Raw genomic sequence first — 60948 nt, forward strand, 5'->3', positions numbered from 1 at the left:
TTTGTTCAGAAATTTCTTTCTGTACAGGATATTCTCTTCCTGCTCAGCTACTGTTCGGACGCTCTCGCTTACTCCTCCGCGCTTTGCTCTATCACTTTTATATTTCTATATTTTATCTCCTTTTATCACCTAATTTTAACTTCAGCAAATCAGCACAGTGCACAAACGCTTGGATTACTACAAAAAAAAGCAGAATTATTTTATTCGACCAGCCTCCCACTGAAAGCTTACATTCCGGGGAAGAGAAAACACAACTGCCTACATTCATAAGGATAAGAAAATGCCTCCTCTGGAATCTACTTGCTGCTCCAACTGCCACAGACTTTTACAAAGGATTGCAATTCTTGAAACAAAGTTAATTGCGGGACCACCAAACCAGACGGAACACACAACAGAGCTTCGTCATGGACGTCCTCAGCATACAGCCGGTAAGTCCCATGAATCTAGTGCTTCTCGACAGGCCATACTGAGTGTAGAGAAACAAGCCGATCGACTTACTAATCGATGGCACAAACAGGGTGCGAGACCCAAAGGCACTCGAGACATCAGATTGTCACGAGCATCACATATTACTGCAGTAGCATCCTCTACCCCAGATACGGTTCTGACAAGGACTGCAAACACTGGTCTCCTACCACCGCCTATACATCTTGAGAACAGATTTGAAGTATTAATGAATGAGGAATCCCCAAATTTGATGAATGTGATCGAACACAGACTGAATCAGCCAGTAGCAAACACTGATGCTAACTGGGGCTCAAGGTCGAGCACACAGCGGCACTCAGCTCAGAGCGCAGCCGGGCCCAGGACTCTGATAGTGGGCGACTCCGTAATCAGAAACATTAATAGCAGGGATACAACAACGGGCTGCCTTCCACAAGCAACAACATCTGATGTAAACAGGGAAATTCAGAACATTCTGATGAAACATAAGACTGCAAATCGACTCATCATTCATGTGGGGAAGAATGATATTCATAAAGAGCAGTTGGAACTTCTTAAAAAGGATTTCAATGAACTTTTTGAAACACTTAAAAGACTGAAAGTGCAGACATTCATCAGTGGACCACTCCCAGCAAGAGGAACAAACAGGTTTTCCGGGTGCTTGGGCTTAATACATGTCTCCAAAAAACCTGCAATATAAAAGTAGTGAACTTTATTGACAACTTCAATCTTTTCTGGAGTCAGAGGCAACTGTTTCAACAGGATGGCCACCACCCAAACAAACTTGGTTCAAGAGTGCTAAAGGACAATATCTACTTCTCCCTCCGTCATCCTTCTGCAATGTGTGCCAATCCACTCAACCTGAATGGCACACACACACCTGGATACAGTGTGAATGACCACAGGATTTCACTTCAACACCTGAATGGACATGCGGTTGACACATCACACAAGGACAGTGATAACACCACTCAGCCACAACAACCTCTGCTCGCGGACACAATCTCAGCTGAGCCCTGCCCACAGAGCTCACCACAGACAGACTGTGACATACTAGCACTGCTCCAAGATACAGCACCCAAGGACGACTTTCTGGAAAACAGCCAGGGAAACCAGGATAGCATATTACAGCCTCCAATAACACCAGAGCAACAACCGCTCTCACCGGAAACATTATCACTCTCTCCAGCATCTCCACTTCTGTGCTTCTCAGAGAAAATGGAACAACTGGTGCATGCTGGAACTAGACTATCCCACTCTTTTGCTGCGAGCCCCCAGATACCAACCATAAAACGCCAGGCCCCACAACCACCAAAGCCTGCGGGCCCAGCTCGCCCTCCTCCTGTGAGAGCTCTTCGGCCTCTGCCACAGCGCCAGGGCCCACACTCCAGCGGCTCGAGGTGAACCAAAAACAACTGATACCAGCTCTCAGTGATATGTGTCGGGTCCCCGCCATGATAACAATAACTTTCTCAAATGTTTACAGAACAAGCGGGAACCCAGTGTGCCTGTATCTTTTTCTATTGCTGTCCGATTACATGATAGAAAGTCTAAGGCCTTCAAAAGCCGTACAGCAAACCCATCTAATCTGGTGCCTATTACACGACATACCAAGATTGCTGTGGGGACAAAAAGTAAGACTGTTAAGTTAGCACTTTTAAACATCCGCTCACTTAAAAATAAATCACTTTTAGTCAACGACTTAATAACCACATACAACCTGGATTTTATGCTGCTAAATGAAACTTGGCTAGAAGAAAGTTGCAGTGCAACAGTCCTCAAAGAAACAGCCCCTCCTAACTTTAATTTTATGAGTGTCTGCAGAGCTTTCAGAAGAGGCGGAGGTTTAGCTGCTCTTTATAAAGATGTCTATCAATGTAAGCAAATATCATTTGGGAATTACCCGTCTTTCGAATATCTGGGTATTGTGTTAAAAGGTGCTCCACGCATTTTACTTATAATTGTTTACAGGCCTCCAAAATACTCTCCAGCTTTTGCTGAGAACTTAACAGAACTGTTATCAACAATTTCCTCAGAGTTTGACTGCTTTGCCATTGCTGGAGATTTTAACATTCACATAGATAATGCAGAAAACAATATGGCAAAAGAAATCAAAACTGTTTTAAACACTTCTGTTTCAGATCTGACTCAGCATGTACATGGACCCACACATAATCGTGGACACACTCTAGATTTACTTATCAGTAAGGGTCTAAACATTTCATCAATTGTTATTAAGGATGTAGCACTGTCTGATCATTTTTGTATTTTCTTTGATATATTGATCTCTCCTGCCATTGAAGCTAGATCTGTGTCTGTCAAGAAGAGATGCTTAATGAGAACACTAGTGTACTATTTATGAAGGCTATATCTTTAACACCAAGCATATCTGCTGACTCTGTTGATTTTCTCCTTGATTATTTTAACTCAAAAGTTATGAGTGTAATTGATGATATTGCTCCTGTGAAAGTATGGAAGAAGAGTGGCAGACAAAAAGCACCTTGGAGAAACTCAACAGCAGTGCAAAATATGAAAAGACAATGCAGAAAAGCAGACCGCATGTGGCGGAAGACAAAACTTGTAGTCCATTATAACATCTATAAAGACAGCATCCATGCTTTTAATAAGGAACTAGGCAAAGCTAGACAGACTTCTTCTCGAATATTATAAACAGCAATATAAACAACACGCGCACTCTTTTTGCTACTGTAGAGAAACTGACAAACCCCCCAAGCCAGATTCCCAGTGAAATGCTCTCAGTGAGAAAGTGCTGTGAGTTTGCTTCTTTCTTCTCTGAGAAAATCAATAATATCAGAAAGGTGATCAGCTCATCCTTGAGTTGCGCTGGGGTCAGGCAGATCAGACAACAGCACGAGAAAGTAGCCACTATGTCTGATTTCGAAGAAATTGATGGCAAAATTTTGGAAGAAACCGTACAGCACCTAAAAACATCAACCTGCGCCCTTGACGCACTTCCCACATCTTTTTTCAAAAATGTGTTACACAGCTTAGAAGCAGATCTCCTAGAAGTGGTAAATGCCTCACTTCTCTCTAGAATTTTTCCGACCTCCCTGAAAACTGCTGTTGTCAAGCCCCTCCTGAAAAAGAGCAATCTGGATAAGACCATATTAAACAACTATAGACCGATCTCAAATCTTCCTTTCATAGGCAAGATCATTGAAAAAGTTGTCTTCAATCAGCTGAACAAATTCTTAAGCTCGAATGGATACTTTGACCATTTTCAAACTGGTTTCCGACCGCACCACAGTACAGAGACCGCGCTCATAAAGATAATAAATGATATTCGCTTAAATACTGATACAGGCAAATTATCAGTGCTGGTACTACTCGACCTCAGTGCTGCATTTGACACTATCGATCACAAAATACTTCTTGACAGGCTGTAAAACTGGGTCTGGCTTTCTGGGATAGTCCTAAAATGGTTCAGGTCATACTTAGGAGGCAGAGGTTATTATGTGAGTATAGGAGACCATAAGTCTGAGTGGACATCCATGACATGCGGAGTCCCTCAAGGCTCAATTCTTGCGCCACTCCTATTCAACCTGTACATGCTCCCAATGAGCCAAATAATGAGAAAGAACCAAATCGCTTACCATAGCTATGCAGACGACACACAGCTCTACTTATCCCTATCGCCTAACGATTACAGCCCCATTGACTCCCTTTGCCAATGCATTGATGAAGTAAACAATTGGATGTGCCAAAACTTTCTTCAGTTAAACCAGGGGTAGGCAAGTTCGGTCCTAGAGAGCCGCTGTCCTGCAGAGTTTGGCTCCAATGCTGAAAAAAACCTCACCTGCCTATAGCCTAAGTAATCCTGAAGACACTGATTAGCTTGTTCAAGTGTGTTTGATTAGGGTTGGAACTAAATTCTGCAGGACAGCGGCTCTCTAGGACCGAACTTGCCTACCCCTGAGTTAAACAAAGACAAAACTGAAGTCATTGCTTTGGAAACAAAGATGAAGTTCTCAAGGTGAACGCATACCTTCAGTCTAGGGGTCAAACAATTAAAAATCAAGTCAGGAATGGGTGCGTCTCTAGAGTCAGACCTTAGTTTCAGTAGTCATGTCAAAGCAATAACTAAATCAGCATACTATCACCTGAAAAATAGTGCAAGAATTAGATGCTTTGTTTCCAGTCAAGACTTAGAAAAACTTGTGCATGCTTTCATCACCAGTAGGGTGGGTTATTGTAATGGACTTCTCACTGGCCTTCCCAAAAAGACCATAAGACAGTTGCAGCTCATACAGAACGCTGCTGCTAGGATTCTGAGCAGAACCAGAAAATATGAACACATCACACCAGTCCTCAGGTTTTTACACTGGCTGCCAGTTACATTTAGGATTGATTTTAAAGTATTATTACTGGTATATAAATACTTCAATGGCCTAGGACCTCAATACATTGCAAATATGCTCACTGAATATAAACCCAACAGATCACTCAGATCATTAGGATCACATCGGCTAGAAATACTAAGGGTTCACTCTAAGCATGGCGAGTCTGCTTTTAGCTACTATGCCAGCCGCAGCTGGAAACAGCTTCCAGAAGAGATCAGATGTGCTCCTACAGTAGTCACATTCAAATCCAGACTCAAAACACATCTGTTTAGCTGTGCATTTACTGAATGAGCACTGTGCCACTGTTCGTCCGACTGTTTGCACTGTATTTTATTTTATGGTCTAATAACTCTGATTTAATTTGATTGTTTCTGTATTTTATGTTTTATTCTAAACTGTTTTAATTATTCAGATTTCTGTTGATTATTTTAATTTCTTCTATGTAAAGCACTTTGAATTACCATTGTGTATGAAATGTGCTATATAAATAAACTTGCCTTGCCTTGCCTGTGTCTTACACTCTTGCTTGAGGGTGTCAATGATGGCCTTCTGGACAGCAGTCAGGTCGGCAATCTTACCCATGATTGCGGTTTTTAAGTAATGAAATAGGATGGGAGTTTTTAAAAGCCTCAGGAATCTTTTGCAGGTGTTTAGAGTTAATTAGTTAATTTAGATGATTAGGTTAATAGCTCATTTAGAGACCCTTTTCATGATATGCTAATTTTTTGAGATAGGAATTTTGGGTTTTCATGAGCTGTATGCCAAAATCATCAGTATTAAAACAATAAAAGACCTGAAATATTTCAGTTGGTGTGCAATGAATCTAAAATATATGAAAGTTTAATTTTTATCATTACATTATGGAAAATAATGAACTTTATCACAATATGTTAATTTTTTGAGAAGGACCTGTATGTACTTAAATTTTAAAAAGCATGACATATATCTATAGGCTACATTTATTTGACTTATCTGAGAACACAATATATGCCTGCAACATATATGAACATTTATGTGTCCAAACATGTGAAGAAAATATTTGAGTTCATCCATATATGATACCATATATCTGCTTACTGTAGGCTATAGTATTGGTTTCTCGCATATATGGACAACATTATTTATAAATATGTGACATACATATTTGTTCCCCACATATTTAATAAATGTATGTAAACGTATGCATGTGATACTGACGCATTGGAATAAGTACATTCATGCGTCTTACATATATTTAACATGTACGTGCATATACGGGAAAATATATGGCACTTACATGAAAACGGCCATTTTTGCTATATTTTGAAATATGTGTTTCATATATGTCTATGTGTTTTATTTATATGAATTTTGCATATATTCTCATATAGGCAGCAGACATACATGGGCACTGACATTATGATTTACTTATATTGACATAATTATATTACATTTCTGTATGGGAAGACATTGAAACAGTATGAAAATTAATTTTAATCATGATTCTTTGTTTTACATGTAGTTTCCCCCGATCCCGTCCCCAAAATATATGTCATGTATTTTTTGAGGGGGAAAAAATCAAATATGATGGCATTTTGCAACTTTTGAGACTATAATCATACTTATTTGTTTTCTTGACCCTGAAATTTAGTAATTATAGAACACATTAACTGGAATTATGCCTATATGATGAAATTATTACAGTTTCTTGTCAATCTATGTCTATTTTAATGTGAACAATGCGCTGCCACTTTAATTCAATGTGGTGCAGCACAGCAAAAATAGACTCGGTGCGGAAACGATCTCTGCACTGCTGTATACGCAAAGCACCTGCAACGGATCGCCGGACCGCACCCGCGTGCAGTGTGAAAGCTTTAACCAGTTAACATGGGTGCGTAAAAAAATACGCACCACATACGCACTGCAAACGGAGTATGTGTGAAACGGGCGTATGGCTGTGATTGATTGGCCTAGTCCAGATTCCCGTAAGGCCCTGCAGAGGTTTCTAGGATTTGCCAATTTCTATTGGCGTTTTATTCGCAACTTCAGCCAACTAGCCGCGCCTCTGACTGCCTTGACCTCCCCCAGAACGACGTTCAGGTGGTCCGATAAAGCCGAGGCTGTGTTTGCCAAACTTAAGAGCCGCTTTTTTTCGGCTCCCATCCTCGTTACCCCTGATCCTTCACGTCAGTTCGTGGTGGAGGTCGACGCGTCAGAGGTGGGGGTAGGAGCAGTTCTTTCCCAACGTTCTTCCACAGACGACAGGATGCACCCCTGCGCGTTTTTATCCCATCGTTTATCACCTGCCGAGCGTAATTATGACATTGGTAACAGAGAGTTGTTGGCAGTCAAGTTAGCGTTGGAAGAATGGCATCACTGGTTAGAAGGCTCAGGGGTACCTTTTATCGTATGGACTGATCATAAGAATCTGGAATATATCAGAAACCGGCAAAAAACTCAACTCTAGGCAGGCTCGGTGGGCACTTTTTTTCGAACGTTTTGACTTTTCTCTCTCGTACCGCCCGAGTTCCAAAAACATCAAACCTGATTCCTTATCTCATATTTTTGACCAATCCGAATGCCCGTCTACTCCCGAGTGTATTTTACCTGAGACATTAGTGGTCTGCACTCTCAGATGGGAGGTCGAGTCAAGGGTCATGAAGGCCTAAGAAGGGGTAACGCCTCCGCTTGATTGTCCACCGAATCGGTTGTTTGTGCCAGAGGAGTGTCGGTCCAATGTTATTCAGTGGGGGCATTGTTCCAGCGTGGCTTGTCATCCAGGAGTTAATCGCACCAGTTATTTGGTCAGGCAACGATTCTGGTGGCCACTTATGGCTCGTGACATCCGCAGTTTTGTTTTGGCTTGCTCTGTTTGTGCCATTGGTAAATCCTCCAATCGACCCCCAGATGGGTTAATCCAACCGCTGTCTGTCCCTTCGAGACCCTGGTCCCACATCGCACTAGATTTTATTACCGCCCTCCCGCCCTCCCAGGGCAAGACGGTCATTTTGACTGTCGTGGACCGGTTCTCGAAGGCGGCTCACTTTTTTCCCTTGCCCAAATTACCCTCTGCCAAGGAGACAGCGGTGACTGTCGTTGATCACGTCTTTCGCTAACATGGCCTTCCGATAGACGTGGTTTCTGACAGGGGTCCCCAATTTGTGTCCAAATTTTGGCAAGAATTTTGTAAGTTACTGGGAGCGACTGTCAGTCTTTCTTCGGGGTTCCATCCCCAAAGCAATGGTCAAACTGAGAGAGCCAACCAAGATTTGGAGAGAGTGTTGCGATGTTTGGTTTCCAAGAATCCTTCTTCCTGGTGTCAACAGTTGTCTATGGTGGAGTACGCCCACAATTCGATTCCAGTGTCATCCACGGGCCTCACTCCGTTTGAATGTAGTTTAGGCTACCAGCCACCAGTTTTTGCCAGTACGGAATCTGAGGTCGCGGTCCCCTCCGCCCACGCCTTCATCCAGAGGTGCCGCCACACTTGGATGAGAGCCCGTGAGACTCTTCTCCAAGTGGACTCTTCTCCACTAAGGCTAAGGCCGATCGCCACCGGTCAAAGCCTCCCGTATACGTCGTGGGTCAAAAAGTGTGGCTTTCTACTAAGAATATTCCTCTCCGATCCGTATCTAATAAACTTGCTCCCAAATTTATCGGCCCGTTTCCTGTCACCAAGATCATTAGTCCGGTGGCAGTCCGACTCAAACTTCCTCCTGCGTACAGGAGAATTCATCCCACCTTCCATGTGTCTAAGATTAAACCTGTGTTTCATGCACGCATTAATCCGCCAGTCCCGGTTCCTCCCCTGCCGTGTCTCGTAGATGGGGAACCAACTTATTCGGTTAAGCGTATTCTGGACTCGAGACGGAGGGGACGCGAATTTCAGTAACTGGTGGACTGGGAAGGTTACGGTCCGGAGGAGAGAAGTTGGGTTCCTGCTAGAGACATTCTGGATCACTCCCTTATCGATGATTACAATCGACAGGTAAGGCCGTCTGGGAACGCCAGGAGGCGTTCTTAGAGGAGGGGGTACTGTCACGGTGTATGAATTCATTGTCTCTCTCTCGTCTTGCGTGCTGTTGTGTGTGTGTGCGTTAATTGTGGGCGCGGTCACTGATCAGCAGCGCCAGCTGGATTCAATCTGTTTTACCCTTTATATGTTCAGTAACTGGTGTCTCATGTTGTCAGATCGTTGTTCTCCCGGTCTGTTCCTGTTCCCAAGTTTCGTTGGCCTCCTGTGGATTCCCTGGGTGTCTTCGTTCTTCTTCGAGTTCCTTACACTTCCACGGATTCCACCTCACTCACGGATCACCTGCACTGGACTGGGAGCACTGCACTGGTTGTTCACAGAGGTCCCTGCGTCACTCTACATCAGCGCTGGATTCCGCCAGATCCACCGTTCCTCTCCAGGTAAGTATTTAATGTTTGGTCCTTGTCACATAACGGGGAAAGTCACAGTTTCCCCGTGTTGTGACAAGGACCAAACATTAAATACTTACCTCTAATAAAGCGTTTTTGCTATTGCATCTTTCTCCTGTGTTACGTAACAGTATAATGCTCTTGAGCTTCAGCCTCCTCAATTAAGGATACATAATTAAGGAAATAAGAAGCACCAATGGTCATCAACTACAAATCAATATTAGTTCAATGTCGACATCACCCATTTTGGCTCTTGGCTTTTATCAAAATTTCAATATTGATTCAACATAAATCAAACTTTGAAATTTCAATCTCAGTCAAAATTATGGTTTGGATGAAAACACCACATGTCACTATGTCACCTTGCTATCTGAGCGGTTTATTTCAACACTAATAACTTTTTAAATTAATATATCTTATTAGATTCAGTAACAATAAATCAAATGCAAATAACAAGCATGCAAAAAAACAGAAAAAAGATATATGCACGACTGCACGTCATTTATGTCAAACACACGAGATTTCTGTATAGGATGCACCTGTGTTTTCTCTCTAATAAGGAAGTGTTGTGGAGCAAATGAGTTGCACAATGCATTTTATATATATATATGCATGTTCACCTTGAATTGCTGTGTTCTGTTTTAGTGTGGATTGCTGTGTTTTTGTTATGTTTGCAAGCAGTATTCCCAAGCCACGCCTCTATTTCCTATAATTCAATGAACTAATAAGTGATGGACTTTGGGGTAGAGCGGTGAATATGTTCTCCTATAAAAGTGCAATAACCGTGACTGGGACAGGAGGGCAGCACCACGCATTTGCAACTGAAGTCAACACAAGTTCAAGTTCAAGTTCAAGTTCAAAGTTTTATTGCCATTTGCACAGGTACGTTACAGTACAGGTACATTGGAATTCTTGTGCGTTTCTCAGAGTCAGGTTTTAGATTTAAAAAGAATACATATATACATATACACACACACACATCCTAAGGTAGAGCAAAGAGCAACAAAACATTTTACAAAAATGCAAAAACTGGATATAAATAACCTTCCAACAAGAGCGAGAGCGGGAGGAACCACGTTTACGACCTGCGCCTGCATTGGGAAGTGAGTGTTTCACTTGCGGTCAGATGGCTTATGGCTGCAGCGCACTGTAGACGAGTAAACACAGAGTCGGTGATTCATGGAGCACTGTTGGGGTAGCAGTGTGTGAGACGGGTTGATGACCGACTGCGAGGGACCACCCTGAGTGCTGAGTAGTCGAGTGAAAATTGACGTGGTTCTTCTGCCGTGAATTTATTAGACTGGATAGCAGGGTTGCTATCCAGTCGTGCTGTGAGTAAGTTTTGACTTTCATCTAGCAGTGTGCCGATTAAATCCGGGGGAACTGTTTTGCCTGATGGAGATATGGATAAAGCCAATAAGATTTTTGAATATCTAGACATCTTGTATGCTGGAGAAATCCCTCTTCCGGTCCTTAGATCACATTTTTTCAGTTGCAGACAGAGGCAAGATGAGTCTTTTAAGACATTTGTGTTGCGATTACGAGAGCTTTATTGCAGGTTGCAGCGACATAGTCCAGAAGGGGTCCTTGTTGAAGATCAACTGAAAGAGCAGTTGTTGTTGGGGTTGGAGGATGGAACCTTTTTGAGAGCCTTGAGAACGTATGCACGGCGAAATCCAGAAGGAACATTTGCAGATCTCAATCAAGAGGCTTTACTGTTGGAAGCATAATACAGTCAACCGAACTTAATGAACTGGCCTGTGCTGCCGTCAGTGGGCCTGGTAGGATTGATTCTCACTCACAGGGGACTGACTGGAAAGCTGAATTAAAGTGAGAAATTCTGGAGGAAGTTAAAGGACAGATGCGAGAATTGACCCAGGAGGTGATGAAGGAGCTGAACTAGTCTAGTCCAGTCGCACTATCAAATCATGCACAACCTAATTATGTACATTTCCAGCCACAAAATATTTCTTCTAGGTGAGGAGGGGGGCAGCCTTCCTCGAATATGTGGGGTGTGAAGAGGGGAGGCTGATCTGCCGGCGGTGCCAATAGTCAGTACATATTTCGAGGTATTGCAAGGAAAGTGTGCTGCCTAATGGGGATTTAAAGTAGTTTACCCTGCTGCAGAGGTCCAGGCGGTGGGGCCAGCAAGATAATCAGAAAATTCAAGGACTATTTCTTCTTTCATTGGTGGCTGTCCAATGGTGAGTGTCATGATTCAAGACATTGAGTGTACAGGACTGTTGGACACCGGCTCACAAGTCACTCTGATGCAACGGACTATGTTTGAGGAGAAGTTCCCTCAGTACAAGTTGGGCCAAGCCCCTGTTTTGACTCTAAAGGCAGGAACACACCAAGCCGACGGTCGGCCGTCGGGCAGTTTTTGTGCGTCGGCCGACTAAGTTTTCTCAGTGTGTCCCCCACCGTCGCTGCAATTGGTCCTCGTCGGCTTTGTAACAGCCGATTCGACATGTTGAATCGGCGTCGGGCCGTCGGTGAGAGAGAGAACTCTGATTGGCTGTTCGGCTTAGCGAAGAAGTCAGTGCACGAGAATAATAGCAAAACAGAAAGCAAAGAAGTCAAAATGGATATTAGTCAATTTTTTTTTAAAATATTAACATGAGTGGAGTGGAAGGCGCATTCTAGCTAACAGTCGGCAGAAGTTCTCTGTGTTCAAGAACAGCTTTTTACCCCGATGCGAGGCGACAACACAGTCGGCTTTCATCAGCGCTAGTTCGTCGGCGTCGGCTTGGTGTGTTCCTGCCTTAAGAGCTGCAAATGGCCTCGAAATCCCCTATATTGGATGTGCTGTGTTTGATTTTAAAGTTGCTGGAGTCCAAGTTCCTGAGCGGGGTGTTGTTATTGTAAAAGATGAATTCTCTACAAACCCTTTAATAATTGGTATGAATGTAATTTCACAATGTTGGAGTGCTCTCTTTCAGAATGAGGGATATTCTTCATCGTTGTTTCAGATTACCAGAGAACGACAAGCATGGAAGCAGGTTACGGCAGTTTGTCAACGTGTTGCAGCACACATTAAAGAAGATGGCTCACTGGGTAATGTGTGGCTGGCTAACAGATAAGGTGTATGTGTTCCACCAAGGAGAGAAGTCATAGTCTGGGGAAGTGCTTGAATGGGTTTGCGACAGCGTGATTACTGTGGACTTGTGGAGCCTGTCTGTACAACCTGTGACTGCGGCATGAACAATTGCCATGGTGAGAGATGGTAAAATCCCTGTAAGACTCTGTAATATACAAACCGTACAGTGTTTTCGTAGGAAAGTATCAGAAGCTTGGACGGCTATATGAAGTCAATAGCCCTGATATTTATGGATGCAGGGACCTTGGACTAACTTTGGATATTGATGGTATTGTGGAGGTGAGTCTTATGGAAGCTAGCCCACTTGCAGAAGATGCAACTTCCCCTGGTATACATCACCTTTCCCAAAGATCCGATTTGACTACACAGCAGTGCCAAGATCTCGATGCACTATTGAGGAAATGGTCCAAAGTATTTGCTGAGAGTGAGGATGTTGTGGGGTACACAGAAGTGGTACAGCATAGAATTCACACTGGAAATGTGCCTCCCATTCGGGAGAGGTTTAGACCATTGTCTCCCATGATGAATCAGGAAATGAAGGCCTTGTTGACAGACATGTTGGATAAGGGAGTGATTTCTAAGAGTGCTAGTCCGTGGGCCAGCGCATCCCTGCTCTTGGAGAAAAAGTTCGGACAGTGAGCGTTTTCTTGGGACGCGAACAGGTGCACCTGCGCTCTGCCGAATGTCTCCTACAGCAGTTGGATCGTCTGCAGGTGCAGCGACCATTCCCCTGCTGGGACATTGTTTCTGGACAGACGGTCTGGTCCCAGATTCAGGCGACCAGGCACATGCGCTGCTTTCAGTGAAAGCAGGTTGTGCTGAGCCCAGACCAGGAGGCGTTCCGTCAGCCTGTAAGGTTTCGGGACCTGACGCCACCCTGGTGACATGGGGTGACATGTCCAACCGACATGTTGTCACTCTGGCGACAGACATGCTGTCATAGACAGCGAGTCCAGTACTGTTCCCAGAAAAGAGATCTTCTGGCTGGGGAATAGCGAACTCTTCGCCCAATTGACTGTGAGACCCAGATTCTCGAGATGCTCGAGTAATGTGGTTCTGTGTTCTCTGAGCTCTGAATGTGATCGAGCTAGAATCAGCCAATCGTCCAAGTAGTTCAAAACTCGCATGCCCTGAAGTCTCAGGGGTGCGAGGGCCGCGTCCATGCACTTCGTAAATGTACTGGGTGCTAGGGATAGGCCCAACGGTAGGAATGTGTATTGATATGCCTGGCCCTCGAAGGCGAATGTCAAGAATCGCCTGTGACGTGACGCTATTTGTATTTGGAAATAGGCGTCTTTCAGATCTATTGACATAAACCAGTCTCCCTGGCGCACTTGCGCGAGGATTTTCCTGGTTGTCAGCATTCTGAACTGGCGCTTCATAAGCACTCTGTTCAGCTGTCGCAGATCTAGAATGGGCCTGAGACCCACGTTTTTTTTCGGTACCAGAAAATATCTGCTGTATAGCCCCCCTTCGCTCTGAGCCTGAGATAAAGGTTCTATGGCCCCTTTGCTCAGCAGTTTCGCTATTTCGGCTCGAAGTAGATGAGATACTTCGTTGTTAACCGTGGTTTCGACTCGCTCCGTGTAAGGGCAGGGACGTCGAGCGAACTGTAGCGAATAGCCTCTTTTTATAGTGTTCAACACCCATTCTGATACCCCGGGAAGCTTTGCCCACGCATCTGCGTGAATAGCTAGGGGTAGAATGAAATCCGGGCTCTGGCCGCGGCATAGCGGCGGCTGCAGAGCTTCGGTGTGCTGAGACATAAACACTGTGTTTATAGTGTGCGAGGCGGGAGGCGCGCCGATCACGGCGGGCAGCCTGGTCGCGCTCGAATTCTCTATGACAGGTTATGGAGAGAGAGAGAGCGGGACAAACCCCGTGGGGTTGAGCGTGTCTGTGAAGGAATGTGGGCGCGGGACGGCGGGCACATTCACTGCACTGAGAACACCGTCGGCTTGTGCTGACTGAATGTGTGTCGGTTTCGTTTTTACAGAAAACGAGGGACACGCATCGTGTAGTGTTTGTGGGCACTGTGTCCTGGGCACATTCACTACATTTTTGCACAATCGACATGAGTCGATTTTATTTGTGCTAGCCCTGAACTGTGGCGGGCTGTGTCTCTGTGTGGGAATGGGCACTGAGACGTGGGCATTCTTACAACACTCATAACACCATCGGCCGTGGCCGGAATACCAGAAAATACACTCTTTTGGGATTTATCTGGGTCGTAAAAATGGCATTTGTGTGCAGGCAAGCGGGCTGTGGTGCCGGCTTGTTTACTGCGAAATACACTGGAACAGTCACATTGTTTGGACGTGGGTTTTAGCTGACTGTATGCGTGTTGGTTTCGTTTTACAGAAAACGTGGCACATGCAGTGTGTAGTGTTTGTGGGCACTGGGTTGTGGGCACATTCACTACATTTAATGCACAATGACATGAGTCAATCTCATTTGTGCGTGCCCTGCACTGTAGCGGGCTGTGTTTGTGTGTAGAAATGAACACTGGGCTGTGGGCATTTTTATTACACTCATAACACCATCGGCTCTGGCCGGAATACCAGAAAATACACTGCTTATATGATTTTTCTGGGTCGCCGTGGAAACGGCATTCTTGTGCAGGCAAGGCCATGGTACCGGCTTGTTTACTGCAAAATACACTGGAACAGTCACATTTTCTTGGAACTGAACGAGCGAAAAGTTCGGTGCAAGTCTGGCCGAGGCGAGACAAAATTTTTATCTGCTGCGAGACATGGGATCGAACACGGGTCTCCCGTGCGAAGGCTTTGAGTTTCGCGACTGAGCCACAGGGGGAAACGACAAAAGCTTAAAATAGCTCGAGCGGATAAGAGAGCGTCATCACAGTTTGTGTGTGTTGGCGTTTGTTTGCAGGCGTGCGTGTTATACAACGGGCTCATTGCTGCAATATTGACATTTTCGGCGGCGCGGCGGCCGTTGTCCGTCAGCAACCGACTCGAGTGAAGCTGGTGAAGCTGGCGGGCGAACCGGCGAGCTATCACAGGCTGGAGAAGGCTCGGGGCTGTTTCGTCAACCTCAATGGCGGAAGCGGCGGCAGACGGCGGCCGCTGTCCGTCGGTGAGGGACTCGGCGATGCCGGCGAAGCTGGCGGGCGAACCGGCGAGCTTTGGCGGGCATGAGAAGGTTCGGGGCCGCGCTGGGGACGGCGCTTTTACGGTGCGGCGCTACAGCGGGCTGAAGTGCAGGCTCTGAGAATGATGCCAGGCGAGTCCTCAGAGTCACCATCGGCAGTAGCTCACAGTGAGGGCATCCGCCGTCGACGAGAGCGAGAGCCGCATGATCCTCACCCAGGCAGGAAACGCAGATGACATGACAGTCCCCGTCGCTGAGTGTGGCTCGGCACGAGCCGCAGGATCTTTGCATCTTGAAAAAGATGCAGCTCTTTTAGCAGAGAGAGAGACAGTGAAAAAATGTGTGTCGCAGCGGCGAACACACACACACAGTATGAAAAGGATATAACGCCGGAAAGCATAGCAGGTACGGCGGCTTAAGGCGGCGATGCCAGCGACTCAGACGGCGTGGCTTCTCACTCCGGATCCAGCGATGCGTGATGCTTCGCTGAAGAGATGAAAATCAGTGTACCAGCCTTATCGAGCTATAGTTATAGGGCTAGACCACGCCCTTTCTGGCGGGACGTGACGAAATGGGCGCGAAATGCCCCCATTGGATATGGTGTCACGCAGCGCCTCTCTCGATAGGCTGCTGCTGTTGCCCGCGGGCAGCCAATAAGCGCGCGAGCCGTCCTGCCTATGTCTGCATGCTGCTGCACAGCGTTTTACATTAATTCAAAATTAAGGATAATTTTTGGCTTCAATATCTCGTGGAAAAGAGGTTTTCCCATAGCGTAAGATATTACGCAGTACGAGAGATACTCTCGTAAGAGAACTTTAACCGCCTATTCCTGCTGTAACTCGTGACTGCTGTCAAAGTGGAAGTGCATTCTTCACGCATCAATTAAATCCAGATATCAGCGTCTTCCTCTAATATGCTAAGGTACATTTCACATTTCTGCTTGATATGATATTTATATAGGCTGGCCTGTCTACAGGGCCTAACATTTGGTCTGAGGTTGGGGGGATTGCGTGACCAGTTCATAATGCGGTGAATTCCCGCTCCCATTTAGGCCCACTTAACAATCACATTATAGAGAGACGTGCGACACGATCTGTGCACTGCCGCGTCTCGCGCTCGCCATGCCGCCAGATTCAGAATCAGTGCACTCTATGAACCATGGCGTTAACTTTAACTGCATTTCTGTCAGTGCGTGACTACAGCTCGTAAATAAACAACTTTTTTTGATTTATCCATTATACAATCCGTCTTCATTTGGCAAGTGCACTTGCGCCAAAAAAAAATTCATGTTGAACTTTAGTTTTTTTGTGTGTGGATGCTGCTGATAAAACAGCTTCGCCGAGACTACAAAGAGACATGCATTTGTGTGTGTGTGTGTGTGTGTGTGTGTGTTTGTTTGTTTCTTTTGTAAAAGTTTCCTGGATATAACTTCCCTATTTAATGCACAATTTTCCTTACAAATGATATTATCAGCATTACAATGCTAGTAAATGTAGCCGTGTAAAATGTAAGGGATGATGCCATCCTTCTAGTACAATGTGCATTTACGTTTAAATTGTAACATTTAATAGCATGGAATTAAAGTGTGTAATTAGTGTTAGCTCACTATCTTAGCCTTTTTCAGTGCATTAGGTGAGGTAATCTTATACTATTTGTGATTCTCATTTATCAAAACACCAGTGGCGGTTCTAGAGGGGGGCCAGGGGGGCCGTGCCCCTGTGACAACAAGCTTGGCCCCCCTTGTGACCCCCCTAAACAGTAGGGGTTCAATCTTCAGCTGGCTGGCAGGAGCCGCCACTGGCATGTCACATGACCTGTCAGTGTCTGGCTGGCAGGTGCCAGTCTGAGCCTGGCATGTCACGTGACTTGTCAGTGGCTGGCTGGCAGCTGCCAGTCTGAGCCTGGCATGTCACGTGACCTGTAAGTGGATGGCTGGCAGCTGCCAGTCTGATTCTAGCATGTCACGTGACCTGTCAGTGGCTGGCTAGTTGCCTTGCAGTCTGCTTTTGGCAAGTTTCAGAAACCATTGATTTTTGACAGTTTTTGTGCTTTGTGTTCCTCCCTTTCTAGCTCATTTATTGTCCATCTGTTGATATGATTATGTTCTTTAGTATGATTGATGTTTTGGGGACTGTTATCCCAATATAACCAGTCAAATTGCCGTGATCAGACTAGCATCTTACAGAGCTTGCTGGACGCTCATCCAGTCAGCCGCCGCTGATACTGCGAGTATAACGATTTTGCCTAACACTCTCGCTACAAGGAAATAAATTGTTTTCTTATTATGAATATAATGTCATGCCTTTATTCTTGTGTATGATTGATGTTTTCGGGACTGTTATCCCAATATAACCAGTCAAATGGCCGTGATCAGACTGGCAGCTTACAGACGCTTGCCAGTCAGGCGCGGCTGATACTGCGAGTATAACGCGTTGCCTGACACTCTCGCTGCAAGGAAATAAATTGTTTTCTTATTATGACTATAATGTCATGCCTTTATTCTTTTGTATGATTGATGTTTTGGGGACAGTTATCCCTATTAAACCAGTCAAATGTGCCATGATCAGACTGGCAGCTTGCTTTGCTCGAGTCGCTCGAAGCTCATGAGTCAGCCGCGGCTGATCAGCGAGTGTAACGCGTTGCCTGACACTCTCGCTGCACGTAAATTAATTGTTTTCTTATTAAGCATATAATGTCATGCATCTATTCTTTAGTATAATTGATGTTTTGGGGACTGTTATCCCTATTAAACCAGTCAAATGTGCCATGATCCGACTGGCAGCTACTGACGCTTAGCTCGAGTCGCTCGAGGCTCATGAGTCAGCCGCGGCTGATCAGCGAGTATAACGCGTTGCCTGACACTTTCTGCAACGAAGTAATTTGTTTTCTTATTATGAATATAATCTCATGCATTTATTATTTTGTATGATTGGTGTTTTGTGAACTGTTATCCATATTAAACCTGTCAAATGTGCCATGATCAGACTGGCAGCTTACTGACACTTTGTTGGACGCATGGAGTCAGCCGCGGCTTAATTGGGATAACAGTCCCCAAAACATAAATTCTACTAATAGATGCATGAGATTATTCCTAGTAAGAAAACAATTATTTTTTCCGTGCAGCGAGAGAGTCAGGCAACGCGTTATACTCGCTGATCAGCCGCGGCTGACTCATGAGCCTCGAGCGACTCAGGCAAAGCGTCAGTAGCTGCCAGTCTGATCATGGCACATTTGACTGGTTTAATAGGGATAACAGTCCCCAAAACATCAATTATACCAAAGAATAGATGCATGACATCATATGCTTAATACGAAAACAATAAATTTCCGTGCAGCAAGAGTATCAGCCAACGCGTTATACTCGCTGATCAGCCGCGGCTGACTCATGAGCCTCGAGCGACTCAAGCAAAGCGTCAGTAGCTGCCAGTCTGATCATGGCACATTTGACTGGTTTAATAGGGATAACAGTCCCCAAAACATCAATTATACTAAAGAATAGATGCATGACATTATATGCTTAGTAAGAAAACAATTAATTTCCGTGCAGCGAGAGTGTCAGGCAACGCGTTACTCGCTGATCAGCCGCGGCTGACTCATGATCGTCGAGCAAAGCTTCAGCAAGCTGCCAGTCTGATCATGGCCATTTGACTGGTTTAATTGGGATCAGTTTAATTTAATTGGGAACAGTCCCCAAAACATCAATCATACTAAAGAACATACGGTAATCATATCAACAGTTATAATAAATTCAATTCAATTCAATTCAAATTTATTTGTATAGCGCTTTTCACAATACACATTGTCTCAAAGCAGCTTTACAGAAATTGCATTTCGGAAATGTACATAGAAAAATACAGTTAGTTAATCAAGTATTAATTTATGGCATAACATATCGCCGGCTTTGAGTCGTCTCTTCACAGGCGTCGAGTCGTCTCTTCACAGGCGTTGGGGCATCTGAAGTCTCCGTGAGAGACTGGATACAAACTGGAGCTGACGAACGCTATTTACCTCGGGACTAGCGTCCCGAGATAACAGCAGAAAGGCAGATGGGAAATAATTAGCATAGCTGATGTTCATAATGTTAATGCATTCGAACTGATTCAGCAGTATCAAAGGTTAAGCATTAAGTGAATGCTTGGTTAAAGAGATGCGTCTTTAATGTAGTTTTAAACTGGGACAGCGAGTCTGAGTCTCGTACAATATCAGGAAGGCTATTCCAGAGTTTAGGAGCTAAATGCGAGAACGCCCTCCCTCCTTTAGTGGACTTAGATATCCTAGGAATGACCAGAAGCCTCGAATTTAGTGATCTTAAAGAGCGCGATGGATTGTATGGCGATAGAAGGTCTGTTAAATACACAGGAGCTAAACCATTTAGGGCTTTATAGGTCAGTAGGAATACTTTGTAATTGATACGTAACTTAATAGGTAACCAGTGTAGAGATGATAAAATAGGTGTTATATGATCATATTTTCTTGATCTAGTAAGAACTCTAGCAGCTGCATTTTGCACTAACTGTAGCTTGTTGATTGAGGATGTAGGACAGCCAGCTAATAAAGCATTACAGTAATCTAGTCTCGAGGTCATGAATGCATGAACTAACTTTTCTGCATCAGAAACAGATAGCATGTTGCGTAGCTTAGCAATGTTTCTAAGGTGGGAAAAGGCTGTTCTTGTAATATATGAAATATGATTTTCGAAAGTCAAGTTGCGGTCTAGTATAACACCCAGGTCTTTTACTGTAGTGGATAAAGTAACAGGACATCCTTCTAAATTAAATTAGCTAAAAAGGGAGGAACACAAAACACAAAAACTGCTAACAACCAATGGATTTGAAACTTGGCAAAGGCAGACTGCCAGGCAACTAGCCAGCCACTGACATTTCACGTGACATACTAGAAGGCTTGTTCGACTTGAACCGGCGCTGCACAGACCGATCGGTTGATGAGATCAAAGTACCGCGAGAGCGATTAGAGAGCAGACGGCTCCTTATGCTTTTGAATCGCTCTCGCGGTACTTTTATGTCATCAACCGATCGGTCTGTGCAGCGCCGGTTCAAGTCGAACAAGCCTAGAATCAGACTGGCTGCTGCCTGCCAGTCGCTGACAGGTCACGTGACATGCCAGTGGCGGCTCCTGCCAGCCAGCTGAAGATTGAACCCCCACTCCCCCTAAATTCGAGTGTGAAAGAATTTTTACAAAACCGTTTTTTGCTATCTTTGTTATCGTTGTATGCATATTATTTTTTTTATTATTCTATCTTTGTGGATTTGCTTGTTCACGTGACAATTCGCATCACATTCGCGGGATCGCGGCAGAATAACGTCTGTCTCCTACACGCGAGAGAGGAGAGAAGGAGAAAGCTGGTCAGTTGCAAGTTCATTCATTATGTGCATAGGGGTGTGCGGTGTGTATTGTCTATTAAAATATTGTAATCATTGTTTTAACTATGTACGAGGCACTGTGAGCTGACATCGCATTTGTCTATCGTCCTTTCACTGCTGTGTGCGGTTCATAGGTAGGCTATGTCCCCAAATTAGTTTATGTCTTATATTTATATCATATTATGTTCTTATATTAGAATATCAAATCAGCAAGAGTGCCGTTTTCCCGTGCACAATTGCAACTGTGATATTGATGTTATACAACAGTTAAATTAACAATAAGTTAACATAATATACTTTTTAGACACAATATTGCCAATATTGTTTGTTTTCCCTTTATTTCACCGACTAGAATTTCAAAATGAAACCGTAGCAGAGTCTCAATTCAACAGACAGCGATGATTTATTGAAATCCGCGTTTTGAAGGAATCACTTGCTCCTTTCCCGAATGAATCAGCCGTTTGAACAAATCGGTTGAATGAATGAATCCCTCAACTCACTTCTGTGACTTTCCGTCGCCTACTGGCGGTTTTAGTTTCATATTTAAAGTACCCTTTAATTAAAACGTTAAAATTAGAAATCATTTCATGTTTAAATACTGATTTAAAAAAAATCTCATAGCTTTATTTATGCAATTGTAAATGGAGTGTAAATGTATTAATGCCGCTTCTGTGTCTGCACTGCAAAGATGGATTTTGATTGAATTAATTAATTTGACTGGTAACAGTGGTACTGTATAATTATTGTATAATTAAGTATTATTGTATAAATAAGTATAATTACTGAATAATTTGAATGTTAGTATTTGACATAAAAGGTGATTCATAACTCTAAATAAGTTTAGAAAGAATGTCCATGTATAGGGGAAAATGCCCCTGGTAATCGATTTAAGGTGGCAAATTAAATTAATTAAAAATTAATTAAAAAATGAATTTCGGTCCCTGCAGTTAACTGACCACTGCATAGAATATTAAAAAATATGACTATCTTTGTGAGTCTGCTGTCAACAACAGGCCTAAACCAGCCATGGCACCAGCACAAAAACACAATCAGTAAAATATCATCTAATTATCAACAAAACATTGAAAATATTGAGATATAGCCTATTTTTGTCAATATTCCACACCCCTAATGTACGGTATGAATTTTGATTTCTTCAGGTCTTAAAAAGCCTTAAATTTGACTTTAAAAAATGTGCAAGAACCATGCAAACGGTTAGACATAGTTACCTAGCCTAGCAAGTCAGTTATTTTCAGTAAATGAATTAATAAGCTTCTTGGTCCCCATTGATTTTGCTCTATAGTTCTCACCAAAATGAAGAGAAAGAAGGACATCATGTCAATTACAGTTACCGTGACTAATACTGAATATGTAATGCAAATGTAAAAATATAATGGAAATGCAAATACATTGTTGAATGATTATAAACATGGTATTTTGCCTGTTAATGCCTTCAGTGCAGTGCAGAAAATGATATGACAACAATAAGGTCTATATGTAACTGGCCCCTCTAACAGTACAACTGGCCCCAGCTTGATGCCTTTGCAGATTTGCTTTCACTAGACTATAGGTCCACGACCGCTTCATTTTAAAAAATGATTTAGACTCCAACTGAGTGAATCTTTAGGTATCCTCAAAACTCGGGCTGCATTCACAACACTGCATCAGGAACAATGAATCACTCAGGAATCATCTTTTGAACAATCCTAATGATTTGCAACCATATTTTTTCCCATTCTTTAACAAAGGCACAATGTAATGTTTGGCTTATTTGATCCATACGTTTGAAAAAAAAAACAGTCTATAAGGTCTGGCCATTATACCTGCTTCCTGTGTAGCCTACATCTAGTGGCTACATCCAAGTAAAAACAACAGATGCTATTTAATACCAGGAGGAAATTTTGAGATTAATCTTGAATATTTTATTCTATTGGCATCATTTGATTAAAAAAAATAAGAAATAAATACAAATATGCACATGGTTGTGTAAAATAAAAAGGGTGTATATGTAAGTATTTTAATTTGTATTTGTGTTGCATCTTTATATTCTGTATAACCACTGTATATTTTGCAATCTGATGGTTATCAGCCACTTTATTCAGTTTTGGGGGAAAAAAGTGTGCTATACAGGTACACATAATGTAGGCTACTAAATATTAAAGAATGTTTTATAATACATTTTACAATTGATTTTGTCTTTAGTACAATTACAATACAAAAGTAAATTATTTAATTTAGCAATTAAATGTTATAATCAAATGTGTAATCCCTAAATTGAGCGACGGCCCGCTAGTGGGCGGGAACACCCATGACAACAAACCGGCCATTCCTCCAATCAAACAACTCGCTACGGCTCCGTGTGTGATGCTGACACGGTAGGCCTACGCTCACGACAGAGAATGTGTCCGGTAATAGCGCACAAAGAGCCCTAATAACCATTCGGTTAATGAAAAACCCTCTGCTAATACGAGGAAAACCAAATCGGGTGACTGGCACACACTCTGCCTTTTAAAATAATGAATGAATCCCTCAACGCCTGTTAATGTGTAGACGTCACAGCAAGCACTTAAAAGCAACCTGACGTGCTCCTTTCATGTAAGCTCGCGGATATTGAGGGAAAGAAGGACCGAAGGCATGAAACTGACCGGAACTTACAACATTGTTTGGGACGCTGGTGAGAGGCTTGCAGAGGGGAGGTAAAGAATGCAAGGTAAGGGTTTAGATCTCTGGTGCACCTCTCATGTCAACAGTGCATGCATTGTGTATTTTGGTTGTCCTATGCATAGACCATTTAACACAGTATTGCAGAATGTTATTTATTTTATCCGTGCACAAGATAGGCCTAAATGTAATAACTTAATAAAATTCCGTGCCGCATTTTAACGCACTCTGGATAAAACCAGCTTTAGACTTTGATTTGTAGGGTCTTTGAGGATTTCCTGCGGTAAACATTCGATTTGAACACTTTCTTTAATAAAAATATTAGGACTAGCTCTTGTAATAGATAGTTTAGGTTATATATTAAATGGTTTCATAAAGTGGTCTATTTCATCCACCATACAAAGGTTTACTAGTCAACCTGAATGTCACTTGTCAACTTTCTCAAAATGTAAATTTTAAACAGTAGCAATATGACTAACGGACTGGCAGCAGCAGAAGGTGCTAGCTCTTGGAAATGAGGGTAAGAACCAAGATTTGTCAGTCACGCAAGGTAACCAGTTTATAATCTATTCCTCAGATTTATCCTGGCAGCAGCTGAATCCTAAAAAGAAAATGGCCTTAGTGTATCAACATGCTTGAAGTGATTTTGAGAAGAACTCATATGCTTTGTGTTTTAAATTAAATAATTTATAATACAGTTCGCACAGTAGGCCTATGCTATTTAACCGTAATATGTCGAAATCTCATGGTAGGCTACCTCCTATCCATTTGGCTTGTGTCTTGGTGAAAAGCTAATTAATTAAATCATAAAAAATAATGAATTATTTTAAAATAAAAACAAAGAAAATGGTAAAAATATTTAAAAAAAATTATAATAGGAAAAAAATAGTAAATACTTTATTTGTTTACCTGCGTGTCATTTTACCATTAGGCTAACTGACACCAGATACCCCACATACATGCAATGTGTTGTTAATTTAGTTATATATTAACTTAAAATCTCACAGGATAGCCTACCTCAAATCAGTGGCGGTTCTAGACCATTTCAACTGGGGGGCAGCTGGGGCCAGTTGTACTGTTAGAGGGGCCAGTTACATAGACCTTATTGTTGTCATATCATTTTCTGCATTTTCGGCATTAACAGGCAAAATACCATGTTTATAATCATTCAACAATGTATTTGCATTTCCATTATATTTTTACATTTGCATTACATATTCAGTATTAGTCACAGTAACTGTAATTGACATGATGTCCTTCTTTCTCTTCATTTTGGTGAGAACTATAGAGGAAAATCAATGGGGACCAAGAAGCTTATTAATTCATTTACTGAAAATAACTGACTTGCTAGGCTAGGTAACTATGTCTAACCGTTTGCAGGGTTCTTGCACACTTTTTAAAGTCAAATTTAAGGCTTTTTAAGACCTGAAGAAATCAAAATTCATACCTAACATCAGGGGTGTGGAATATTGACAAAAATATATCTCAATATTTTCAATGTTTTGTTGATAATTAGATGATATTTTACTGATTGTGTTTTTGTGGTGGTGCCATGGCTGGTTTAGGCCTGTTGTTGACAGCAGACTCACAAAGATAGTCATATTTTTTAATATTCTATGCAGTGGTCAGTTAACAGCAGGGACCGAAATTCATTTTTTAATCAATTTTTAATTAATTTAATTTGCCACCTTAAATCGATTTCCAGGGGCATTTTCACCTATACATGGACATTCTTTCTAAACTTATTTAGAGTTATGAATCACCTTTTATGTCAAATACTAACATTCAAATTATTCATTAATTATACTTATTTATACAATAATACTTAATTATACAATAATTATACAGTACCACTGTTACCAGTCAAATTAATTCATTCAATCAAAATCCATCTTTGCAGTGCAGACACAGAAGCGGCATTAATATATTTACACTCCATTTACAATTGCATAAATAAAGCTATGAGTTTTTTTTTTAAATCAATATTTAAACATGAAATGATTTCTAATTTTAACGTTTTAATTAAAGGGTACTTTAAATATGAAACTAAAACCGCCTAGGCGACGGAAAGTCACAGAAGTGAGTTGAGGGATTCATTCATTCAACCGATTTGTTCAAACGGCTGATTCATTCGGGAAAGCAGCAAGTGATTGTAACAGACGTTTATATGTTAAACTCTGAAATAAAACCTCAGGACACGCAAACAGCTCAGTTACTGAACATCCATTTATTCTTAATCTTCCCTGTCGCACTCCTTAACCTTTACTGAACTGGAGTGCCATCTAGTGACCAGTTGGTTACACTACACCCCCCCCCTTTTAGTCTGAACATCTCTTGTTATATTTCCATGGTTATATATTTTCTTTTCTCAGGGAACAAACATCTCAATAACATATAACATTGTAATTTCTTTCCTAAGCTGGAAGCCAGGGTAGACTGCCTGGACATTCCTGACTCTGCTGAAGGGATTATTCTGCCCTATTTCTTGACAGCAGGTCTTCCTATGCTAATTCAGCTTATAAGTCCATTCTTACTGGTGGACGGGAAATCCTACCCAACCTTGTCACTGTACCGTTGACAACTTGCTGAGTTGGTTCCGGAAGAACAGTAAGATGAGCTCTATTCCTTCTCAGTGTTCCCATCTCAGTTTCTACCTGATACGATCTGGGCGTTGATGCTTCTCCCCGGACCGTTCCAGTGGACTTCGATGTCCTGATCCACACTTTCTGTCCAGGTATGATGACTTGTAGATTTTTCGCCCTGTGTCTAGATCTGAATGTTTCCTGTTGTTTCTCTTTTAACATCCTATCTTTCCTTCTGAACACTTTCAGGTCAGGCCATCTTGGCGTGAGAGATTTAGGTGGAACTGGGACTGTTGACCTTATTCTCCTCCCCATCAGGAGTTCTGCAGGTGATATCCCATGAGCTAATGGAGTCGATCTGTAGGCCAAAAGAGCTCTCTGAGGGTCTTGGTTCTTTCTCAGCATTTGTTTTACTGTACGCACCGCTCGCTCTGCCTCTCCATTGCTCTGAGGGTATCGTGGACTGCTTGTGACATGTTCAAAGTCATAGTCTTGGGAAAACTCTGCAAACTCACAAGATGCAAACTGTGGACCGTTATCTGTCACTAGTGTTTCAGGGATCCCAAACCTGGCAAAAATAACCTTCAGCCTCTCCACTGTTGTTGCTGTTATGAGTTTTGGCAAGTTTGCAACCTCGATGTATCTCGAGAAATAGTCGACCACCACCAGATAATGGCCTCCTTCCCATTGACAGATATCAGCTGCGACTCGTTGCCAGGGTCTCGCTGGTAAAGGTGTTGGCATCAATTGCTCCGTTTTCTGGTGTGAATGCTGACAGCAGATGTCACATCTCTCCACTAACTCTCTTACGTCCCTTATAACACCTGGCCACCATATAGATTGCTGTGCCCTTGCAATGCACTTCGTCATTCCTTGATGACCTTGATGAAGTCTTTCGAGCATCTCTCTCCGCATGGGTTTTGGAATCAGAATCCGTTCCCCTTTCATTAGGATCCCATTCGCTACATGGATATCTGCTCTATGAGACCAGTATGGCACAAGATGTTCCGACACCGTTTTCTGATGTCCTGGCCATCCTTTTTGCGTATACTGTTTTAGTTGTTGGCAGGTTAGATCCTCTTTCTGTATTTCCTGAATCTGTTTCAGTTTTGTTTTTGTTGCAGGGATTTGTTGAACTATGAGATCCACAAAAATTCTGCACTCATCCTCCAAAGTTTTGTTTTCTGTTGATTTTTCAGGTCCCGATGGCGCTCGTGACAACGCATCTGCCGTGACCAGTTGTTTTCCTGGGACATACGTGATGTTGTACTTGTATCTGAGCAGCCTCAGTCTGAACCGAAGAATTCTTGGAGGTAAATCATCAATTGGTCTGTTGCCCAACAGTGAAATTAGGGGTTTGTGGTCAGTATGCACCGTAAATTCCAATCCAAGCAAATATGCACTGAGTCGTTCACATGCCCATGTTGTCGCAAGAGCTTCTTTTTCGATTTGTGCATATCGTGTCTCTGTGGGTGTTAGACTTCTTGAGATATATACGACAGGCCTCCAATCACCATTTTTTTGTTTCTGCATGAGCACCCCACCAAGACCGTAGGATGACGCATCGGCTGAAACTACAGTCTCGTTGTTCGGACTATACTGTGCCAGTATGGCTGGTGAGCTGAGTTCTTCCTTTACTTTTGCAAATGCTTCTTTCTGCTGTGCATCCCATGTCCAGGTGCTGTCATTCCTTAACAGGTCTCTCAGTGGCTTTGTGAGAGTCGGCAGATGAGGTGAAAACTTCCCGACGATGTTAACCATTCCCATGAAACGTCTCACTCCTTCCACATTCTCTGGCTCAGGCATGTTGAGAATGGCTTTAATCTTGTCCTTGTCTGCTTCGATCCCATGAGCGCTTATTGTATGGCCTAGGAACTTCACTCTATCGACAGCGAAGACATACTTATCATTCAGCGTCAGTCCTGCTTTTTCAAACTTCTTCAGCACCTCACACAGTCTCTCATTGTGTTCTTTTTTTTCTTTTCCAAACACAAGGACATCATCTGCATGGCAAAGAGCTCCAGTCGTTCCTGCAATGATCTGCGAGATTCTGAGCTGGAAATGCTCCGGGGCCGAAGATATCCCAAAAGGAAGACACCGGAAGCAGTATCTCCCAAAGGGTGTAATGAATGTTGTTAGTGGCTCGGAGTCTTCATGTAAGGGTATTTGCCAGAACCCAGATGTGGCATCTAATTTCGAGAACACAGCTGCTCCCTCTAGCTGCGCTAAAGTCTCATCCACAGCTGGCAGTATGTGTCTTTCTCTGCACACATTCTCGTTCAATCTTGTGAGATCGACGCAAATCCTGATATTGCCATTTGGTTTTGGCACGACAACCATTCCAGCGCACCAGGGAGTAGGCTCTTCGATTCGTCGAATGACTCCCATTTCTTCCATTCTGTGGAGTTCCAGTTTTACTTTCTCCACGAGCGGCAGAGGTACTCGTCGTGGGGCTGATAGTGCATACGGGACGGCTCCTTCTGACAGTTTGATCCTGTAGCTGCCCTCTAATTTTCCAAGTCCCGAGAACACTTTGGGGAACATTGCCTTGTACTGCTCTCCAGGTTCATGTACGTTGGCTACCTGTTGGAGTAACTGTAAGCTTTGGATTGCAGGCAGTCCCAGCAGCGGCATCACTAAATCCGTTACGACATATATCCTGCCAGATTCTCCTTTTATCCTTCTGCAGCCATGCGCTAAACGTACCCATTACTTTCAAAGGAGTACTGTTAGGTCCCAAGATCATCTTTTTTAGAATCTTTGAGTTTCCCTTGTTTTTCAGCTGAATACGTAGATGCTGGAATCGCTGTAACTGCTGCACCTGTATCTATTTTAAAGGAGATTGGTTCATTATTCACCAGGATTTTCTGTTGCCACATATTCTCTTGTTTTTGGGTCTGGATTGTTCCCAAGAAAGCAGACTCATCATATGAACTGTCAACTATCGTTTCAAGTCTTTGAACTGACCGGCATACTGCAGCAAAATGACCTTTCTTTCTACATTTTCTGCATTCCGATTCTCTGGCTGGACACGATTTCCACGGGTGCTGTGGACTTTTTCCGCATCTCTTACAGGAATCCTTCTGTTTTGTTTTATGAGCTGCATTATAAAAACTTTGCGTTCTCTGAACTGTCCCCTCTGCTTTTTGCGATGTCATTCTTGCTTTAGATGTTCTCTTTGTCACGACTGCATCAACATTCACTTCTTTCACTTCGGACTTTTCTCGTCTTATTATTGGCTGCTGACGTTTTATTTCCTCATTTTGTCTGACCTGAGTTATTGTTTTATCCAATGTCAAATTTGGATCTAGTTGCAGTCTTTCTGATAGCTTTGCATCTCTTATGCCCACTACAATACGGTCTCTGATCATTTCCTAATGGAGGTCGCCATATCTGCCGTGTTCCGCGAGCTTATACACGTCCGTTATAAAACTCTCTGCTGACTCACCAGGCTGTTGAAATCTGCTGTTGAATTTCGCTCTCTCATAAATAACATTATGTCTGCCAATAAAGTGCTCACTTAAAGCCTTCTTGACTTCTTCATAACTCTTTTTCTCTTCCTCACTTAGGGGTAACGTATTTAATATGTCGTCACTTTTCTCCCCCATAATGTAAAGAAGAGAGTTTACCTGGTAGGCGGAGGGTTTTTCTGCAAGGCCCGATGCTACTCTGAATCGCTCAAAGCGACGCATCCACTGTGGCCATGAACTGGGCTCTTCGAAATTGAAACTTCCCGGAGGTGTCAGCGAAAATATCTGATCCATATTTTGACTGTGTTCACTCACTCTTAATCTCGTGCGCACTGCTCCGCTGTTCCTTTTCTTTTCTTTTCACAGACCAGTTCTCAATTGCACTCGTGCACTGTTTCAATTTTCTTTGTTTCTAGCCGTCGTGTACAACATCGCTCTCTCTTCTCACTTCTTTGTTTCCTTTTTTCAGGTTGTGAAAATCACTTCTGACACCATGTAACAGACGTTTATATGTTAAACTCTGAAATAAAACCTCAGGACACGCAAACAGCTCAGTTACTGAACATCCATTTATTCTTAATCTTCCCTGTCGCACTCCTTAACCTTTACTGAACTGGAGTGCCATCTAGTGACCAGTTGGTTACACTACAGTGATTCCTTCAAAACGCGGATTTCAATAAATCATCGCTGTCTGTTGAATTGAGACTCTGCTACGGTTTCATTTTGAAATTCTAGTCGGCGAAATAAAGGGAAAACAAACAATATTGGCAATATTGTGTCTAAAAAGTAACTCATGTTAACATATTGTTAATTTAACTGTTGTATAACATCAATATCACAGTTTCAATTGTGCACGGGAAAACGGCACTCTTGCTGATTTGATATTCTAATATAAGAACATAATATGATATAAATATAAGACATAAACTAATTTGGGGACATAGCCTACCTATGAACCGCACACAGCAGTGAAAGGACGATAGACAAATGCGATGTCAGCTCACAGTGCCTCGTACATAGTTAAAACAATGATTACAATATTTTAATAGACAATACACACCGCACACCCCTATGCACATAAAGAATGAACTTGCAACTGACCAGCTTTCTCCTTCTCTCCTCTCTCGCGTGCAGGAGACAGACGTTATTCTGCCGCGATTCCCGCGAATGTGATGCGAATTGTCACGTGAACAAGCAAATCCACAAAGATAGAATAATAAAAAAAAATAATATGCATACAACGATAACAAAGATAGCAAAAAACATTTTTGTAAAAATTATTTCACAGTCCACATTTAGGGGGGCCACAAGGGGGGCCAAGCTTGTTGTCACAGGGGCACGGCCCCCCCTCTAGAACCGCCACTGCTTCAAATAAATATTTCAGGTCAAAGGGCAGGCCTATTTCGACTGGCAAAAAAGTTTGGGAATTCCTGGTCTAGAGAGAAGCAGAAAGTTTTCTGTGATTTGGCTGAAGGGATAAATGTCTTGTAAGGAAAATCAAAATGTAAACAGGAAAGGAAATGTTTTTTTCAGATGGAAAATTTACGCAGGGCTCCAGACTGCGACAAATGTAATCTTTTTTAATGCTGGTGCGACAAAATTTTGTTAGAGGTCTGCATGTTGAACAACTGATAAGAGCTGCCATTTTTGTTATATGAGAAACGGCAAACGAAACGAAAGCGGAACGAAACTGCAATTCTCATTTGAGCTGGTGCTATGATCCGTTTATCAGCTCGGACCAATATAAGACAACTCAGCGAGAGCTCAGAGAACACTCGCGCGACTATCTCGATTTACGGGGGTAATCCATCAGCCGGACACTGAAGCCTCCCTGGGGGCTGCCATTGTAGCAGACCATCACCTGCTGTTAGCATTCCATTGACTCCCATTAATTTTGGCGTTACTTTTACAGCGAATAACTTTACATCTGAGGCATCCAAAGACTTCATTTGTCCATTATGTATTTCTAAAGAAACGCGACAATGTATAAAAGGCTCCATTACTTTGTATCTTATGTACGTTATGGCCCCGTAGAAGCCGACTTTGTAAAAATAGGCTACCGATTGCACCATAACCACGCGACTCTGTCGCACGATAGAGAAATTACCGTATAGACAGGAGGAGAAGCTTGCAGGCAATCTTTTACTGTCTATGAGGCAATCGGGGGGACATGGAGGCATAAAGTCAAGGGAGAAGCCCATAGATAGAGAGTCCATAAAAGCAACGGGAAAAATATTTCAACAACGTTTTTGAGGAATTGGAAATAATTTGGTATGTGGCACAGCTACTAGAAGATTTACAACTGTCAGACAGGTTGCTCTACGTCGTCAAGCTCAGTTTTAGCCTGCGCAGTACGCTCAGCCATCAGGATGTGATGCTATTTCTTTTGGGCTTCACTTTTCTCCGTTGAAATCAAGGGGGTCGCTTTGTCCTGTACATTTTTTTTTTTAATGTCTATGTCTTGATCACACCACTCACAGCGCATGGAGATCCGGTGAGAAAGCGTTTGAATTCGCCGCAGTATTAATAACATTGCTGAAAAATATAGTGAGAAGCTATCAAATCACTACTCCGTATTCTATATCAAGCCATATTCAATGCCTTTCAAGTGCTTTACACATTTCAAATCTCTAATTAAAAATCAATTGTTATGTTATTTTTAATGTGAGGATTTGTAAAACTAAAAGTTTAAAGATTGACAGATTAAAAAAAGACATAAAATTACCACTATAACCAGTAGATGGTGGCAGAGGAGCACTTATTGACTTAGCCATTTCCACTCCCTAATATATGGAAAAGTAGGAAAAGTCTTTTTGTATTTCATACAGAAAGCAATAAAGAGTGGTCCTTTAATAATCCCTTATTCAGTTTTATTATTTAATAAGAGTAAAATATTTAAATTAAATTAAATATAAAATTAGGTTTTTGTATGTTACTGTTGTTTATAAAAGTTAGTTTTATCTGCATCTCAATTCAAGCTGTTAAAGCTGTTAAATTTCCAATAAATAAACATGTAATATTATTAGTAACTGCACTTATTAATGCAAATGATTAATAATCCAACCAAATCAGGTGCTGGTGCCACCATAACTTCTGTAGAGCAGAGCTACTGCTCTCAAATGTTAGTCTGGAGCCCTGGAATGTAATATTTGTAATTATTAAATAATTAAGTAATATCATTAAAAATGAGAATTTTTGTCATTTCTTAATGCAAGTTAGTAGGATCTTTGAAATCTCTAAAAATGAAAGCAATCAAATTGATGTAACCAATATTTGTATTCTAGCCTTGCAGTGATTGGGGCAGTCATGGCCTAATGGTAGCAGAGTTGGACTGGTGACCCAAAGGTTGCTGGTTCAATTCCAGTACCGGCAGGAATATGACTGAGGTGTCCTTGAGCAAGGCACCTAACCCCCAATCGCTCCCCGGGCGCCACTCAAGGCTGCCCGCTGCTCCGGGTGTGTGTATCCACGTTTGCAGTGTGTGTGTGTTCACTACTCACTACTCTGCTCCTAATGTGTGTGCACTTACTTGGATGGGTTAAATGCAGAGGTCAAATTCCAAGTATGGGTTACCATACTTGGCCATCACGTGTCACTTTCACTTTCACTTTTCACTTTCAGTGTCCAATGTGGTGAGGATCCCTGAGTGGTCACCATGAAAGCAGGAAATTCAAAATGTGCTTTCTCCCTGGGCTTCCTGGTGGGCAGCTGTACGTTGTACGTGTTCTTGAGACAGGTATGGTTTGAGGAGAGCTTCAGCTGGCAGCATGATGGCAAAAGCAACCTTTCTCCAATGGAGCCAGAGCAAAACACCCCCAACCTTACCGGGAGAGTGGAAGGATCTGCCCTGATCAACCTCAAGCATCCTCAACAGCCAGGTGCTGCAGCGCCCTCTAATGCATCATTTATAAATGAGCGCAACATGATATAAAATAATGCAACTTAAAGGGATACATTCTGTCATCATTTACTCACACTCAAGTTGTTCCAAACCTTTATAAATTTCTTTGTTCTGCTGAACACAAAGGAAGATATTTTTAAGAAAGTTTGTAGCCAGGCCGCTATGGGGGAACATTGACTATGGAAGTCAATGGTGCCCCACTTCAGTTTCCCACATTCTTCAAAATATCTTCCTTTGTATTCAACAGAACAAAGAAATTTATACAGGTTTGGCACAACCTGAGGGTGAGTAAATAATGACAGAATTAAAAATTTTGGGTGAACTATCCCTTTAATAACTGGTTAAATCTTTCACTTTCTAAACACCTCATTACATTTTCATTGGAAGATGTTGCATGAAAGTGTATTTTGTAGCCACAGTAATATGTTCAAAGTGCACCAAATAATTTTCAGTCTTGGACTTATGCATTAGCATTACACAAAGGCAATGTTTCTCAGTTACTGATGCCAATGTATCTGCTGTCGGCCATGGTTGATTTATTATGCGAGTAAAAGTGTCTGATAATCAGGGTTGTAACTGAGTTACAGCAAATATTAGGATGGACATGGGTCAATGACTTGACGCCTGTTTTGTAAAACTTAATGATATAACTTGTTTAAGCTAGATTTGTATCATATTTCTACTTTTATTTATCCTGGACATTCTTATGCCATTTAACCTAATTTAATCTCCTTATGTCTGCCCCCATATAAAATAAAATCGCTTTAATTAGACTACTGATTAGTTAGTGTACATAATATTTAACATTTATCAAAAGGACTATTCTTTTATATATGTGTCAGACATTTTTAATTAGGGGAGAATTATAGAGTACGGCAGTACGCCTTTAAACTACAACTATTAGTTTAGTTACAAAGAAGTCTCTAATGAACAAAATAGTTTGTATTAAATTGCAACATAACTATAGAATTTACTTTAAATACACAGGAGAGGACAGTCACATTGCAGACGAGCTGTTTAAGAAAGTGCGTATCCTATGCTGGGTGATGACAGGGCCTAGTAATCTACAGTCAAAGGCTCGGCATGTGAAGGCCACATGGAGTCGCCACTGTAACGTAGTTCTGTTCATGAGCTCTGAAGAAGATCACAGCTTCCCCACAGTGGGCCTTGGCACAGGAGAAGGCCGTGACCAGCTGTACTGGAAGACTATTCATGCCTTCCACTACGCTCTGAAGAACCACGTTGATGAGGCAGACTGGTTCCTCAAAGCAGACGATGACACGTTCGTCGTTGTGGACAACTTGCGCTGGATCCTTTCAAACTACACGGCAGAGCAGCCCATATACTTTGGCAAGAGGTTCAAGCCGTACGCCAAGCAGGGCTACATGAGCGGTGGTGCAGGCTATGTTCTCAGCAAAGAGGCCCTAAAAAGGTTTGTGGAGGGTTTTAACACTAAAGTGTGCACTCATACAACCCCAGTGGAGGATCTAGCGATGGGTCAGTGCCTGGAGAAAATGGGGGTGGTAGCAGGAGACTCCAGGGACACACTGCACCGGGAAACCTTCCATCCTTTCATTCCTGAACACCATCTTACTGGAAAGTTCTCTAAGACCTTCTGGTACTGGAATTACTGCTTCTACCCAATTGTAGAAGTAAGTCTCACACTTTTCTTTTTTTTTTTTTTTTTTTGAAGTAAGTCTGTTATGCTCACCAAGCTGCAATTGTTTGAGTAAAACGGCTAAAACAGTAATATTTTGAAATGTTATTACAATTCAAAATGGATGATTTCTATTTTAATATATTTTAAAATATCATTCATTTCTGTAATGCAAAGCTGAATTTTCAGCATCATTTCTCCAGTCTTCAGGGTCACATGATGCTGATTAGGTACTCAAGAAACATTTCTTCTTATTATTAAAGGGATAGTTCACCCAAAAATGAAAATTCTGTCAGTATTTACTCACCCTCATGTTGTTCCAACCCCGTAAGACCTTTGTTCATTTTCAGAACATGATTTAAGATATTTTTGATTAAATCTGAGAGCTGGATTTCTCCTCCAGGCTTCTTAAGGGATTGACACTTGTTCCCCAAAAAGTTATTAAAGACATCGTTAAAATAGTCCAGGTGACTACAGTGGCTCAATCTTAAGTTTATCAAACGACTAGAATACTTTTTGTGCAAAAAAACAAAAATAACAACCTTTATTTCAACTATTCATTTTCTTCTCTGTGGGCCTCGAGTCAGTTCACTCGTGTAATAGCGTAGTGCTTCTGTGTTGTACGTCACACGCATCACACACCAGCGTCGACCAATAGTGAGCCTACGTGTGATGTAGCTTTACGCTATCACACGAAGTTAACTGGAGGCCCACAGAGAAGGAAATGAATAGTTGAAATAAAGTCTTTATTTTTATTTCTTTTTGCGCACAAAAAGTATTCTCGTCGATTGATAAACTTAGCCACTGTAGTCACTTGGACTATTTTAACGATGTCTTTAATAACTTTTCGGGGAACAAGTGTCAATCCCTTAAGAAGCCTATGGAGGAGTGATCCAGCTCTCAGATTTAATCAAAAATATCTTAATTCGTGTTCCGAAGATGAACGAGGGTCTTATGGGGTTGAACAACATGAGGGTGTGTAAATACTGACAGAATTTTCATTTTTGGGTGAACTATCCCTTTAATGTTCAAAGCAGTTGTGCCACTTTAAAGGTGCAATGTGTAAAAATTTTGAGTATCTATTAACAGAAATGCAATATGACATCCATAACTATGTGTTCAGTGGTGTATAAAGAACTTACTTAATAAACCGTAATGTTTTTATTACCTTAGAATGAGGCATTTATATCTACATAGGCGCGGGAATCCCCTTCTATGAAGGTCGACATATTGTGATGTCATGTTTCTACCGTAGCCGACAGCGAACAAACAGCGTTACAGAGCGCGTTTCGTCACTACCTTGAAAGAGAAGCCGCAGAAAGCTAGAGGCTAGCCATAAACACCGTGAGTAGTGACTTTTCCCTTGTCAGTGGTGTAAAATATGTAGTTGGATTGTTTCATGTAACTTAATTCTTCTCCCTCGCTGTGTTATGGCTTTGCTATGTGGGGATAAATGTGCTGGTTACGTTCGTGAGACAGCTGATTAGTACTCTTGTCATTGACCGTAAAACAGTTACAGGAATCACAAACCCGTCGATCTTGGAAGCATTTTAAGTCGATCGAGTTTCCAAAATCAGAGAAAATTGTGCCTATTGTGTGTAGTAAATGGTGTCTAGGGGATGCGGAGGCACGCGTGCTGTTATAATCACGTTATTTTTGCCGCACGCACCTTTGGGCTCATGCGGACGCATCCAGTATAAACAAGGCTTAACGCTTTAACCAGCTCAGCCACAGTAACAGCTCATATTAGCCAGCTAAACTTTTACTTTCCTGTTAGAAACAATATATAGTTGCATAGTTTCATGTGGTTCTTCTCCCTCGCTGTATTATGGGTTTGCTATGTGGGGAGAAATGTGCTGGTTACGTTCGTGAAACAATCAACTAATTACTATTATTATATTACGTATGAAGACCCTTGATCCTCACCTGACTATGGCTTTGTAAACTTTATCCATGATGTGGTTTATAATGGACTGTGGTACAGAAACTTGGTTTACTCTGGCTATTCTCTGCCGTCTCAGACGACGATGTTTGTCCCGTTTTAGCCATCGTAGCTTCTTCGAAAGGGAGGGGTGAGCGGTGGGCTGAGCCCTTAGTGCAACCGAACCGCTATATGTCGCTAAAAGTCACACACTGCACCTTTAGTTCATAAAGAGATCGTAAAATTAATCCATATAAATTGAGTGGTTTATTGCAAATCTTCTGAAGAGACTCGAGGCTTTTATTCACATATAAACATTGATCAGCGAACATAAACTGAAGCTCAACCGAACCTGCTTGATGCGTGAGAACAAACCTCATTGGTTCTTGCAGAAGCTCAAATATGCTGCATAACATGAGAATTAACCTCATTGGTTGTCAGTACGTCAAGCGAACATTCTTGAGCTTCCGTTGATAACAACTAATGTGTGAGCTGATGAATGTGATTAAAAGCCTAAATTCAAGCTGTTCATTCGAAATAGAAATCTTTTTTAAGATTGAGTGTCATTTTTAGTCAATTTAATGCACCCTTACTAAATTAAAATAAACATTTATTTGAGAAAAAAAGACACTCTCTGTGTCCCCAGTCTTTTGAATGGTAGTGTAAGATAAAATATGTACTCATTGTAATTTTTGCCGAGATATTTTTAAGTGAGTGCGTGACGTGAAGGCCAACAAAAGCGAGAAACACAAACTGCTTTATGGCAATTCGACATAAACACACACGCCGCCATCAATGTGTATGATGTATTACCCACCTCGGTAGACATAGCTCCACACGATAAAGTTGAACGGCTCCGATAATAGCAAATGCACATGAGCAGCGTAGAAAGGGGGAGAATAGTGCCGCAAGTGAGTTTTTTTTACGACATTGTTGTGAAATATACGCCTCACAGCTGTAGGGGGAGCTCGTTGAGAAAACATGCGACAACAAAAGTGAAAATCAGCGAAGAAATAGCTAGGGTTGCCGAATGCCCCTTTAAATATCACATCTGTATTATGGTAACTCATACTCAGAATTTGTCCTCTGCATTATACCCATCAAATTTAGTGCACACACTTTAGGAGTAGTGAACACACACACACACTGCAAACCATGGACACAAACACACACGGAGCAGTGGGCAGCCATTTGCGCTTGCGCCGGGGAGCAATTGGGGGTTATGTGCCTTGTTCAAGGACAACTCAGTCGTGGGTATTGAGGGTGGAAGAGAGCGTTGTTCATTCACTCACCCACCTACATTTTTCCTGCCGGTATTGAGAATTGATCCAGGTTACAAGTCTGACTCTCCAACCATTAGTCCCCGACTGCCCCAACAAAAGGTCCTATTAATGTCCTTTGTGCCCTTCGTGACATTTCTGTACATTCCACAGCTTTCGTTTCCCACACATAGCAAGCTAATTAGTTATTACTTTGTTTTTAGTTTTTTACAGAAGTTAAACTTATTTTTTGAAAAGCTTTTAGAACTTGAGTACCATCTGTACCTGAGAGAAGAATGCACTTTAAGTGTCAAAAGGAATTTTCCATTCAAGATGTAGTATATTGAGAATGAATAAAAATCAATAACATTATTTGAGAAATATACATTGAAAATGAAATTACCTCATTTTAGCCCTTTCATTTTTTTTAAATGCCACACTGAACTAGCAAGTCCTTCAGGTGATTGCAAGTGAAATCAACAATGGATAGATTTGATGGGGACCGTATTTGTCAATAGTTTTTCTTTCATGTACATAATGATGTGATTCGTGACTAGACTGCTAATGGCTAACAATAAAACCCAATAAATGAACACAATTTTGTCTTGCCATGGTTATCAAAATGCCATCAAAAAATGATATACAGTAAATGCTTTTCAGTGTTTATAAAGTGAGTTTAACAACTGAAATGGTTGAGTCGTTTTGTGTAATGTTTTAATTTTCTCTAAAAGAAAAAAGCAAAAATCATTGTTACAGTGAAGCTCTTATAAAGGAAGTAAAAAGGATTTCAGAAATCTGAAGCTTATTTTTTAAAGCACTAAATTATTTTAAAAGTTTATGTTTGGAGCTGTAAAGTGCTTTAAGGTTTTAGCAACTAAATGGTATACTTAAACTTAACACAAAAATAGCGAGTATTTTTTTCTCTCCATATTAACACATCGTTAATATCTTATAGCTGTATTTTAATGTTTACAGATTGGCCCCATTCACTTTTATTGAAAGTGCCACACTGTTACCCAGATTCTTTTTTTTTTTTCTTTTCTTTTTTTTTTTTTAACGTAGAGACAAGTCTAAATTATTTTTTTGGTATTTAAACGTTATGACACAAGTGCTGTTGATTGAGCTTAACTTGTAATGAACCCAGAATATTATTTTAATGCAACCTATCTGTGACCACATGGGAATGTGACAGCACCTCTTATGTCTGTTTTCCCCTGCAGGGCCCACAGTGCTGCTCTGACCTTGCAGTGTCTTTCCACTACGTAGACCCTGTGCTAATGTACATGCTTGAGTACTACACTTACCGTCTGAGGCCCTACGGGTATAAACACCGCTACCAGCCTCCAGTGCCTGCTGTACTACCTTTGGTTTCTCACACTGTGAAACCCACCACAGAAACTCAGAGATTTGATGAACGTTTTAAAGAAAAGTCAGTTTCAACTTACACCTTGAATCCCAGAGCTGAGAACACAAAGACTACTGAAACAACAAGTCACAAAGTCACAAATGCTTCCAAGGGGAGAAACATAACTGACAGAAGCACAGCATGATTGTGAATATGATAATAATGCAGAAAATATTGCATAATGTAAATCTAAAATGAAATCACTGACTAATGTGAATGTGATGAGCATTTTAGATCAGCCAGTGTCCTGTGCAGATGGATTGGTGTGATGTAGTGGTTACAGATCTGTGGTAATAACCAAATCAACAAAGAACAATTTTTTGCCATTATTACTCTTAGTAACTTGCCCTGTTGTACCTAGTATTAAGTGAACTGTAAGTCACTTTGGCCAAGTGTTTGCTACTTAGGCTACTATATGCTCAATGAATTTGTTGATAAGGCCTTGCTATGTGATTGTATTGTATTGTTGCTTCTGGTCTGAGTGCAGTAAAAGTGTCTGATTTACAAGCCATATTTCATCAATGACATAGGCGGATTAACCAAATGGGCAATTCGACAAATGGCCAGGGGCACCACGTCCAGGGGAGCACCACGCAAATATTTATTTCTCTTTTAAAACAAGCGATTCATTCTCAAACATATTTCTAGCCTAGGCCTATATATACCCTTTCATCAGAACGTTCTAAATGTTTTAAAGTTTATTGGTTTCATTATTTTATTTTATTTTATTTTTTTGTGGATGCACGATCTACCGCCAAATTCACACTGGAGCAGAGCGAGTGTTTTCAATTAATTCCAATGGACGTTGAGCTTTAAAGGGGTAGTATAATGCCCTTTTCACAAGATGCAAAATAATTCTTTGATGTCTCCAGCGTGTGTATGTGAAGTTTTAGCCCAAAATACCCCACAATTATTTTTATATAGCATGTTAAAATTGTCGCTTTTTAAGGGTTAGCAAAAACGCACCGTTTTTGTGTCTGTATCTTTAATTGCAAATCAGCTGCTGCTCCCGGCACAGGGCGGAGCTTCAACAGCTTGTGTCCTTTTACCTCACACAGACATGAACTGAAAATTTCAGAAACTTTTAGCCTTTTATGTTCAAACTGGAGTCAGACAGTAGCCGCGTTTCCATTACCCTTCAGATTGCGCAAATTTAAATTCCAAATTGAAAATATGCCCAATGGAAACATGTCAATTTCGCAAAAACTCCCATTTATCGCAAAAAAGTTTTTACGCTTGCATTAGGTGGTTTTTCAGGCAATTCAAAACCGTTTTTGCGCATTTACAGGTCATCTGACGTAGATGTTTGGTTTGTTTGGACAGAATACGAGACAGAGTTCTTTATTAAATTCATAAAAGACAAAATAATTACAGGAATACTGGATTCTAAACCTCAAAGAAATGCCACAATCAAGACCTCGAAGCAGATATGAGGGAGAAACACCCAGAAACACCTCATATGTGCCGCTCTCAAATATAAGGGTCTGACCTTGCCATTAATGCTTGGATAACACACATACGTCTCCTTTTAATAATGGCCAGTGCATTGGCTGGGATATACATAAACCTACAAACATCAGTTGCCATGATTTTTGGAATGACACATCGCAAGAGGAAAAAATTAAGTTTTAGTAGCATTACATCGGTTAATGGAAATGCCGTCATTTCGCATTCGTTTTTTGTCGACATTTAGAAAAAAATAGCAAAAGTTTTGCACAAATCTGTAATGGAAACGCGCCTAATTATGGAGAGACACAAGAAGTGACAACATGTAGAAAGCAACAGGACATTTTTGAACGGTTAGTTGAAGAATGTATGCAACTGATGTGGAGTCAACTATCTTCTAGTCATTGATTAGCATATTCTGTCATGATAATCTATAAATCGCATTCCCAGGGGTGGAGTTTATGTAAATTTAAGGGTTGGTGATGTCACTAACCCAGGAGGAATGTTGTGTTGTCCCTACCAGCCGTTTGTTGTAGTCCTTAAAAATTATTTCTTTAAAAGCAATTATCTTCCTTTGCTTTGAACTTTGAGCGTTGGAACTTTGCAGATGCTGATGTAAAAATGTAAAGCAGATGTAAAGCCTGCAGTTAATGAACATTACTGATTAAGGCAACATAATACAGATGTGATATTTAAAGGGGCATTCGGCAACCCTAGCTATTTCTTCGCTGATTTTCACTTTTGTTGTCACATGTTTTCTCAACGAGCTCCCCCTACAGCTGTGAGGCGTATATTTCACAACAATGTCGTAAAAAAAACTCACTTGCGGCACCCTTCTCCCCCTTTCTACGCTGCTCATGTGCATTTGCTATTATCGGAGCCGGCCAACTTTATCGTGTGGACCTATGTCTACCGAGGTGGGTAATACATCATACACATTGATGGCGGCGTGTGTGTTTATGTCGAATTGCCATAAAGCAGTTTGTGTTTCTCGCTTCTCACGAGACTTCCTATTTCCAATTTACCGGGACGTTAATTCTCATATTGCAAGGTTGGTTTTCTGACTGGGAACGTTGGGGGGAGCGGGGAAAGTCACCATTCTCACCAGAACAGGTTATTAAACCATCCAAATGATTTCTAAACGGTTTTATTAAGCTGAAATGGTTGCCGAATGCCCCTTTGACCCTTCTGTTATTGCAGTGGAAATAATCGCGCTTTTGGGGTTATTCATGGTCTTGAAAATACCTTGTTGGTGCTTTTAAACTTTTAAATTTCCTTTTAATGTTCGATGGCTGAAGGGTGAGTACTAAATTAATTTCATCTCGATGTGACACTTTTTTTATCGTGTTGGGTTCAGAGCGAGTATTTTTACTGATTGTTTACAGCTTAAAGCAGAGGTCTTCGATCCTGGTCCTGGAGGGCCGCTGTCCTGCAGAGTTTAGTTCCAACCCTAATCAAACACACCTGAATCAGCTCACCAAGCTCTTCAGGATCGCTTGAATAGAGATCGCTAAGACATGTGACCAACTGGGCGGCAACGTCATCAGAACGCAAAGAATTATGGGTATGTTTGGCCCGTTTACATCGGTTTACATGGGCTGGCATAGCAGGCTAGTGTTCTGGCATGAAAAAATAAATAAAAATAGCGTGAAAAACAGAATATAATCCTACAAAATGCAGCGGGCTAAAGAAAACATTGTCGGACCATACCAGAAAACTGTCGTCCGTTCAAAAGTATGCTAAAGTTTTAAGCACCACACTCCTCGCTCTCTCTCATCTATCTGCATGCAATCGCAATTCATGTCAAGATTGCAATGCTGGAGTGTGTGCGTGTGTGTGTGTTTGTGCGCCCGCGAGAGAGAGAGGCGCGGGCGCGATCGAACTGTGTGTGTGTGTGAGAGAGAGAGAGAGAGAGAGAGAGAGAGAGAGAGAGAGAGAGCGGCGCGATCGGACAGTGGAAACATAAAACATACTCCCTCATTTTTTTCATAGAGGTTATCATTCAAACTGCAAAGTGTTTACTTATATTTGCAGGGATTAAAGTGAAAAAAATTCTTCTGACTGAAAATTTTTTTCAGGCCAAGTCATATTCCTTTAACTTTATTTAAATAGTCGAGACCAATATCGTTTTAAGGGGAGATGTTTTAAACCGCTTTAATATTGCCAGTTTGCATATTTTAAAAGCTATTTTAATCTATGAAAAAAAAATTACTTAGCTTGACAAATAATCAACCATCTACATAACTTTTCAGTGCATGTTTTTATTTATCTTATTAGACCAAACAATGCTAAATTATATTAATATATAGTTTGTTTAATGGCAAATCGTTTTGGCTGAGGGCAAAGTGAAGTTTCATAACTTTATATATTTAGGCTATTTAACTTTAACTGTGTAGCCTATTAGAGAGCTGACTAATGTTTGACTGAATTGTTTGCTTTATTTCTCATTGTATAGCTTCTTATAGCCTACATATTAGGCTACTTATACTTTTATGGATATTATTGATAATTAAAACTGACATTTAACAAAAAGCAACAGGGTTGTGTAATGTTATATATTCTAAAATATATAGAATATTCTTTATATATTTTACTATGCATTCTCTTGTATGTGTACATGCATAATAAAATAAAATGATACAACCCTGTCTCTGTTTGTTAAGTCTGTCAGTTTTAATGATCAATAATGTTTCATATTTTTAAAATGAAAACAAAAAGAAGCAGGGTTGTGTTTTATATTGCGTGTTGTTATAAATATATGGAGTGAAGATAATCAATGTGCGTTATCTGAACCACATTTGTGTGGCCATATAGGCCTAATATGTTTATGATAATATGTTCATTTACAGGGGTGGTAAAAGTACTCAAAAATTATACTCGAGTAAAAGTATATACCTAAATAAAAAATGACTCCAGTAAAAGTGGAAAGTCCTCCATTCAAACATCACTTGAGTAAAAGTACAAAAGTATCCGATTTAAAACGTACTTAAGTAACGAAAGTAAAAAGTAAATATTCAAACTGTAAATATTGATAATTAAACAGATCAATTGTTTTGGGAGTGATATGCAATGTTTTAATTGAAAAAATTATTAGATACTGCAATTAAGAATTTGTTAGATTTGCAATCAGTCAAGAGACAATGAAGCACCTTGCATCAATTCTAAACAATTTCATTAAGTTTAGTGACAGCATATTATGGTGCAATGACTGTTAGGCCATTCTTTGATACAAATTTTACAATTTCAATTCAATTATTGTGGTTTGATTCCGATATTGATTCAATATAGATTCATTTTGATAAATATTTGGTTAATTTATCAATTATCAAATGTTAATTTTTAAATTAAGAAAATCTCACCTAATTCTGTAAACATAGGCTACAGAGAGCCCTGTCAGCTGGTATTATTAAATGTTAGAAAACATGTGATTTTTATTATAATAACAACTTTATAATATTTTAATGATATAAGTAAAAAATATAATAAATATATAGTGCACATTTTTAGCAAAATACTAATTTATACTAATATTAAATATATTATAAAATACTAATTTTTCCAGCAAACTAACGTGCTATGGTCATTAAATGTTTTTTTGTTTTTTTCTGAGGTAGCCTAAATGTAACGTTATGTGACATATTGTTCTCCAGCTGTTTTACTGACCTCTTTCTGCGGTTGAAAAACACTGATTTATTGATATTATGTATAAGGTATATACATTTCGGTAAGTTGTACTGTATCTTTCAACATAGGCTACCTATTATTGTTCATTTGTGTTTATTTACAATTAACTAGTAGTAAAGAGATTAACGGCACCCCATATAGCAGGCGCTAGCTATCTGTCACATCACATTTAAAAGCTCCAAAACGGTATTTATTGTTTGAATTTCGTAATAAAATTTACAGAATCTGAGAGCTGAGAATTTATTTCATATCAAAAGTAACCTAATCTGTCTTGTCTGTCGGTGTCAATGTCCTCTTTGCTTCGCGATTTTTCTCTACGTGAGAAAATGGATGTGTCATGAGAGCGGGTTAAGTGTCGATTGCGTGTGTCTGAATGAGTGAGAGTTCGCAGCTATGCAATAGACATGTTCCACAACATTAGCTGCATCAAACAGAAGATGTGCAAGATACAGTGTAAGCGGGAATCTCTGGGTCATTGCCGGCCAGAGCTGCACGTTCACCTGTTTCTGCGGTCATCTTCCACAATGGCGAACTGACTGCTATGTGAGCGTATGCTGGCAAAGAGCTCGTGCGTTCTTTTTTCAAAATAAAACCAAGTTTTTCATTGGTTTGGAAAGCCAGTGTATTAAATACTTGGAGTGGGCATGGGGAAATGTAACGGAGTAAAAAGTAAACTTTGTCTTTAATATTGTAGTGGAGTAAGAGTAAAAGTAGATGCAAATAAAACATACTCAAGTAAAGTACAGATCCCCGAAAAAAATACTTAAGTAAAGTAACGAAGTATTTTTACTTCGTTACTTACCACCACTGTTCATTTATAAATGAAAAGAGGTGTTTTGTATATATTTCGTTTTATTGTTGATGAAAAGAGGCAGAGTTGTATTTTATACCATATTTCATTTTATTGTTGACTAAAATATACATAAAGAGATAACCGGAGTAGCCAGAGCGAGATGAGTGACGAAACCAAGATCAGCGCGGATCCGTTTGCAGAATAACCGGACTCGCGTCCTCGGGAGTTCGTTCTCCCGAGTCGAACTTGCCACGTCCGAACTATCAAGGACGCAAGTCCGAGGTTTGCGTAGCCTATTGGTATTGAGAAACGGCCAATATTGACCCGCGTTCTGTTTTCTATCATGCGCCGTGCACGTTTGCGTTGACGTAATATGCACGCAAACGCACCAGGGTTCGATAGAATTAAGTTGAACGTGAAACCAGACCAACGCTGCGGGGGGCGCAGGGAACAAACTCGCTCGGATTCGGACCGCAGCAAACCAGCTGTAGCCTGACATGCACTTCTCCAAAACTAAGATTAATTGAGTGAACACGGAGCAGTTTTTCCGTGAGCGGGAATTGAAAACCCGGACTGGACCATAAGCGAAGTGATTACAGAATGTTAGAGTGGAGAGAGGAACGTGCTTTCGCTCCGATCCAGGCTTTATCACATCCCCCTTAGCAGGGTGAATACACCTCGTCTTTCCTTAATTTAAGACCTATTCAAACTAAAATTAAGACATTTATCACACTATTTGAGAAATGAAAGCCTATTTACGGCCTTAACATTATGAAAAGTGAATTTAAGACATTAAGGACAGACGGGAACCCTGCAATTGACGGAAATCCGTCATAGACTCGCTGCAATTAACGGAAATCCGTCGTAGCGACGGAGAACTTTAATCCCTGTATTTGTGTAACTTACACTCGCAATAAAACACAACATTGTGCTTTTGTCACACTCTAAACTCTTGTCAAGCTGTAACATACAACTGTCACCCAACCAAACACACACAGTTTTAAAAGCAACATCCAACCCCATTTCAAAACAGTCTGTGGGACGGGTTACATCTTTTGGACATTAATCATATCGCATTGGTTTTCATTTCTTTTCTTCAGAGCAGTTACATATTCTACATTGATTAAAAAAATCAGATGTGTTTTTAATGGTAGTATAATTTTATACGAAAATCAATTATTTACCATTCAGATGAGAATCAAGTTAGGGTTCATTAAAATTAAGGAAAACAAATATATTGATCCGTTCTTAAAGGATAATTCAGGTATTTAGCACTTTGAGTCTATTTTCTAGTTTGTTTTGGATGAACTAAGTTAAAGTGGTGGGTAGAATTTTGACGATGGGTCCTGTCTCGACTTTTTGAATCTTTTAGAATCGCCTCTGACCGCTTCAGAGTGAGTGTCTACGAGCATACACAAACATGTCCTTAAAACAACCCGTAATGTTCGTTTTCAAAACTGTACAAGAAGGACTATAGGCTCTATGCACGATCGCTTCCGCGTTTTGTCTCAGCCCGCCCAGTTACATCCGGCGCTGCGTCAGAAGCCGGGTTTGCCTTAGGTGGAGATAATGGCAAATTACACTTCTTGTTTACAAAAACTTCCTGCGGTTGACGTGAATGATGTTAACAACACTGTGAGGCAGTTAGCTGTCACACATAAGAGTAAGAAAGAGAAGGGCTTTAAATTATATATTTCGACCTACATCGACAACTTTGAGGGTGAGGGTGAGTGCGAAATCCGACTAGCGAATCAGTTTCTAAAATCGTTGTCTCCGTTTCTGAGAAAATGAATTTTATTAAAGTTGTGCCGCTATACACTTCGCGCTATGCGGAAGTAAAGACGCTGGCTGAGATCCTACCGGAAATACGTCAGCAGCGTTCGTGCATAGAGCGCATTGCCGTTTATAACACAGCAGGTAGACGGCATCTTGAACACTGCGTTCTTCCCTCCATGCAATCAAGTCTGGCGCCTTCTGTTTGTGCCGCGGATTCCCCAAATGCTTTGCGTTCACCACTGGTAATACGTCACGATGACGTCACATTAGCAATCTGCGTGATTTTTTTTCCCAAACCACTTCAGCGGAAATCCCGCCCTGCAGCCGATTTCATTGGTTTAGGTTACAGTGACGGGTAGGTTTAGGGATCAGTGTTTGGTGTAGGCAATCAGTACAGTGATTGACATGACCAATGAAAACTTTAGAATCGGCTGCAGGGCGGGATTTCCGCTGAAGTGGTTTGGGAAAAAAAATCACGCTAGCAATCTCTATATACAAAGGCAGGTGTGCTGAAGCAGGTTGGAACTAAACTCTGCAGGACAGTGACCCTCCAGGAGCAGGATTGAAGACCTCTGGCTTAAAGGCTCTTGCACACTGAGTCCTAAGTTCGCGTCCTAAGTATTCGCACGTTAAAAAATAAAATACAGCTTCACGTTATGTTAATCACGCTTGCACACTGCCTCCGAAACTTTCGTCCGTCATAAAAAAAAACGGATCGGGTTCGATTTTCTCGTTTTTCGCATCTGTAGCAAGCAGTTTGAATGGTGTTTTGACAATTCAGAGCCACCGAATCACGAATACGAAAAAACGCATACGAAAATTTCGGACTCAGTGTGCAAGGGCCTTAACGGAAGTTACACCCATGATTCGTGCAAAGCGTCATGGTAATAAGGTGGATAGGCTTGTTTGAGATTAGCAAAATCTGCACAGAACCGATCACCGCTGATCACCGCGAGATGCATGCCGGTTAGAAATGTGTCCGAGTGCGGTCCGCCTTGCTCTGATGTCATGATCGAAAAGCACGATGGGAATTTATTTTAAAAGCACGATGGGAATTTATTTATTATAACTCTCTGACAGTGCGATAAATTGTGCTTCTAGAGGGACACAATTATGTTTTTCCATGTTCAATTAAGTTATAACACATATAGGTTTGGTAAACATAATTGTATATGCAGCGGTATGCAGTTGGCAATGAGAGAGCATCAGTGTTTTGCAAATGTAGCAAATTATTGCTGTGTAAAATTATTGCTTGGTTGAAGTCACTACATTTTGCGTTATTGAACGTTTAAGTAATAAAACATTGTGAGATCATCAGATAGATAGTATTTTTATTTACAAAAATCATGTTTTATACATTAAACAGCAAATAATAACAATAAAATAAATTGAAAGGCATGGGTTGTAAGTGGAGATTTAAATTCGATCATTTATAATGATAAATGTATCATTTGCAGTACAATGAAACAAATCACACCAAAGGAAATCATGTTTATTTGATTCATTTTATATAAATATTTTATTTTGCTCTATCACTTTGTGTAAAATAAATTATTTTGCTCCAAAGAAATGTCTTGAAAAGAAGCTGCCAGGGCAGGGTGGTACAGACGATTAACTGGATATGAAATAATTCATTTCCCTATAACCCACGACGAAACCTGCAACAAATTGAAAAAAAAAATTACATAGCAGAGACGATTTATATTCACAGGAAAAGGCATACCAGACATGCATGCTATATAAGAACAAATGCTGTGGTGTTAGGAAGATAGGCCCTACATGTTGTAATATCTTCAAAAAGCTTGCAGGTGGCAGAACAGCCTCACTGAATTACTCACCTCAGTTTGCATTTGTTGAAGAAGATGCCTCCTCCGCTTGTTTCTGGGTACTCTTTCCTCAATGGACGACCAGTTTCTGTCAACACAAATACAGTAAGTCTGAGAAGCTTGATAGACTGATGAATTTCGTACAGCGTTAGCGATAATATTTCCCTACTTCGCCGTATGTCGGCGGTTTAACCCACGCTGTACAATAAACACAAAACTATTGGATTCATCAGAATCAGATTGAAATCGAAGTCCTTATGATCAATTAGTTTGAACAATATACTCATAAAAGTAATTTGTTCATTAACCAATTCACAATTCTCGCTGTGTGTGTTTTTGATTCCTCAAAAGAACCGGCTCATAAGAGTCATTTTTATTGATTCGAACTGCTGCTCACGCTGATTATTAATTTATTTCGCGCATCCCGCGAGGACAACTCAGTAGATAGATGTCGAATGAACAACCAATACAGTTAATGATTTAAGTTCCACGAGCCTTAAATACACACAATTTGGATCATTTCGAAAAGGACTTCGCAGAAATTGATGATAACCTGCAGTTCAGTAAGTGAGTCAGATATTGATTCGGTCGCCGCTTTAGTTCTTCAGTGTTTGGGGTGCAGCTGACACCACTGGACTTTTCCTTCATATTTTAAAAGTGTTACCTTCATCTGATGGGCATGAAACTCTGTGACTTCTTCTAAATAATCTATCTAAACATGCACAAAAAAACTGGGCTTGATTTGGTTGTTCTAAAGGTGTGTACATTTTTTTTACCGTTTAAGGTGTTTGGGGTCAAAATGACCCCAATTGAAAATGTTTGTCAAAAAAATAAAAGTAAATCCATTATAAATCTGAAAATTTCTACATATAAGCTAAGCACTGGTCCTAGAGCATACATAAAAAGTGGAACGAACTTTCCATCTCTCTCTCTCTCACACACACACACACACACACACACACACACACACACACACACACACACACACACACACACACACACACACACAAACAAACAAACAAACAAACAAACAAACACAAACAAACGTATGTGACTGCAACAGAGAGCATTTTTAGAGAAATTGGCATAAATCTAAAGAAATTTACATTTAAATCAAGGTCTGGTCTAGAGCATAAAGACAAAGTGGAATGAACTTTCTATCTCAAACACACACAAACACACACATGTATGTGACTGCAACAGAGAGCATTTTTATAGAAATTGGCAAAAAATCAAAAATCAACTAAACTGGCATAAATCTGAAAAAATGTCACAAATGCAACATGGAACAACCATGATCCCTCAAACACACACACACACACACACACACACACACACACACACACACACAGAGAGAGAGAGAGAGAGAGAGAGAAAAAAGCGGAAAATGTGACTTGTAATGTTTCTGCAAATGTATGTATAATAATTTGCAAAAGCAGATAAATCAAAATATATCAGACAACAACAAATGCTAACTTTGACAAAAATAGATTGTTTTATGTATTTGCAGATTGTTTAAACATATATATTCACAATATATATATATATATATATCATAAAGTTGTGAGAAGTTGAAGCATCAAGAAAAATGAAGTGAAAAAAACCTATATTATGGTCCTATATGGACCTCTATTGGAAATATGTGGTCATTGCACCTTATTGCTTTAAATTATAATTTCTAAAGTTTTTCACAAACCTGCAGATGGCAGTATTCTATCCCTAACACATAGAGCAATGTCCAAAAACAATTTAGATTTAAGATCGTCATTTAAGTGATTTTTTTCTTTTAAAAATATTTTTTCATGAGCCAATTTATGGCCTAGTTAAGTAATTGTGCAGCAAATAGTTAAAAAAAAAACTTCAAAATTTCGACAAAAACACAGCATAAATGTATAGTTGAGAAGTAGCCTAAATAAAAAAAGGATATATAGTTTTCCATATAAAAAATTTATATTTCCTTATGCAATCGCTCTTTAAAAGTTTGGGGTCTGTCTGACCCCAAACATCTTAAGCGTTATCGTGATTAAGCGTTAATATCAAGGTGACAATCATCTAAAGCCAGTAGCGTAACTTTGTCTTAAAAAGTAGGTGGGGCAGGAGTGTGTGTGTGTGTGTGTGTGTGTGTGTGTGTGTGTGTGTGTGTGTGTGTGTGTGTGTGTGTGTGTGTGTGTGTGTGTGTGTGTGTGTGTGTGTGTGTGTGTGTGTGTGTGTGTGTGTGTGTGTGTGTGTGTGAGAGAGAGAGAGAGAGACTTCTATATCCACGGTTACACATGTTTAACGTCACGTGATATTTTCTTCCTGACAATACAATATCAATATTGTTAGTCCCGACTAGAGATTCTTCAAGTCGGTGAATACGTGTCAGAAGTTTTGGGTTCTAATCCGCCTTCCTTCTTTTTTTCTCATTAAAACCAAAGATGTTCATTAGTGATTGTATGACATGAGCATGGACACGTTAGTGTGCCTTTTGTTTTGTGATTTCACCGGAACGAAAAGATCTCTCTCTCTGCAACGGTAGAGAGATTGAAGCGCTGTTCCGTGTGAATAGGCTACTGTGCACGAGCGCCCAACTGTTGCGGCAACGCGCACTCAGCATGAATTCAATTGACAATTATTTAACAAACGAACGAAATAAATCTACTCTAACTGGAGATGTTTCGTTTGTATTTGCTACATCCGTGCCGCCAGATGTGTCAAAAAGTGGTGGGGACGATATCGACCCAGTCAAACGTGATGGGGACATGTCCCACCAGCAAATTACGCCTGTCTAAAGCTGTTTTTTTTTTTTTTTACAAACATCAGTGAATTGAAGAGAAAGGCAGTTACCAGGGTCAGCGCTTCGTCGACCCATGAGTCCAACAAAGATATCGTGCATTTCCCCTGAAAGACAACATATATTTATTTTTTTAGATTATTTTTAAACTAGCCTGAAAGCACAAAAGGAAGACCAAAATGGCTTACTTTTACGTTGGGGTGGTACATCATCCGTGTCTGGAAAATAATAAGATTCGTATAAACATTAGCACGTCTCAAAGAATAATAAAACAAAGAGAGACTGCTAGAATAATACAGCAAAAAAAAAAAAAATCTGTTCACTCACCGGCGTTTCTGCGCCCCATTAATCCGACGAAACTGTCATAATCTATGTCATTATATCTCTTTAACAAGTTATGAGCCGACAGCCGCAAACTTGGACTCTCCTGTGCATAAAATTACATTTTTATTTTAAAACTCGGCGAAACTATATATTTATAGTTATTAGATGATCATTATCTGCCACTTACGTTTGAATCTGATCTTTGAGATTCTGACTGCTGACAGCTCGATTCACTCCATCGGGTTTCCAGCACCAAAACCAAGAACAGTAACACTAGTCCACGGTACATCTTTACAGATAAGTCTGAGGAGAAAATATTATAAGATGCTACATTTCATTACGTCCTTTTCTTTGTTTAACTCAGTAACATTTACATCAAAAATGAAAAGATAAAGTTTCCCCTCTCCTATCCCAATTGCAACCATTCTTGATTGCTTTGTTTAATCTCTTAACATTCAGTAGCCTATAATTTACCACTAAAACCACCAGGAGTGAAAAGCTTTGTTCAATAGATTTTTTACAAATAATAATAAAAAACTTAAACAATAATGTAAAATTGTAGTTTGAAATAGGTAACATAAAGGACATTTTACATGTATTGTACTTACCTGAGCTGAGGATAATGGTCTGTGGAAACAGCTGAGTACAGTTTCTGGTCGAGGAGTTAAATCCTTTTGTGATGGACTATCAGACAAGAGACACAGAGACAGAGACTCTCCTGTCTGATTGTTAAATGATAGCAACATGTGCGTAAGTCCAATCAGATGTCGCAGTGTAGGTGTGGTTTAAGGGTTTGTAGTCTGCATCAGCAATGACCATGCAATTGAGATCCTGACATCAGAGGCGTGAGACATTCCTTAAAAGGACAAACCATTGCCCCTTTTGTCAAAGCCCTATCATCAATTACCCAGATTTGAATTCTTGCAATTTTAATCTCATATCTGTAACTTTGCCAGTTTTTTTTTTCGTTCAAGGTTACTGAGTACCATCCTTAAAGGCAACGCGCCTCCCCACATGTGCGGGCCACTCAATCATTTGCGTGAGAGCACATCTAAATGTCATAGTTGTTGGCTCATTAAGATTATGCTGATATCTATCCAAATGCTACTTTTCTCTGCTAAGTAGGGCCTTATTGTCATAGTTTCCTCCTGACTGCCTAATTGGTGTTGTCACTGGCGGGAATGTAATCTATCAAGGAAGCAATTACACAGATGGAGCGGTGGATGATGAGAACGGTGTCTCACGGACTCAGTGGACATCTTGAGGGGGCATCTAACTGGCCTGGCGACATGCAGGGTTGATTAGTGGGAACATCCATTAGTTGCTGCCCACACTCAGTATGCAGCATGCAAAGGGCAGCTGTGCTTTGAAGTTCCTTTTGGAGAACTGATTTGATCAGTTCATCAACAGAAGCCAATGATAGCAACAGCTCAGGAAGGCAGCACTAACCCACTTCCACATCAACATAATAAATCCTATGAGACTCCGACACATTCGTCAGTGTCATTATAATAGCTTTCGTAATCGTCATCTCTGACGATATCTAAATGAAAACTTTGGCATGTTGACCTTGTTGAGTGTGGAGAATGTACACCATTAAACTGGATTGACAATACATTTTAAATTCCAATTTAAAATACACAATTAAATTAACATTCAAACATTGAATATACATTGAATGTAACAAAGCAGAATTCAAATTAAATAAAATTAAGAGTAATTCATGGAAAATGTATATAAATGTGTGTGTCCAATTAGAATATTCTACCTATATTTTCCTCTGGTAAGGGGGATTTACACAATTAGGAAATGTTTTTTTTAGTGAATGAATGTCAGCCGCTCCACAGTTTGTCCTGTAACTCAAACAGTGCATTGCTCTAGAAACCCCAATGTTCAATTCCGAGGGAATGCATGAATGAACATAAATGTATAGCTTGAATGCAATGTAATTTGCTTTGGATAAAAACATATTCCAAATGCATAAATATAATATATAAAAATATAAAAATGTAGTGCACTAGTACTGCATTGAGAATTAGAATTAAAGACTGGACTATTCATTTTTGTTTTTAAACAATGTCTGAGGACAGTTACTTTACATTATGCAACAGATGCTTTTATCCAAATTGACTTATAAAGAGAGGAACAAAAGCAATTTGTCAATGAGCCAACAGTATTCATAACATACAATGCTAGGTTTATTTGACAACTAGATTAGGAAGCACACTAGAGAAATGTAACTAGATTAGAAATGCAGAGAAGAAAAGGTTTGTGTGTGTGTGTGTGTGTGTGTGCGTGTGTGTGTGTTTGTGTGTGTGTGTGTGTATTAGTCCCTTTAAACCAATTGTTGCAAGTACATTGGTTTAAAGGGTGTGGTTGGCAGCTGGAAGACTTTATGGAAAAAATATGTTGGGAATAATGTTCTAAATATAAATGTTTACTGTCCACATTTTTAAATCCCACATTCTGTTTGTGCTTGCTTGAATCTAATAATGCATATCGACAAACAATGGATCCAGTACGCTTCCCACAGTAGGCCAGTTATTTCTCACTGCAAGGGATGTTGGTGAATACGCTGTTCCTCTACTAAGCAAACCATGTGTGTTTCATAATGCTTTTGATGCAGATGTTTGGACTTCATTGCTGGCTGTGTTGATCCACAGGAGACAGTCACTGCCAATGTTCTATGCAGACCGAACTATGACTTGCGGGGACATGTCGTCTACAACAAAGGGCAGGTCAGAGTTCCAAATGGCTGGTTTTCCCAAAGGTTAGCGGATTAGCATTCTGATGTTTTAGTAATTGAGTCCCAACCCGTATATGTCTCTTCCTGCTCTGCATGGATCTCGCAGCGGGTCAGATTAAGGATATGGGCATGGATGGGAGACAGCAGTAGGGGAAGAAAAGGTAATTAATTACATTCTTCCATAATTAATGACTTCTTTCCCTTAATCACAGAGCCACATCCTGGGAGTATCAATGAGAACACCATAGGGCTGTTTATTTGGAGCATGCTAGGGTGGAGGGCCCCTGCCGCTGAGAGGATGACGATAGGAAGAGGATGCCTTAGTGGTAAACTCGTGACAACGTTGCTATCAGCTTTAGATATCATTTAGTGCACTCAAAACTTGAGAGGGAGCCATATACTGCTGCCAAGGAAGAGTTTACTGGAATTATCTCTGGTTGTCATCTAAAGTATATGTTTACCGAAGGATGCGCACGAGAAAATGTGAATCAGTGCAGACAAAATCAGTCCTGATGTTCATGTTTCTATTGATTTCCTGGGAGATAGAACTGCTTTTTTTTTTTTGCTTAATGTGAAATGGAGCAGTTGCATTTTGTGGCAGCTGGTGTTTGAAAATTATCTTATCTGTACCTGCTAATGTCATGAGCCCTTCACACTTTTTGTACAGTATGAGATGTTTGTTTTAACTCATAGTAATGGCTCACAGTGAGTGAAGTCTGCATTACTAAGAAATCAGGTGACCACAAGAGTTTATTCCCTATTCTGCACCTAGAAATATCTTTCTCAGGGTCAGACTCTTTTCAAAAGTTAAGTTTTTTCTGTTTGGACACTGTCAAGGGTTTTGACTTCCAGATGCTTTCTTGTGCAATTGTGTCCATGACATTGTGTTTGTCCGTGCATGGAGAAGGAAGTAAATGAGATTTGACACATGATGAAATAGTGACTGACAAGTCAGATTTTTTACTGGTTGCAGCCATGCTCAGGAACAGCAGGGTGTTGGCAACGGCTTTGTGCAGACTGGGGACAAATACAGCTAGAAAGATCCATAGGATGTCAAGTTGAGACCAAAAGGGTGACTGATCACTATTGTACAAATATGAAATATAATGATTAGATTAGAAGTTATTCAATTTTTATGCTGTTGTTAATGTAATGTGGATCAGATTTAAGATTGCTGATACGGCTACAAATTGCACAGTATGGCAAAATCTAAGCCTTTGTGTACAAATTACCTTACTGTAGGTATCTAGAGAAGGAGTCCACGGACCCCCATGGGGGTAAATTTGATATTACTATTTCACTCTGCTTTCTAAAACCATATTTATGTGGAGAATTAATATTTTCCAGATAATATTTAACAATTTGTGTCAGTACAAAGGGATTATAAAAGCTAATTAATTAATCAGGGGGAAAAAATAAATAAAAATAATAAAAAATAATTTGATTTATGTCTTTATAATATCATTCTCAATATTTTTCTTTTACAGTATAGGCCTAAATGGATTTTTATGCATAAACCTGCTTTTATATTCTACAATGAGGGTCCCTCATATTTCATTATTATATTCATCATATGTGTGGGTCCTTGGCATGAAAACGTTTGAAAACTCTTGATCTAGAGTAGATGATGCTATGAGCTGTAAAAATCCCCTTATGCCAGCTTAGTTCCTTCGATCACCTTCCTGGCGCCAGGCATCCGAACAGGGTCTGCAGCATGTGATGAAGCATACCTGAAGTTAATGTCACCTCACTAACTGCTGTTAAATGCCAACTCATGACTCTATTCTCTTTCCCTGTGTACGCACAGTGGTGTCCTTGGAGTGGAGTTTTGCATAATATCTTAAAAATTTATTTAAGAATGTAAATGAATTTAAGCAATTTTACCTTTTTTAGTTGTTCCATACTGAAAATCCAGCATTACTGATTATCAGCAGAAGTTATGATTTGCATGCTATAGCAACGGAGGCTGGTTGCTGGTTTGCTGGTCCTCAGCATGGGAAGTGGGAGTGCTGGTGGACCAGCCACACTAGCTCAGTTTTGCTTGAGGACAGCATGACTATGCTGCTGGTCTATTAGCTATAGACCAGCATAAACCAGCCTGGACCAACATGGAATTTATGCTGGATTTTTCAGTAGGCTTGCCTTACATTGCACAATAAAATACTGTTGAATCTGCACTGCAGGCTAAATCTGTTTAAGACCATTTTACATAAGTGGTCTGAGTCAACTGCAGCGTCTATAAATTTAGACTGTTGTGAATAAAGCAACATTATGACCTCCACGTATATGTGCAGGTCATGTCTATAATGTAGCAAATTACGTAGGCAGGAGGCTTTTGTTCCTTGCCTCTGCTGTGTTGGCAGGGGTTGCGGAAGGACAAGAAACCCCTACATCTGCAACTTTTTATTAGTTTTCACAGTTCAAAGTCTTGTTTCTATTGAAGCATTAGAAGGGAGTTGAGCTCAAGGACAGAATGACACTTACTGTATGCTGCCCACTACCTCACAGGTTTGTGCTGGCTTTTATGGACCGAAGTGGAAAAGCAGCAAAGTAGTCCATTTCAGAAAGAGGACAGCAGATGGAGGAGAGTATCGCAGAAAGCTGATAAAACTCAAGAGCTATTAAAAGCCAGGCCGGAGGAGGGTCAATGAAGTGGCGAGGCTTAGGGGAGGTAAATGTGAAGACAGGCTTCTACGGGGCATCCAAGGGTTGATAGCCAATGAGGCATTGGGGGTGGCTGCGAGTGTAAGGGACGTGTCTGACAGTGGGGTGAGCTCAATGTAGCTCAGAGTCCCCCGCTGCTCGTGTCACCCAGAGGCGACACAACAGAGCCATAAATAAAACGGACAAGTGGAAGCCCAGTCCTTCCCCTGAATGCATGTGTAACCTCACACACGCATTACGTGAATTTGATTGATTAGCTGGAATAACTTGTGAGACTTAGTAATATTCCCTTTTGAGCTGCTTCTACAGGACCTGCTACACAGGTCTTCGGGTGTATACTGTGAACTCACTTTTTTTTTTACCCTGGCTTTCAAGATTTTATGGTCATCTAAATGTTAATTTAAGTCTGATTGCGTCCTCTTATCGAAAGAGTTGAATGTTCTGCACTTTGAGACATTTAGGGTTGTTAGGCAGCATGTCGTGTCCTCAAGGCACATCTCCCATCTGTTGCATACATATCTCCTGTTCAGCGGTTTACCACAGTGTTTCACAGAATAAAAGGATTCAGTCTTTGCACATAAGTGGAAATGCAATCATTTGTTTTCATTTGACCATCAAAATGCTGATGATACTATATTGTCTGTTAATTCTGTCACAAAGATGAGCAGAGTTTATGAGTTCACTCTGTTCTAGCTGTAATTTTCCATGCTTATTTTGGATTGCTGTGCTGTCCCTTTGATCTTGTATAATCTTTAATCAACAACTTAATATTACAGGATGTAATATCTCAGTATAATGCAAAAAGAAAAAATAAATACAAACCCCAACTGATTACAAACCAAATATATAGGCACTTGAACTTTGAATATCTTCTGAGAAAATTTGTATTCACTCAAAAGATATTTAAGGATTGGCTCATAATTAATAATAATAATAGTAATAATAATAATAATCAGCTTTCAGGTACTTTTTCAGGTGTTGCTAATGTTCTTTAAAAAAAAACTTATTTATTATGTTGTGCATTGTGTTGTCAGGCTTTTACTTGATTTTTCCTAAAAGGTTTTGTAATGGTAAACTGGTGATCATTGTGGTAAGCTGGTGGTTATTGTCCCCAAATTAGATCACAATCCAAAACTAGAGACACAAATCACATTATTTTGCACAGACCTATCATACTGGCTTTTGATGGCAGTGCCCTTTGTATTCTGCTCTTTTCAGTGATCTGTAATTAAGGTATTTTAGGTGTTGAGAGCAGCAGGGACAGGCTCTGTGACAGTGATTGTGACAGTAAACAGATTCTGTGTATTGAGCCAGACCCCTCTCTTTCACAGAATCCAGGGGTCACATGGGTGCAGTACTCTATAAATACATCAGACATGGATTTAAGAGAGATGAGAATGATCTAATGTGTGATATGAGCTCAAACTTTTTGATGTGCATGTAAAGTTTGTAAGTTTTGTTTTAAAAAGAACATTTTCCCTGCGTGCTGCATCTGAATATGCCTATACTTCCATACTATATAGAAGGCAAAAAAACAAACAGTATGTGAGCCAAGTAGTATGTCCGAATTCATATAAAACAGTAGGCGAAAAGTCCCCGGATGACCTACTACTTCCTGCTAAATTCTGAAGTGTGCATCCACTGGAGACTTTACTATCCCATGAGACCACAGGAGAAGATTTGTGAATGACAGTGAAGCGATGATACTGATGCCCTGGGCCACATGACAGTGACAACATGGCCGAATTTTATTCATTCATTACCCATATTCATACTATATCAAACATACGATACCCATATTGATACTATATAGAGAACATCTTTTTTGAAACGATTCAGAATCAGAAAAAAATGTAGGGCGGGATTGGGAATTGATTTGATCTTTGGATCGTTGTCGTTTGCTTTTGCTGCGATGCCATGTGAGTGACAGGTTGCTGGTAGGGAGAGGTTATTGTAATGCCCTCACGCCAGTGAATCACAGCATAGCAAAGAGGAGGGAAAGTTATTTTGATTAAAAATTACAAGGCCACATGAATTAAAAAAAAGTGATGATGTGCACAGAAAAAAACATTGCATTTGCATGTCTTTATGATTATGACTGCACACACAAAGCCTGGCAAGACTTCATCAGAAGAAGAATAGTGTGCAAAAACGGAAATTGATTGATAGGGAACATCAAACACTAAGAAGATTTTTGTCCAAACAACATAGCACTACTTCAGCAAAGTGACAGCAAACCTCAATATTCACCTTGAAGATCTTGTTTCCACAAAAACCGACCACAGAGAACTTCACAAAGTCAACTTCTATGAAAGAGTTGCAATTGCTAAAACTTTAAAGGATTAGTTCACCTCAAAATGAAAATTTCCTAATAATTTACTCACCCCAATGCCATCCAAGATATCCATGTCTTTCTTTCCTCAGTGGAAGAGGAAACAAGTTTTTTGAGGAAAACATTTCTGGATTTTTCTTCGAATAATGGACTTAAATGGAAACCAATGTTTTGAAGTCCAAATCAATGCAGTTTCAAAGGTCTTTGAAGTGCTTCAACGGGCTGTGCACAATCGCAGCTGAGGAGGAGGGTCTTATCTAGCGAAACAATAGGTCATCTTCAAAACAAAAAAAAATTATATATATATACTTTTTAACTAAAATTGTTCGGATTGAGCTGATCTGCAATGCGCCGGGAACTACATCAACACGTTGAAAGGTCACGCTCGGAAAAAAAACTTTTAGGTTTTAAAAGATTTAAAAACCCAGGATACGCAGACATAAGGAACATTTTAAACAATAATATGACACAAAGACATAAATATGTCATTCAACATACAATACCATTTGAACTATCTTCCTTCGCATGGTCGCTTTGTAAACAGTAGGGCGGTACTTCCGCCGGCGCCATCAAGCGTGACCTTTCAATGTGATGACGTAGTTCCCAGCGCGTTGCAGATCAGCTCAATCCGAACAATTGCAGTTAAAAAGTATATATATATAAAAAAAATTTGACCTATCGTTTCGCTAGATAAGACCCTCCTCCTCAGCTGCGATCGTGCACAGCCCGTTGAAGTACTTCAAAGACCTTTGAAACTGCATTGATTTGGACTTCAAAACAGTGGTTGACAAAACGTTTTTTCTCCATGTTTCAGACAATAATTAAACAACCATAATTAATCTCTGCTAGTTGTACGTAGACCTGATTACTGGGATGTATATGTATTTTGGAAATGGATTTTCATTTATAATGTAACCAGAATTTTCTAAT

General features: G+C 40.5%; 2 protein-coding genes and 1 long non-coding RNA gene across 4 annotated transcripts; 2 read left to right on the forward strand and 1 right to left on the reverse strand.

Annotated features, from left to right (window-relative positions):
• The first annotated feature begins 23161 nt into the window (after positions 1 to 23161).
• c1galt1la (core 1 synthase, glycoprotein-N-acetylgalactosamine 3-beta-galactosyltransferase 1, like a) lies at positions 23162 to 40161 on the forward strand. Of its 2 annotated transcripts, XM_077219102.1 has the most exons (7): positions 23168 to 23508; positions 25879 to 26193; positions 26291 to 27110; positions 27241 to 27354; positions 33133 to 33389; positions 34400 to 35064; positions 39470 to 40161. In XM_077219102.1, the coding sequence occupies exons 5-7, from the start codon at positions 33167 to 33169 to the stop codon at positions 39797 to 39799; spliced, it is 1218 nt and encodes a 405-aa protein (XP_077075217.1). In that variant the 5' UTR covers positions 23168 to 23508; positions 25879 to 26193; positions 26291 to 27110; positions 27241 to 27354; positions 33133 to 33166; the 3' UTR covers positions 39800 to 40161. The 2 variants fall into 2 exon arrangements, with proteins under 2 accessions (XP_077075216.1, XP_077075217.1); XM_077219101.1 differs by lacking the exons at positions 25879 to 26193; positions 26291 to 27110; positions 27241 to 27354 and having other exon boundaries at positions 23162 to 23508.
• Positions 40162 to 48833: 8672 nt separating this feature from the next.
• On the reverse strand, positions 48834 to 53016 carry tac3a (tachykinin precursor 3a). The gene is made up of 7 exons (XM_077218166.1): positions 52885 to 53016; positions 52464 to 52579; positions 52280 to 52379; positions 52141 to 52170; positions 52006 to 52059; positions 49192 to 49267; positions 48834 to 49011 (listed from the first exon to the last, which is right to left on the reverse strand). The coding sequence occupies exons 2-7, from the start codon at positions 52563 to 52565 to the stop codon at positions 48993 to 48995; spliced, it is 381 nt and encodes a 126-aa protein (XP_077074281.1). The 5' UTR covers positions 52566 to 52579; positions 52885 to 53016; the 3' UTR covers positions 48834 to 48992.
• Positions 49204 to 55959, forward strand: LOC143725634 (uncharacterized). The gene is made up of 3 exons (XR_013198278.1): positions 49204 to 49284; positions 54940 to 55046; positions 55235 to 55959. It is a non-coding gene; the product is annotated as an uncharacterized LOC143725634 (long non-coding RNA).
• The last annotated feature ends 4989 nt before the right edge of the window (positions 55960 to 60948 follow it).

Source organism: Siphateles boraxobius, unplaced genomic scaffold (assembly GCF_051911475.1).
Source record: "Siphateles boraxobius isolate OS27281-9 unplaced genomic scaffold, OSU_SipBor_1 77, whole genome shotgun sequence".
Lineage (NCBI taxonomy): Eukaryota > Metazoa > Chordata > Actinopteri > Cypriniformes > Leuciscidae > Siphateles > Siphateles boraxobius.

What these genes read in the sequence shown, in the direction of transcription:
- tac3a (XM_077218166.1), bottom strand. Translation starts at nt 52,565, where the DNA reads ATGTACCGTGGACTAGTGTTACTGTTCTTGGTTTTGGTGCTGGAAACC. An exon ending in CTCAAAGATCAGATTCAAAC is followed by an intron (nt 52,380 to 52,463) that starts GTAAGTGGCAGA and finishes TTTTATGCACAG; the next exon opens with GAGAGTCCAAGTTTGCGGCT. An exon ending in TGTACCACCCCAACGTAAAA is followed by an intron (nt 52,060 to 52,140) that starts GTAAGCCATTTT and finishes GTTGTCTTTCAG; the next exon opens with GGGAAATGCACGATATCTTT.
- c1galt1la (XM_077219101.1), top strand. Translation starts at nt 33,167, where the DNA reads ATGAAAGCAGGAAATTCAAAATGTGCTTTCTCCCTGGGCTTCCTGGTG. An exon ending in CAAGCATCCTCAACAGCCAG is followed by an intron (nt 33,390 to 34,399) that starts GTGCTGCAGCGC and finishes TTAAATACACAG; the next exon opens with GAGAGGACAGTCACATTGCA. An exon ending in GCTTCTACCCAATTGTAGAA is followed by an intron (nt 35,065 to 39,469) that starts GTAAGTCTCACA and finishes TTTCCCCTGCAG; the next exon opens with GGCCCACAGTGCTGCTCTGA.